Below are 72,089 nucleotides of genomic sequence, written 5' to 3'. Positions count from 1 at the left end.
TTCACTAGAAAATATTTCCTGAAATATATTTTTATCATCACAGAAAAAGTAACTACTGAAAGATTGGGAGCATGTTAGGGAAGAATAAGAAATTGGAAGAGCTCTTGGTGGTGGTTTCTGAACTGTGAAATAGAGCTGCCTGTGACAACCCATCCAGCTTTTGGTAGCATATGAATTGCCATATTAATATTCACTGCACTTGCAGCCTCAAGAAAGGGGAAGACACAGGCAAGATGGAGCTGATGCAGATCTGTTTTTATGCCAGCACGTTGCCGATGATGCCAGGATTTTTTTCTGAATTGGATTCATTAGAAATTTGACCAGAATGAGGACCAAAGTTATTATAATACCCCTTTCCCATTGCAAAGAAGTAGCAATGGTTCTCTTCTAACTATTAAAGGGCATTTGGAATGGGATTAATAAAACAGAAGCACCATTTGTAGGAAGGAATTCAGTCGCAAAGCATGCTCAAAGGAGTGTTTTGTTTTGAAGAGGAAAGGAGTTAAGTGCTGCCTACTGGTGCTCGCAGAATTCCTTACCTAAACTGCTCCAGAGCGGAGTGTCTGATTTGCAGTGTGGCCCATATGTAACCACTTAATTCCTATTGGAGCAAATGGTCTGACTCACGTATGTCTCTTGCTGGACCGGAATCTCGGTACCTCATGCCTGGCAAGATTAACCTTGGAATGGTAAACTTAAGAGAGTCTTTACTACCTCCCAAGGAACAAATTATGCTGTGCAAAGCATCCTTGGTCTTTTGCCTTACATTTAAGTCCTATAGGAACTCACAGAAATGTCCTGAAATGTCCTGAAATGGGGATTTCTGCAAGGAGCTGAGCAGTTAAGAACTCTCTCGGGTGGTGTTAGGTCTTTGGAGAGCTCACAATACTCAAAGGCTCCAAACCTGCTTTTTCAAAATATCCCAAGAAGAATTTCATAGCCTGACATTTTTCTGTATTTTTTTGCATTCTTTTATTGTGAACTTTTCAAGTTGAAGTTGAAATAAAGGAATTACATATTAATTACATCTTAAATTTCTTGCTCGTGCTTTCTGTTTGTACATTGTCCCGCAAACTGTGGGTCTGCCTCACAGCTGAGATCTACACTAATGCCTCTATACAAACTACAAGCCTCACTGTCAGATACTTAAACCACTTGGAAGCAGATGTGGTATCAAGTGCTCAAGAGCCTGCGATGCCAGCGGGCATCGGTGCAGCGCAGTGGAGGTGCAGGCCGCTGGCCTGCGCCAAGGAGCCGGTGGCCGTGGGGATGGCGAGGCCTGCGCATCGCAACGGGGCCCATTCGGGAACGCTGCTGCCTTTGGGGCTTTCCGAGCTAGGCAGTGCTGGAGGGGACTGGCATGGATCCGCAGCACAGCTGAAGCATCGCGTGGCAGGTGGCTTATCGTGAGTCGTGTGCTTGGCGTGACGGAGTAGCTGTAATGGCACTGCTTACACTTTTAAAATATATTCTAAACAGTCCGGTAATAAACATAAAAGGCCTTGTTCACCTCAGTGATAGAGGCTACATCGCTCCAATACATTCTTGTGACACAGGCCATATTTCTCCACTTAGATTTATTAGTGAGAAGAAAATTGCTCTTCTGAAAATGAAGTAATACAGACACACGCTATTACAGTAGCAAAGAGTGTTATTAATCCACATACTGCGTCCCCAGTTGCATGGATTCTGTTTATTATCTGTGAGAGGAACATGACCTCAGCTTTCTGTAAGCAGTGCTGCAAGGAGCTGTTTTTGATGAGATGTCTCTTGTGCTTTCTTTCCTTTCAAGGAGCACTTTGATGTGCTGATGCATTTTTAGAGGGGGTTCACTTAGTATACAGAAGAAGGGATGCATATTGATAGAGATTTCTGTATTTTCTCTTCTAAACTTCCTTTGTAGATTGAAAAGAAAACCAGACCAAACCAAACCAGAAAGTTGTACTGTTGCAGGGGGGAGTGGGCTTGGAGAGGAAGGATGAAGGAGGGAAATGTTGAAAACAGTGTGAAAAGCAGCTTTGAAGTCACAAACTGGGGTTTGGAGAAATCAGTGATTTCACGGCCCTGGAGCTGTGCTAGGTAGATACACTGAAGAGAAAGTACCCAGACAGTAGCTGGGCAAGATGTGGGCAGCTTCTTCAACCCCAAAGGCCAGCAGGACATCGTGGTATGCGATGGGCATGCCACGCACCCCAAAGAAACCATCCTGGCTGGATTGTGGTATTCAGGAATTTCAATCTTGTACTGCTTGTAATTCAGCATGAAAAAATTATTATTATTACTCTGTTCAGTCATGTCCATTGTCAGGACAAGACAAATATCCCTGCAGATCTGTGTCTCGGTGCCTCTCACTGTGCTGGCAGGGTTGGCCTTCAAGTGGCTAAGATCCAGGTCAGAAGAAACGAGGCTCTTCTTGTTTTCTCAGTATCCCTGGATTTTTGTTGGGAGTGGTTTGTTGTATGCTGAAGCATATTCTGGTTTCTTATTCTGAACTGACATTAAAGCTCACATCAATGTAATTGTCAGGTTACTCCGCCATTAAATATGAGTCAGACCAAATGTCAGAGAACCTGACAGAAGTAATGTGGTTATGCAACTGGTAGTCTTAGCAAAAAGACTCAGCAGCCACCTAAATTAGTTAATCCCTGGGTTAGGTCCGTTCTGTTCAAATTTAAAGTTCACTGGTATTGCTTTGCTGAGGAAAACTTGCTTGGCTATGTCCTTTAAGATAAGCTAAGCTGTCTCTGTTGATAAATACACTGTTTTCATTCTTGCCAGGGCTCCTACATTCCCTTCATAAACAATACATTCCCTTGATGTACAAAATGAAATAAAAACAAAATAGAAACAATCCCCTAGTGTTACAAATCTTGCGATTTTTCCAGTTTTCCTCCTTGTTAATGGACTGCCCCTACCAACAGAATTTTTCTTGTGTTCAGATTTCACATTTAAATTTATTTTCTGAACAAAATCTTGCAAACACAAGTCTGTTTCCACATATGCATGGCATAATTTGTGTCAGTTGTGTATGTTTATGTCTGTCTTTGCTTTTCAGATTTCTTATACACCAGTGGTTACTTTTCATTTAAAACCTTTTAAATGTTTCTTCAGTAAATAATACTAGTGATTTTCTTTTATGGTTCAGAGATCTGGAAAGCTGCTTATTAGAATGTGTGATAATAAAAAAACTATTTTTCAAATTACAAGTCCTCAAAGACAAGGCCCTTGTAATCTCTTTCTCCATTAACCTGTTTTTTATACCAGATAACCAAATTAATTTGTATTCGCTCTCCTTAAATTTCTTTAGAACATGTAATTAATAGTCTGTGGGGAGCAAAGTTTATTCACCCATGTGCTCCTGCTTCTGAATCGTCATCTCAGGGTAAGAATATGTAGCCTGGTGAATAGAATCCATAATACGTTACCCCAGATAGGAGATCCAGCAGTTAATTCAGCCATGCCTGTGGAAGCCCCTAAACCAGCAGTAGCTGTCATTGCTTATTATGATCAAAAAAGCCTGCTTGTAGTATATCACTGAAAGAAAGGAGCAATTTTAGAATTTTTTTTTAAATACAAACCAGCACATTTCTCCCTTTTTCCTTTTGCTGAAAGAATTGCAGTTAATAGGCTTCCAGACACAATATTCAGAAATAAATTTCAACTGATTTATAATAGTAATCTGTTAGCTCATTAGATCAAGGAATATCTATGCTTATTTTCATACATAAAAAACAGAGTTTGCAACTTCTTTTATTTTTTTTGCTGAGTAGCTTCTCTTTGCCTGGGCATTCTCATTACAACATTTCAGCATAACTAAAACTTGAATGGTGAGACGAGTGAGTGATGTATTTTCTCTGTGCTATGTTAGCCATCGCACCAGGACGCGGCACAGGAAGCTGCAGTGGGCACGGGTTGATCTCGTGTGGGATGTCCGTGTGTGGTCAAGCCAGGACAGCAGCGCTGCAGCGTTGCCGAGGCCGCGTGGTGGCGGCTCCAGAGCCCTTCCAGCCACCTCAGCAGCATGTGCACTCGTTCATAAGCTCTTTTGCTGGATATATTACCGAGCTGTGAAGGAAACGTTATCTTTCTGATTTCCCAAGCACGCTGCGGTTTTATATAAACGTCTGCCTTGGCACTTGCCTCCGCTCAGAAATTTCAGTTGTTGCAAACCACTTTGTCCCAAATCATCAGGATTCTGTCCATTGCTACACAAATCTTTCTTACCCACCGACTCAGTTTTTAATTATAGACCTGCTGGTAGCCTTCCATTTGTCTCAACGGTCTGAAACATCCCTTCTTGTCATAGTTTTCATCTCCGATAACTCTTCTCCCCGTGTGAGTGTCAGGCCTGGAGCATGCACACATGCACAGTGGGATCTCTCTGCTGGCTGCTGGACCCACAACTCCTAAAGCCCTTCTGATTTTTGGAATATTGGGGACCAATTTTTTCTAAATCTGGTAGCCTAAGTTCCCATGATTTTATTACATGTATAAAAGCCTATTTTGATGAAAAGACAAGTGTGTATTTGTAGGTAATTATATATTTTCATTCTGTGTGAAGATTTAGACCCTCTCTTGAAGCTGCTACTTTAGTGTTTTGTTTTTAAACACTTAGAATAACCCCTAGAATATTCGGCAAAATAATTTCCCTTTTTGTTTCAGCCATTTGTGTAGAATTTGGGGGAAATTGTAGTTACTCCATAGAATATTTTTGGTTTTCAAATGAGGTAAAGAAAGATTCTGTTCCTATTATGTAGAAAGAAGCTTTAAAAACTGTAAAGAAAAGGTAATTTCTGTCAAATGTAGGAGGGTACAATCAGAGGAACTCTAAAGAGACGCACAGTTTGGACTTCTGTGGACATAAACTCATTAATATTAGCTAAAGAACTGATACTAGATGCCCCTAGAGGTACTTACCGGCTTTAGAACCATCACATTCTCCAGTTCATTTTGATCGCGTGTGCACACACATACATAGAGGCATGGATTAGTAAAGTATTTTCTGTTTGGTTAAATTCTCTTCTTTCTGATTCAAAAGGCTAAAATATCCTTGAATAGGAATACGGAGAAGGGTGGTATGCAGGATTTTTTCCGCCAACACGGTGCTGTTCCTCTGCCTCCTTCAAAGATGTTCTGATTAACAACCTTGTCACTTCATATGGAGACTGTCATAATTTTTATTCCTTCCCTCACTGTATGTATTGTTTACAGACTGTAAATACCCTAAAATATTTTCCTATTTTGAGATACAGAATAAGATGTGAAGTAATTTTGGCTGCAAGGGTTACCTTTTCAGAATGCTTCCAAAAAAGTAATGAGGACACTGTATTTTATTTGCATTAATTGACTTCCTAATAAATCACATTGTCAATAGTTAAGAGTAGTGCCAAATTTTCTTTCTTTTGGACTTGTTGCTAATTTTGTTATTGGGTTTGTTGAAAAAAAATAATTTAAATTGTGCATTAAAATGCATGTTTTTCAAAAATAGCTATTTCCTTAACAAAAGAGGAGAAAGTCTCCCAAAAAGAAAACATGTAATTTTAAAGTTGAGTTAATTTTAAAGGTGACAACGTGGATTCACCAGGGGAAAATTGTATTTGATGAAGCTTATAGCCTTCTTCAATGAGGTGACTGGCTGGCTGGCCGATGGGAGAGCCGTGGATGTTGTCTACCTTGACTTCAGCAAGTCTTTTGACACCGTCTCCCACAACATCCTCATAGGAAAGCTCAGGAAGTGTGGACTGGATGAATGGACAGTGAAGTGTATTGAGGACTGGCTGGATGGCAGAGCCCAGAGGTTGGTGATAAGTGGGGTGAGTCTGGTTGGAGGCCTGTGGCCAGTGGGGTTCCGCAGGGGTCAGTACTGGGCCCGGTGCTCTTCAACTTGTTCATCAGTGACTTGGACGAGAGCACAGAGCACACCCAGCAAGTTTGCAGATGACACTGAACTGGGAGGAGTGGCCGACACTCCCGAGGGCTGCGCTGCCATTCAGAGAGACCTGGACAGGATGGAGAGCTGGGCAGACAGGAACCTCATGAGGTTCAGCAAGGACAAGTGCAGGGTCCTGCACCTGGGGAGGAATAACCCCAGGCACCAGGACAGATTAGGGGTTGACCTGCTGGAAAGCAGCTCCACGGAGAGGGACTGGGGAGCCCTGGTTGACACCATGTTGCCCATGAGGCAGCAGGGTGCCCTCGTGGGCAAGAAGGCTGATGGGCTCCTGGCTGCAGCAGGAGGAGCGTTGCCAGCAGGCGAGGGAGGGGATCCTGCTCCTCTGCTCAGCTCTTGGGAGGCACCTGGAGCACTGGGGGCAGTTCTGGGCTTCCCAGGACCAGAGGGATGTGGAGCCTCTAGAGAGGGTCCTGCACAGAGCGACAAAGATGAGTAAGGGAGTGGAGCATTGATCGTATGAGGAAAGATGAAGCAAGCTGGGCCTGTTTATCCTGGAGAAGAGAAGGCTGAGAGGGGATCTGACAACATGTACAAATACCTGAGGACGGATTGTAGGGAGGATGGGGCCAAACTCTTCTCCATGGTGGCCAGTGATAGGACAAGGGGTAATGGGTGCAAGTTGAAACATAGGAAGTTCCAACTCCATGTGAGGAAGAACTTCTTTCCTGTGAGGGTGCCGGAGCCCTGGCAGAGGCTGCCCAGAGAGGCTGTGGAGGCTCCATCTTTGGAGATCTTCAAACCCCTCTGGATGCGGCCAGGTGCCCTGTGCCCTGGGTGTCCCTGCTGGAGCAGGGGGTGGGACTGGGATCCCTAGAGGTCCCTGCCAACCTCAACCATTTTGTGAACTCCTTAGCAAGACTCTTCAACTTTGATTAAGCAAACAAGGATCCAGATGTTGTTGCCCTGTGATAGGATATTGGCTGTCATAATCATGCCAGAATATATCATGATAGCTTATTTCATAGCTCATATAAACACACAATAATGAACCTAAATCATAATGGAGAGCTGTGCTGGAGCACGATCATTAACCTGCAGTCAGAGAAGTCTCAGTCTTTGAACAGCTGCAGGCCAAGGGAAATAGAAAGAGATTCTGCCCTGCCTCCAGCAAATGATTTTGGAAAGGAATTTTGCCTTAATTCACCTCCTTTCTTGTAAAATTCTTTATTGTCTTTTACTTTTGTTTTATTTCTTCCATTAAGAATAAATAGTTGTCATTGATCAAGTGAGATTATTTTGTCTGCTTGAACTGCAATGGCTAGAGAGCAGAACCTTGTATTCATCAGGTGGATCACAGGCTTGATATAGTGCTGAGTAATGTTTTGTTGAGATTTGGGCAACTGTTTGCTGCTGCTCATTAAATCTAGTAACCTTGAGAGAAGATAATTTGCAGTCCTTGTGAAAATATCCCTTCATTGCATTTTTCCTGCAGTTTTCTGCAGGTTTTATGCAGTTTTCTATAAGCATGTTGCTGCCTCCTGCAATAATGGCCGTTCTCTAGGATGCCTGTTGCCCAGATAGTCACCAAATATTAATTATTTAAGAAAAAAATAGGGTGAGAGTGTGCTCGCACTGGTAGGGGTGCAGTTGTTGAGTTTTGTTTACTGCAATATAGAGAAAAAAAAGGCTGCACAGAGAAGATTTGCTGCAAAATATATAGGCCAAAATACCAGTAAACAATCCCCTAATGGATTTCTCTGAAGTAAAACTGTCTGAGCCCTTCCTTTATTTTTAGTCCTTAGTGGCATAATTGGTTTAGAAAAGTAATGCCACATTTACTATCATAATTAAAATAAAGTAACATTTTTAATATTAATAAACGGCTTCCATATTATGATAGCAAACTGATTAAATTCAATATAAACTTCCTTCAGACTTGCTCCCGTTTGGTCACAGTGCATGACTATCATTGACTTTTGTTTGATCTGGGTTTTTTCTAAATTAAAAAGAACAAGGAACATCAGATAGAAAGTAAACAGCACAGAAATGTATATTTTCATAATCCTTTAATGCCATTGCCTTCAATTAAAAGGTCCTTTATCAAGGATAACCTCCATGTCTTTGATACCATAATTGATAAATCTAGCCCATTAAGATGAATGCAACCTAAAACTGTGACAGCATGAGGTGGGCTCAAACAGAAACAAGGTGGTGCTTTTGACTGCTGCGGATATAATTTGAACGTGGACAAATGATGCAACTAAGCAGCAAAAGGCAAAATTAATATCCAGTTTGGTTGTCTCCTGCTCCAGAATACACGTTTAGTTACATGCAGTTGAGGTAAGAGTAAATAAAATAGTCTGTGTTGTCTTGCCTCACTGCAGTTAATTTACTGTGGATTTTAATGGCAATAGATGTCTTCTTAGTTCAGAAAGTTTTTTAGAAAACTCCGTAATTGAATTTTGATGTGGTGAAGAGAGGTCACCTCCTGCTGCCTTTAACGAACCGTGCAGGCGAGCTGCGGGCCCTCGACAGCACGGCGTGGTGCTCTGCGGCTGCGCTGCTGCCCAGTGCTGCTCCGAGGATTTCTGTGCACCACGTCCCTTGTGTCTGCAGAGGGACAGCGCTGTCCCGTCAGTGTGTGTCCTGCAGCGATACCTGAAGATCCACCAGAAAGTGAGTTTTGTCTGACGTGTCCAGCTACATCTAAAAGCATCAGACTTTGAATTGATATTTTAGGAAAAGAACCTCTGAGAATGCAAGTTGGTGGTAAAGGGAAGAAAAACCGCACAACAGATAGCTGAGGCTGTCGTACATCTCTTAACCCAGGTGGACACATTTCCAGTTCTAGCATACATGCCAAAGGAGTATTCCAAAGGAGAAAGAAGACATCAAGGAAGTGTTGATCCATCCATACCTGTCCAGACATCTGTTTCTTGCCAGTGTCACAGCCAGAAGCCGTTGTAATATTTAGGCAGCAGAGCAAAAATGGGTAGCTGCTGGCTTCACCGTGGCGCTTTGTATATCCAAATCCTTATTTTTCTCTTGCTTTACTTCCCTGGAAGTGCCTCATCTGGCTCATTAGTTACACCAGTTCTTATCCTCTGAAGCTTCCAGGGAAGTTTCTCAGCTTGCCTAGACTGCTCATTTTAATGCAGCAGCGAAGCTGGCCAGTGCCAGCCTCGCTTGGCGTCTGTCTGCACCCTGCCAGGTAAGCAAGCACAGTTTGCTGCTTACACATGAAAAACACAGGCTTGCTGCTACAGAAGTTTCAGTCACATCTTTTATCTGCATGTCATTCTTCTCTTTACAGCTACCATCCGATCACTGCTATTTTCTAAAAGTTTAGCTGTGCAGTTTTCAATTGTCCATGTCAGAAATATCACCCTGTTTTTAGCATCCACGGTATGCCCTTTTGATGCTCTGATTTAATGGAAGCAGTGGTATGAAACTGGGGGTTATAATCTTGCCCATTTGCCAGTGCCTTCCCCTGAAAGTGCCATCTTTTCCAAAGGTTGGCAAATGGCAAAGTACACACATAAATTTTTTTAGCAACTCCAAACTGCATTTGTTTCTCATTCTGCAGCTTCATGTTGATTAGATGATAGATTTTCTAGATTACCTCCTGACCACTGCAGCACTCTTGTTTCCTTCCGTGCTGCTGGGAGCTTTATTGATTTAATTGAAACAGTTTTTAGTGGAGTTTTTCAGCTGTAGAGTTGTCTCTTCCTCCTTGAAGTTTGCCCATTTTTACCATGCTCTGGGTTATGGCTGCTTTTCCCAGATTATATGTGTTAAAGGCCCCAGTATTCCTCAGGAATCCTCTTCTGATGAACTTTCTTTAACATCCATTTAACAGTAGCGCAATTTCAGCTCTGTCTGTTCTGCACAGGGAACTTCCTGGGTGTGCGTACACATTCATCTCAAGAATATCATGGTAATTTCCATTTGAAGGAAACAAAAAGATTTTTGTTTTTTTCTTCTTAAGCAATGCCATAGCAGTTCAGTGTCATATCTGCTTGGGAGCTCTGTATGAACAGAAGAGTTCCTGTCAGCAGGTTCTGCACATACTAACAAAGTATAAGTTAAAAGTAATGAAATACACTATTAATATAAAATTCCGTACCCTTGCTCTTTCGTCTCCTTTGGTAGGATCAGTAGTGGCCCAGTGAAAAACAAGGTTGTTTTGTGTTAGGCCACACAGTGGAATTGTCGACCTGTTGAGTCTGGAATTCCTCAAGGTGATATTGCAGGCTAGGGGAAGATATTGAAATGGGAACCTAGGATCTCCAGCATCAATGAAGAATTTGCAGAAAAATACAGATACTGTTTGCTAACTGTACTGCACAACATTTGAAATCATACTAAGTAATTCCGGGAGAACACATTTCTGTTCTTATGGCAATCTTTAGCATTTTGTAGTTAAGCAAAATTGCTCATTGCCATGGTAAATAATAGCATATGGCTGCATATATATACAGAAAACACCCATGCGCTACATATGCAGAATAATGCTGTGCCTTTCATTTCCATTCAATTAGCACTGCAGAGTTACTGTGCTACCAAGAGAGTTTACACAGTTTTATTTAATTAACAGAAACTATGCATCTGAAATTTTAAGAAATCCCTGAGTTTTTCTGCCTCAGATGTGTCTGTTGTTTCTTCTTCGTGTTCCAAACAAGTCAAAGGAAGACAAATTAAATTACCATTACTTGAGAACCCTTTTTTCTTGTAAGTATGTGTTCAGTACATCTGTCCATTTTCATTTCAGACTCTTAACACATCTCACCTCCGTCTTGCCCAGCCCAAAGGACAGCTCTGACACTCCCATCAAGCAAATCAAAATGGATATTTTTATCTAGTATTTTGATTTTTAAAAATTCCTGTTATTAAAAAATAGAAGAAAAGAATGTTCACTTTCATAGATACATATTACTGATAAGCTTTATTAAAGAATAACTGTCATTCAACAGGAAATGTACTGTTGGAAACATGTGAAAAGGAAATTCAGGGTAGAGAAATACATCAAAGTAGCAGTGAATTTGGACAGTATTGACTCCTAGTGCTGTGCGTGACGAGCCCTGGTGGATCCCTACAATGGGATTAAGGGCTCTGCCTTGCCCCAGCCAGGAGCTGCCACCCGGTGCTGCGGTCACACATGGGCAGAGGCTGCCGCTGAAAACAGCAGCGGGGCCAGGCACGAGTGGGGACACGGGGCTGAGCGCCTGCCAAGTAAGAGCCCCAACCCCTTTTCCCAACCGGAGGGCTGGGAATACAAGTGAGGAGGGAACGATCTAAACCTGTCTCAGCAAGATTTGCTGCCATTTATGTTACACAGTTTGCAGTGCTGAATTCTTTTGCTGTGACATGGAGCAGGAAAAAGATAGGGTTTTTCATGCTCTTGTATGAATTCAGATTCTTCTGAATCTGACTGCACCTCTCCTCTGCATGTATAGAATGCCTTCATGTCCTCATCAGTGAATTTGGAAAAAAAAAGTTGAAAAAAATTAAATACTGACTCTAATGTAGATTTTCTGGTGCTAGAGTGCTCTCTTTTAAGAAAATGCTAGTACAAGAAAATAAGGATCACTTTAATAAGTCAAAAAAGAAGACCATGTAGCTCAGGATTGTCGTTTACAGCTTCAGTCCTCTGAAACATAAGCAAAAGCACAAAAACACCTTAATCATGTATTGACACTTCCCCACACTACTTTCTCAGCCCCGCTATGTGTCTCAGAGTCCTACTGAGCCAGAAATGATGTGTTGTATAAGTATGGTCTTCTCTTCGGTGAATTTGTTCAATTAGTTCCCCAAGTTGTGTGAACATTTAGCATCTTCAGGATTCTGCGAAGTCGAGCGTTTCAAGGCTTAACTGCATCTGATAAGAAGAGATATTTCCTTTTTCTGTTTGCCTTCCTCTATGGCACTTCTTAAATGCTACATCATACTAGCCAGCCTGCAGTCCTCTGGGAGAGAGGCAGATTCAAGTGAGAGGTTGTCCACTGTAGTTGTAGCTTATTTATTTTCTATCAAGCTACTTTTAATTTTTGAATAAATACCATCTGGTCCTGGCAATTTGCTACTGTTCATTTGTTCCATAAGTTCTTCAAATGAGGATTTATTTTTGAGGCCCATCCATAACTGTTACCTTCATTTAACATTCCCAGCGTGAGTACCTTCCCAGATCCTCCACGGTGAACATGACCGTATCTTTTATGTGCATTCCCTCTTACCACTCTGTAGAGTCCCTGTCAGGTTACCTGCTCTTAATATATTTTTTATAATAAGTTTTATGTTTAGGTTTCATGCCTTCTCCAAATTCTTGGCTTGTCTTCCTGGGATTTTACATTTAACTTCATTCAAAGTGTCTTTATTGCTTCTGAAAATTTTATGTATCCTGCTGGTTAATTGTGCCAGATATTTCTGCCTCTCTCTAGTGTTTTTAATAAGCTATATGCATATTTTCTGAGCCTATAAACTTGCCATGTTTAAATCAAGTCTCCTGATAGACGCCTGCTACTTACAAACAAGATGAGTAAAAAGATTCTTACTGCCAAGAATATGCAGTATCCACATTGATGCTAACATATCACAAGCCTCTTGAGCCGCATTTGGTCGCTTCAGAAACTTAAAATTCAGTGTCTGCATTCATGATATAATTCTGTCCATCAAACTCACTTTGCAACTTAGACATAAAAATGCATATTTCAAATGTGTCATTTTCAAGTAAAGCATTAAGAACAACGTGCACCATCATTCCAAATGTATTTGATTATCACTACTTTAAAGTAGGTAAGAAGCTCATCAGAGTGCACAAGAGACTTGGGAAAGTGGTGGCATTTCCCTATTCACTTGCCAGTATAAATGAAGAAAATGCACAGAACACCATGTAACATCTGTTAAAATGGCTGTCAGCCTGCTTGCACCTAACCTTAAATATCTGTCAGAAAAGTTGTATAGAATAGACTGCATCTATTCCTCTTTTATGAATCTGCAAATCAATGCAAATGCCTGTCTTTATAAAGGTCATGCTACTGTGTCTTGTAGTTATCAAATTACTATTTTATTTGCATTTTCAATTTGCTATACTAATCATACTTTCATATCAAATCTACAAGTAGCAATTTCTTTCTCTTCTTCCTGTAATGAGCTATGTAATCGCCAGAATTTTGTGTCTTAAATATGTCCTTTACCTTGTCTTATTTTCCCACTCATTTATTTATAGGTTTGCTTGTCTCATCACCTGCATCTCTTGCTAGCGTTTTTCTTTTCTTCATCCTCTTGTGATTTGTCATGTTTGAGAGACACATCCGGAATAGGAAAGTTTTTAAAATAAATCTTTGAAAAAGTAGGTAGTTCTAATTTGCAAGATTATTTTACTTTTCTTCTTGGACCTTAATCTCTTTATTCAAACCTTAATCTCTTTATTCATAATGACAATGCTTCAAATTATTATTGTTTCAGGGGTCTGAACAGGAACATTTTCACAGTGCCAATCCATCTACATAAGCAGCTACATTGAAATATCTGCTAATTTAGATGAGTTTGGAAGATGTTAGGAAGAATCTTTATTGAACCACATTTTAGATAGAAGTTTATTAGAAAACAGTTTGTAGTGACATTTGATGTGATATTTGGAGTTTTGTGACAGCGTAATCTGCTTTCTGCTGGAATGCCAAAACTTTCAGCTTTCCTTGGAAGGCAGGAAGAACATAAAGAGCAAAATGTGTACAGCTGGGTTGTACGTCCCTCTTTCAGTTCAATTGCAATTGCAACACTGAATCTAAATCACCTCTAAGTGATGTTTTGCCTCTGTGTTAAGTGTAAGTGCTAGGTAATCTGTGCGTGTGTGTGTGTTACCTGCTAACATTAGCATGATGAAATCTGTCAGATAAATTTAACTTTTTTTTCAGTTCATTTGTGTGACTGTAATTCACCAAATAACCATTATTAAGTACACTGTATCTCTTCTCTCCCCCACTGTTCAAATATTACTATTTTCAGTACCTCTAAAGTGTTCTCAGCTGGCTTTAAGACTGTGATTGGAGTATGTTAAAATTCCGTAATACTAACATTTTTAACAAAATATTCTTCATTACAAGATACTCCCCCCAATTCATCTCAATAGTGAAAATCTATCTGTTTTATTTAGTTCCATAACTTTAAGGGATACTTCTAAGTAAGGAATACCTCTTCAATCTAGCAATATGGCTATAGATTACAAATGCTGTTAACATTTGTAAATGCTTTGATTCATTTAGGCCAGTGTTTCTTTATTGTAGTTTAACTAATCTTAATCACTTTCTGGAGCATGTTATCTACACGGATATTTAACGTGAATTTTGTGTAGGCCAGATAACGACAGAAAAAGTTAAAATTTCCCCTGACTACGTGCGCATTCCTTCCCCCAGATGTAAAGTGAGGCTGGAAAGCTGTGAAGTGAGTCCTCAGGGACATGGTGCCAGGAGCGCGAGGGGGCTGGTGGGAGCCTCGGCGAGGCCCTAGTGCTGGGCCACAGCTGCGGCCGCTGCTGTGGCTGTGGCCTGTGCTGCGGCTGCAGCCGTGGCTGCAGCCTGCACTGCGGCTGCGGCCTGCGCTGTGGCCTGTGCTGCTGCTGCTGTGGCTGTGGCCTGCACTGCAGCCTGCGCTGCTGCTGTGGCCTGCACTGTGGCCTGTGCTGCTGCTGCAGCCTGCGCTGTGGCCTGCGCTGTGGCCTGTGCTGCTGCTGCTGCTACTGTGAGCTCTGCTGCGGCTGCGGCCTGTGCTGTGCTGCTGCTGCTATGACCCACACTGTGGCCTGTGCTATGGCTGTGGCCTGCGCTGTGGCCTGCACTGCTGCTGCTGCTGTGGTTGCTGCTGCTGCTCACGGGCCGCCTCGCGCCTCCCGGGGTGCAGGCCCGCGACCTGGCAGGACATGGCTGCGCTTCCCTGGGGGCCTCTTTTTGGCTTCCTGTCATCAGGGGAGCCGCTGCAGCTCCGCTGACGGGCGCTGACCCGGCGAGCGGCCGGAGGCTGGTCACTTTGGGTCTCCAGGACACGCTGCCTGCAGTTAAGGCCAAGGAACATTTCCTGTAGGCTTTGCTGCCTCTTTGCGCTTCTTTCACAGCTGGGAAATGTAGGGATATTTTAGAGATGTCCAGACAAGTGAATTGAATTCAGAGCGATTAGGAGCAATGCAGTAATTCTAACATGTATCACCAGCATCTCTCCTTCCCTTTTCCCCAAAACTTCTCATTTATGGTGCTGTGTGTTTTCTTCCCATTTTCTTAAATTTCAGACCAAGTCTTTCCTACAAAAATCTCTTATTAACTGTACACCATACATAAATGTTTGATGTATGCCCTATGTTGTCCGCTGTGAATTTTATGATAGTGTGCATATGTGAGTTTGCAATCCATCAGACATTTGCACTTCCAAATAAAGTTATTCCCTGCTGCCTGAGACAGATGTCAGACATGTCTGTCTCAGATATGTCTTGCTCAAGACATCAGTGCCCACCACTGCTTGTCACCATTCTACCCATCAGTTCTGTAAGTGGAAATTTATGTATAATTTACACCTTTATCCAGTTCTGTGGATAGGATCCGGTTTATTTTAAACACCTTTGGTTGTTATTTGTTTGCCTGGTTTTTAGTAGGTATGTTTGGGAGAATGGGGTAGGGATCACACTTGGCTAGGCTGGGGGTGCCCCTCATGGAGGGGAAAGGGAGATGTTTCTAACAGCTGAGGTAGTAGCTGCATACGCTAGAGCATTATATGTGGCCACAGGTTTGGGACTATGAGCAGAATTAGATGATTTAATGCTTGATGCTTCAGAGGAGATCCCCGTAGTCACTTGTACAGTTCTCTGCCATTTTGTTATCCATAGAATGTCCATAGAATGAAGCAACCTGATAGAGGAAAATCCCTGTTTCCACGCTGAGCTGTAAAGGATGGTGAGTTTGGATGGTGAGTTTGTCAAGGGATTATTGCTGTGTAGTTTTAACAGCTTTTTGAAGACATACCTGGCAGCAAAAAAAATTGCACAACCATAGCAAAAAAAAGCCTTGGTTGATTTACTGTCAAGGACAGTATCCCCTTTATTTCTGCAGGTGTCAGCAAGTGTTGGAGTGTGGATTTCCGGAAGGCTGCTGTATTCCACACTGAGCTTGAAGAGGCTGCTACCTGATGGCAGTGGCTCCCTCTGCTCCTGGGTAAAAGGCAGTGACAGCTCTAGTGAATCGGAGAAGTTAGGGAAAGCATTAACTTGGAGAAGCTGTTTCTCAGTGGCCGTTAGTGGTGCACTGAAAATGATTTTTGATTTGCTTTTGTGCAGGGAGTGAAACATCCAGTTGCCCACCTTCACTGACTCTTTGCTAAGAGGCACTTTGTCTCAAAGACAGGAACAAGATTTTGGAGAATATCCCAGAAATAGTTGCCAAAACTGTAAATTGGACTGTGGTCTGAGTGCTGAACTACTGCCAATTCCAGACACTTCTTGATGAAGATCAGTTACACTACTTAACTTTGCTATTATACAATGTCATATGGCTTAAGTGGGAACAAGGATTTGATGGGTTTGTAGCATGCCTTGACGAGATAAGACCTTTCTTTAGCATAAAGGTTGGAAATCATCATCGGCTGAAAGAAATGGCAGGTTTTTGCCAGCCTCTGTTTTACCATAATAATATCCTAATGTGTAAAGTCTTCAAAGATGTGAACTTCAGGAACCTATCCAGGAAGATATTTCAATGATACTGTGGCTGACATTCACTAGGACCTTGAGAGCTGGTAATTAAACAGTCTCTAACCTTGCAGTACTGGGTCGTTTCTGTTAGAAACTGTTGGGAATAGAAAAACCTGTCTGAAGACATATTTACAAGATTGCACCTTTTGTGATTTCCCACCAATGACTTAACATTCTTTTATTAACAGTTCTGTTTTATTCAGACCATATGAATTCCCTTTTGAGAAAGAAAGAGTTACATTTCTAAAAAGTAGAAAGAAATTTGCTGCCCTAAATGTGAAACTCTGTCAGAGTCGGTGTGAAAGATGGAATCATGCAGCTTTCAGGAAGGAAAATTGTTTTTTGCTTCCCAATCAGGTGTTGTGAAGTGTCTTGTGACTGTCAGGATGCACATCTTGCATTGCTTTTGCTTCTCACTCATTTGTAAATAGCTCTTTCCAGTATTTCACTTCATCAGACGGAGCTCTCAGTAGCATGCCAATAGCAGGCAGAGCACTGGGTGTAGCTCTCAAAAAAGCACAGAACATTTTTCTAGCAAAGACATCAGTGAAATGTGAGCAGGGTGGAGGGCTTGACTTCTAGATGCCCCATTTTGTCAGGTATCCTCCTAAGCCGCAGAAGAAAGTTGATGGCTAGACAGCCTGTATCCGTGCTGCCAAAAGTTACGTGGTCCATTGGGCAGGGTTCAGATCTGTTTTTCAGAGGGCTGCTTTGTTGTTGACTCTACCTCTCGGTGCTGTAACTGAGCTTGAATTCAAATTGGTGCCATCATCTCTACCTACAAAATGGAAAATGTTTTCAGCTGCAGGAATGATGCAGGTTGATGGAATCATTTATCAAACCCTGTGTTGAAAAAAGTCTGGACATTCCCGGCATGTATTCCGTAAATACACCTTTCTTTTATTAGTGTAGGTATCAATGATTTATACCAAACAGCACTCATCTTCTTGATTTTTCCCAATATTGATAATTTTAATTCATCAGATATAAATCAGGAAAGAGTAGGAATATCTATTAACAGTGTCAGCGCAGGGATCATTTGGTAGCTTTGGAGTTCTTGCTTGATGGGAGTGTCTTGAGGGACTCGATTTATAGTGGCAGTTTTATTGACATCATATTTATTTATTTATTTTACTATCAAGTTTTTTTTTTTTTTTGGGGCCATACTTATATGACACTGATAACCAATAGGGAATTTACCATGTCTTTAATTTATTAGGATGGTTCAGGGATGTGAGAAGCAGTAATTAGATTGTAAACAGACTACAGCGAGGCTATGGTATCTAGCAGATTTTGTTGTATCCTCCGGCACACACTAGTTTTTTTCTGGAGTGGACAGGCTTTCCTTCAGCATGGAAGTTTGCCAAGATTGCTCCCACTTACAAAGAAGATGCACTGGCATTGGCATCTACCAGGCTTTTTTTGGCCAGCTTTTACTGCTATGCAGTAGTATTGAGCAGCTGGTAAATGCACGTCTGTCCTTTCCACTGGGATTGACTAGGTAATGCATTTCTACCGTTCCTGGCTGTGGCCAGTGAACCAAGCTGCATCCTGAGCTGCCTGCAGGAAGGGCTGTTGCCACTGTGTTTAGTTTGGTGCAGGGGCTGAAGGTAGAGAAGCAGGACTCGTCAAAAAGTCAACTCTGTGACTGACATTTCTTACAGCCTTTATGTCTCGGCACAACAGCTGTATCTTACTGAACCTTTATGTTTGGTGACATATTTGGACACACCTAATATGGCACGGTATCCATCTAAGAAAGGGCTATTGAACTGATCTGAGTTAAGATATTCCCATTTGTGCAGACATGATTTTTTGCTAAAGGGGATTTCAGTTTCAATTGTCTTATTAATCAATCGCTTATTTTAGCATATTGCTTGCTCAAGGCCTAGAATCTTGAGTGAATGAAGCCACGTCAGGATTGTTTTTGCTTGGCTCTCTGCAGCGGCACAGCCTTCTCCCCGCGTGGCGCAGAGCAGGGGTCTGCTGGGCAACAGCAATTTAAAATAGAGACTTCAGAGGCATCTAGTTTCTCAAATGCTTAAGCAGAAGTCGTTTTTATCAAGTTATATATTCCAAGAGTTGTTTTCACATGGTCACAGTGTCAAACACTGAAGGTCTGAAAGTATAAACTCAGGTTATGGTTCTATAAAGTCACTGCTTTTTCAGCCCCTGTGCTTAAAAAAAAAGTTATAATTTAAGTGTTCCAGTAGGAAAATGGATGATGTATTCAGCTATTACTTCCTTGGGCAACTCATTTATTGTCTAGGTGATACAAATGAGTTTGTTATTTGATTAGCACAAATGTAAGCAAGAAACCAAAAAAGGAAAGAATTTTGTAATTATTATCATGCCAAACTACATTATGTCAAATTATATTCAGCAAACAGGCTATTCTGCTCTCTGTGCCCTTGAAAATAAATATCAGATATATCTGAAACATCTGAACAAATCTGAAAGCTAATATGGAACTAATCCAGAGGCTACTGAAGCAAATGGAAAGATTCCTGCTGACACCAATGAGTTTTGGCTACTTGCCAAAGTAAGTACCATTCAGGTTACCAAAGAGCAAAGCTGCTGGAATCCAAGAGCAAATTTTTCTTTCCATTTGCTCAGCTGCTGTCTGGATTCTTGCTACAAAAAGAATTATTTTGCGAGTGTCCATCTGCTGCTGCTCAGATTGTTTATAAGTACAGAGAAGTGGCCACCTATAACTCACTCAGGAAGGCTGTAGCTGATACTTGCGGCTCAAGAGGATTCTGTGGAACTGATCATTGCTATAAGTAAAGCTGAAAAGATGTCAAAGTAACAAAGGACTACACTTACTGACAAATATTCATTTGAGGTCCAGGTCTATGGAGGATGCATCTGTTTTTGTCTGTCTTTAATTATTCATTAAATAATTGAATTCATTAAACAATTAAATAATAAAAGCTCATGTCATTAGACTATTCAGGGGCCTTTTATCAGTACCATAAAACATCTCTGCTGTTGTCCTAAAAATTACATGAGCTGAAATTTACTGAGAACTGTTCTTTCTCCGTGTGCTGTTTCCATGTCCATGAATGTGTCCCATGGCAGCAAATCTTGCTGCTGCTGTTTGCAATTTGTAGCCAGTTGCTGCCTCATTGTGTGGAGAAGTTTCCCACGTCATCACTAGCTGCACTTCCTACCTGGCCAGTCACCCTTGTTTGTGGACTAGGTTAGTGGTGGCCTGCTTGAAAACACTACCCGTGTGCTTTGTGCAAGGCAGTGCCAGAAGTAGCAGCTGGTTTCTTGTAACTCCTGACCTGAAGATCTTTCTTTATTGAATATTCAGAGCTGGGAGTCCTAAGCAAGAGTGGCTGTGCAAAAATAAACTCCTACTGTACAGGCTAGATGGCTGGGAAGGTAAGTTGTAATGAGCAGTGAAGCACCACGTGAAACTGTTCACACTGCAGTATAATACTGTGCTTGTTAACAACACTACACGCAGAACTACATCAAGAAGCAGCTATTTAATACTAACCAAATTCGCTTCAGTTTGGGAGTGAGTTTTTCGTATATTTTTGCCAAATCCCATCTCCTGGAGGGCACCTCAGAATGAAAACATATTTATTTCAGAACAGGCTGTATATAAAGCATTCTTGTACTATGTCTAGGGAGAGATGAAAGCAGAGGTTTTGGGACTGCAGTGGGAGAAGATACAGTTTAACTGTGCTAAACTAACTAACAAAATTATTTAATTGCATCCCTTTGGAATTGTTCTGTTGAAATTCTAGGGGGATTATATAAAGTTTCAAGACTTGTTTTTATTTTTGCTGGAGAGTTACTTGTCGCACTGTCAAGTGAAGGGCCTTTTCCTATATTCCTCAGCTCAGTGACCTGCAGATTTTCTTCTGAATGTGCTGCTGCTTTTGAAGCTGTGGACAGCCTGGGGATGACTCTTTCTTGGGCCCGTAGTCTTGTGTTATTTTGTTCCTTCCACTTCAGCTGGAAAAGAAAATGTTTTGGACATTGCTGCTAGGGTTCTGCCAGCAGAGCAATCTTGGCCCTCTTGGCATGCTGAAAACGCAAATCCAAATAAAATGCCAAGCACAGGAGCTTGTGTGGAGCATCGTTATCCGATAAATAGATCCTGACTCTTCAGGTATATGTGGTGCTATGAAATAAGGAATAGTCACTAAAGAAATATTTACTTAGGCACTCTAAATAAAGTATGCATTTTGGGGATTAAGATTGATTTGTGCTGACAAATCTCTAAGATAGTCAGCAGCAAGCAGGGTTTCTTCTGCGTGGGGTTTCAGAGATCAGTAATCAGAGCTGATGCTCATCAAGATGTTGCACTGGTAGCTCAGCGAGTCAGAAGTGTCTGTGCTACCTGCAAATGTTATTAAAAAGTGAGTAAATGCCAGGTGAGAACGCCGGGAATTGGCTGTTTTGGTAAACCAGCCTAGTTCAACCAAAATGTGCAGCAGTAGAGCCAAATGCAAACCACAGGGGCTTCCAGGCAGCTGTGAGCAGGGAATTCACAGCAGAGACTGTGCGGAGCTGTGGCCCTGCCAGGGACAGGAGCTCAGCGCCGCTCAACCTCTCGCAAGGAAGGGCTGCCTGTACGCAAGCACGGTGGGCACAGCCAAACAGGCATAGGGGATTTCTCTCAGTTTGTATTTCTTGCAAATCTGCATATCTCTCCCTAAAGATCTCTGTAGCAGTCACAGGAAATAATGAGGGATAAGCTTTGCAAACTTTGAATATTTTGCAGCTACGTGGAATTTTAGTGTGCAGGAGAAATTGTCACTCTAGGGAAGGAAGAAGCCAGTTTTTATTTGAATTTCCGTTCTTTGGAAACTCAGCTTTTCCAGAATGGAGCAAAACAAATTGAGTTTGGTTGCATTTTTCATTTTAAATTCAGGTGTTTGTCTCCAAGCAATATTTGATAAATGTTAGACGAAGCATTTTTAAGTTCTGGATCACATCTGAGCATTTACATAACGGCATGTTATGTAATGCTGAGTCTAACCTAGATAATGTGTCTGTTAAACATCTTCTTACTCCTCCCGCTCTGAGACATCTAATTACTGTTCCAGCCTACAGCAAATTCAGCTTCTGAACTTCTGGCCATTACGTAAGGATTTAGTTACTTAAGTTCAACTTGTTAGTCTAATCGTCTTTATTATCTTTCCATTTCCTAGCATCTTATGTGAAATACTTTTCATGGGAGCCATTTCTATTTCAGATGTTGCAACTGCCCATTTTCTTTTCAGAGTGTTTCTATTCCCAGTAGTCTTCAAGAATAGTAGACAGCATAACATGCTGTAACAGAAATACGTGTTCATGGTGCTGGTGCTGGCTAACACTGCGGCCCGGGCGCGTCATCGCCAGCCTGGGCCTCGCAAAGACACTCGCCCTGTGTAGGGGCAGGCTCTGCATGCTTAGAAATCAACCCAGGCTTTTAGCAACACCACTGGTTGCCCTCCAGCTTACACTCACCTACGTGTGCACTTGGTTTGCGTTGCAGCTTTTAATCCCTGGCTATATTTTTCTGGCCAGTTCCTTCTCTCATCCTTATTTTAGATTTTATGACGACATAATGGGAAATTCAAGCAGGGAAAGAGGATTCCGGCCTTCCTGACGTCGACGTATGCATTGCTTGTCCACTTGTGCTTAAATCTCTGCTGTGCTCTAGGGCGGCCGCTGGCAGGCTGCTCGGTTGTATAACCACCAAGTACCACACGCTGACGAAGCAGGATGCTACACAGATACTACCCGGGTTTTCCTACCTACTTCTACCATTTCGCTTTTGCGCTGATGGAGTGCATAGTTCAATACTGAAGATGCAAAGTTTAGCATTTTCTGCATATTACATTTTTGAAAAGTGTACCTTCTTGACCCATTTTAATATTTTATAGATCAAGCTCCATAGCTTGCTGATTAAACTGCAAAGCTTATTAGCAGCACTGAACAGGTAAATACGTATTTAATCATCAGGGTGTGCACTTCACTAAATTCCCTTCCACTGCAATACTGATGTTTTCTATAATTATAATGCTTTTTAAAATTGACTTTTAATAGCCAAAATCCTTTTAGGGCATCTGTCAAGTCTGGAAGATTGCTCAGAAACAAATCACCTAATTTAAAAAGATGCATTACTCCTATCCTGAGTTTGAATAAAGCCAGCTAATTCCTTGCTGAACAGCTGACCACTTGCTTCTGTACAATACATGTGTGCAAACAGGTCTTCAACAGAAATAGATGGACATCAGTAAAGATGGAAATAATTATCCTAGATCTGTGGTCAGACCTCATGGACTTCACTGGATTTCTAACTAGACTGTATTTTGACATTCAGATTACATTACCTGTTTTTAATACACATTAAACCTATAATTTTGTGATCTCCGGATTTTGACCTAATAGAAAAAAAAAAAAAAAGAAAAAGGTTCCTTTTCCTTCTAGACAGCTTATATTTAAATGTAAAAAATTAAACAAGATTGTTAAAAGAATTAAACGTGTACAAGGAAGTAAGTTGTTTGACAAGTAAGGTATCTTTGGTCATGCCTAGAGACCTTTAGCGTCTGTGAACTCTTCGTCCAGTTGATCATTTGGTGTCTGAGTTATGTCTGGATCAAGAATGAACCTGCTTTCATGCATCTCTTCTTGTTATTGTATTTTATCCTTACCCGAGGATGAGAGTGTTTCATTTCCTTCTTCCGAATTTTCACACCCTGCAAAAAAGACATGTTGCCAGGTGAGGAGAAATGAAGTACATTTGTTCATATATTTTAGTGAGGCTGAAACCTCTTGGCAGTCCTAGGAATTGACTTTAACTGCGTTGTGCCTAACCACTTGCAGTGCAGGAATATTGACAGCCTTATTAGTTAAAAATAACTCAAATATGATATGTATCTCAGGCTAGGTACTGTGAACACAGATGTCAGCATGTCCTCAATAGAAAGATTTTACTGTTACAGCACTCTGATCTTTGGGATGTTAAAAAGACAGCAAATAGCAATAAATTGGGAATACATGAATAAGTCGGTAAGGATGCTGCCGAGCACAGCTTCTTGCAAATGAGCTTCCTCTTTTGCTGTCTTTTCTGCAGTCCTATAATCATTTTGAGTGTGCAGTAGAAGGAATTTGACATTTGTATTATGGTCACTGTCAACATGTTCCTTCTTCTCCCCAGAACTGGAACTATAGCTTCAAAAAAAATAGTTATGGTAAAGTAAAGAAGTTAGATCAAGTAGCCCTTGCTGTGATTTCAGCCGAAGGTTCTGCTATTTTGAGCCTGACTCATCTCCTCTGACGTAGACACTGTTTCAAAAAACACACAGTCTGTGAAGAAGAGAGAACAAATATGCCAAGGCTGCACTGTGGATCTTTGGAGTTACTTTATGTGTTGTGTCATCACTAAGGCAAATCTAAAGGCAGCTACCAGAGAGAAACAATTTCTTGACATACCAACAACAAAGGTTGTTCTAGGGCTGGAATTTACCTTCTTATCTGCACAAATAATTTCTACAGCATGCTTGAAGCCAAACATAGGATTTAACGAGGCAGATGTTTTACTGACATCTGCTCATTTGAAGCTGACATAGGCAGAAGACACTAGACCTCAGATTATTTAAGTACAACATTTGTCATTCTTGTATTTGATTTATCACCAGCAGATCTGCAATTACCACACTGTAAAATACTTAAAACATTCTGGTCGATTCTATTGTCTAAAAATATGTAATCTTTTATGTCAAGTGTGAAGACTGAAGTTGACACTTGAGCAATTGAAAAACGTTTCTACTAATTGTGCCTTTAAAGCAAAAGAAATATTTGAATTAATTTCACTCAGATTTAAGGAAAACAATGTGATTTTGATTCATATAGCAACTTCCTGAGTTTGGTATTAATGCCTGATTTGGCTAATAGATAAACCTGCAGTCAGAAATATTGCATACCAAAGAATTGGTAGTTAGGAAGATAAATAGCCCGGCACAGTTCTTTTCACTTACAGATCATTCTTAGAATCTGGATGACCTTGTAAAAGCTGGAAGTCATTCCCATTTCCTGGCTGTCTTGTAACAAAAAAGAGCTGACACTTAACTGCCTGAGGCCCGAATCCTGCTACTAGTATTGTCAGTGATCCGTTTCAAGAAGACCATTGATTTCCACCATTCAATGAATTATCTTCTCGATTAGAGCTAATTATAAAATGTATGGTTTTTGGTTACTAAGTGAATGTATTGAGACATTACAGTTACACAACCACATTTTACTCAGTAGATTAGTTCAGATAGGGCAAAAGGTAGGGGCAGGCTTTAAGTTCCCTGACTTGCTATCAGGGAATGCTCTTCTGTTGCTCTCAAATGGGTTTGAGTCATATGTTGAACGGAGGATGAAATGGAAGCTAACGTTTCACCTTTGCAGTTGGCTGGATATAATTAGATCTAATGGGTTTTGATTCTGGAATCAGGAGATGGTGTCTGGAGAAGTCTTCTACTGGTTGAGGTGATCCAATGAGTCCTGTAACTGCAAGTTCTCCTGCAACCATGTTTCTGTGGATCCAGCACACAAGAAACCGGGCACTTGCCCAGTTCTTTAAAAAGTAAATCACCAATACTTTCAGAAATACCTCAAGAAATATTTGAAAGAAGCCAATTGTTTTTCACATCTACAAAAGGGGCACCTGTAATAGTATTGGGAACTACAGATTGATGAACTGAAGCTAAACCCCAATGGAAGGTAGAGCCTATAATACAAGTTAAGATCACTGAGTGGGTGCAAGCATCAAACTGGTCAATGGGGAGAGTGTTTGTGTCCTTCTGTAGAGGAAAATCATGCCTCACCAAACTGCCTCAGGACTGAAGGAAGGTCTCTTAGATCGAAAGAGGATTAAAGGACAGGAAACAAAAGGCCACTTTTCCAAGTGGAAAAGAGTCATCCTTGAGCTCTCCTGGGGATCATTGCTCTGATGAGTAATGTTCATCAGTAATCCAGAGAAGCGCATGAAGTGATGTCTGCAGATGATACCATTTCAGGTACCAGGATAATTCCAGAAGGAACCTGCAAAACTCAATGGGCATGAAAAATTGTCAGTCACCTTCAGTGTAGACAAATGTAAGGTGGGGTACCAGGGAGAGAGGCCTAAACCATGCCTATGTGATGCTGAGCTCAAAGCTGGCCATTACAGTTCAGTAAAGAGATCTTGGAGTCATAACTGAAAGGTGTGTGAAATCAATGCTTAATGCAGCAGCAGTAACAACAACAAAAATAGGTTTTGTAGATAAAGTTTGTATTTATATTTACTTGTGTTTTCTCTGAATTTAAAATTCATTGGATTTCTTCTTCATCCCTCTGAGGAGGAAAAATTCTGTCAGCATCACACAAATGAGCATCTTTCCCTCTAAACAGAATTTGGCATCAGAAGAGATCCTCCTAATAAGACCTTACCTCAAAAATTAATACGAATACCTTTGTTCTTAGCTAAGAATTCACAAGATGAAACGTGCTACTGATGCCAACAGAGTTGTCATTGCCTGCGATTAGGGAAGGACAGTTAATTTACCACAACTAATTGGAAAACACACTGAATATTAATAGCCAAAAGGAAAGTGCAAGCTGTGGATATGATAAGTAGTGGAGACATGCAAGACAGTGATGTTCATGGTAGTGTCTTCTGCTTCTGAAATAATTTGTACACCTTGTTCTATCAAATAGAAGGAAGATGTTGAAAGGGATGAGGGATGCTTAGAAGTAGCAGGTTTGAAGGGAAAAGATGAATGAAGAAAGAGAGATAGATTTCCAAGTATACATATGTTTGTACAACCTACCCAACTGTATTCCAACACATTCCAATTTAATAGGAAATAAAAGAGAAAGAAATCTCCCCATACATCCAGATAGCCTAGCTAGGGTCATTGCACCAAATGGTGAATTTGTCGAGTGTCCCTTCACAGAGATTCTTTATGGCAATTCTGGGAGCAATGACAGACTCCTCAATTAGGAGATCTTACTAGAACCTACCCAACTGAGAGGTGAGACCTAACCCAGTGCCAGCGTCCAGGCAGTGTTGCCTTTCTCTGTGGACCTGGGAACTCACCGTAATGATTTGGGAGCACTATCCTGGATGTGTAGCCACCTGGATAGACCCATGTGTTCCTGCCCAGAAAGTTGTGCTTTTTTGAGTGAATTCATTTGTGTTCTGAAGTAAAACATGAGTTATGACAGGGAAACGGCAACAGAATCAAGATAACCAGACTGAGAGAACTGTGTAAGAGTGAGCAGAGCATGCAGGACTCCAGGCTGTATCAGGACTCACCTAATCCTATGCAGCAGCAGACCAGTTGGCAAGATGGTGGGCTACAAGAAGTAGAAGGCAGATCTCAGAAGAGAAATGTAAAGCTGCAAACATGTGAGAACTTCAGCTCAGATGGGTACAGTTAACTAAAGGGTTTATGAAGTTGAAGAGCACTATGACCTGCAGTTTTCTTTAGCTCTTTTTTTCAGGAGGGAGAAAAGGAAGGTCTGCTGGAGTTCCCACCTATAACATCAGAATTGCTTAGTTGCCTAAAGACTGTCTTTGTTGCAAAGAAGGAATACTGGTACATACCCCCAGGTAATCTTTAATTCTACAATATTTCATTTGCAAATGTTTCTGCCAATGTAGACTGTACCATCTGATGCACCTAGTGCCTTCACGTCGTTGCGCTGTTTTCTTGTGTAGCGGATGCTGGTGTGTTTCAGCAGGAAAAGGTTATGCCTCCAGTGAGGCACTTGCAGAGGTAAAGCCTCTCCCTGATGAACTGTGTGTCTCACTTCTGCTTTGCACCCAACTTAGGCTGGTTCCCTGCCCTGCTTGCAGCTTGTGGTGCCTTGGGCTGTATCTGCTCTTTCCTGCACAGGCGTTCATAGCGTTCAGCTGCCTGCTTGGCAATAACATAGATTGAGAGCTGATTTTTCTCCTTTGATAGCTCTCCACACCAGTGGCAGTCCATGTTACATGGCACAGAGAAGAGAGCTGTTTTTTTTTTTTTTCCAGGCACTTGTCAATGTTAATTGGCAACTCTAGGGTCTTCCTTTTGTCTCTTAATCTGCCCACACTTCTGAGTGACAGCTCTGCCTTAGCTGTCCCAGCTAGTCTCACTTTCCACTGAGCTAATAACCATCCTGGCCGAAAAGAGAAGGAAAGAAAACACCTTAGATCCACAGCCACTGATACTACCTGTTTTCCTGGTGCTGTCTGCAGTGTAAGTAACGGCAACAGGTTAATAGGACAGTATTGCCCTGCAAGAGCTGGGATTCCCACCATACGTGTCCAGACTCAGTATCTGTGTTACAGTTTCTCCTCTGCTATCAATAGCCAGAGCATCCTTACTCAGTCAGGTACAGTAAGAGAGGAAGAGCTGTTAATAGAAAAATATTCAAAAAAAAGGATAGTGATACCCTAAAATACCAAAATATAAATGATAGATGAAAATAACACTTCTATCTTCTTTGATTCAGAACCTTGCACTTCTTTGCTATTGGGGGGATGTAGTTATGTAAGTCTCACCTCATAGTTATGGATTTCATAGTTATGTATCATACTAGTGATAGCCATTGCCTTCTCTGTGCTCTTTACGCTTTTCACTTGCATGGAGTTATCTTAAGCATTTTTGTAAACCAGTGGAAAGTCTCAAACATCTCCATCAAACATACAATATATTTTTAAAATGATTTCCATTCTTACATCTATCTTTCAGTGTTTACATAGTCAGTAAATTCTGGTTTTACCTGAAAAGCAAGCTAGCTATATTAAGTTATTTAATATCACTAAAAATGCTGAGAAACAGAAAATGGTTCAGGCTATATCATTTTTTTTTTCTATATTCTTAATACATATTTGAGACACAAGCTGTTATGCTTTTTTTTGTCTGTAGACTTGGATTTTATGTATTTTTATATAGCTGCATATCGGCATATACTAGGTTTAATGAAGGCCACCAGAAGAGGATTTGTGAAAGACCTTGGACATAATCCAAGGAAAGTTTTTCAGTGCTAGCCAGGCTAGAATATGCTGCCTTTTCTTCCTGCAGTCAGTAGATGCCTCTATCCCTTAATCCATTTTCTTTTTTATTAGCCTGCTAGAATTGGTTCAGCTCACACAAGATTATTTCTGCTCAGATTCTAATGCTTTAACTAAATTTACGTCTATGAAAACTTGTAATTTCCCTTGTTTTGATCAATGTGAGCATTCTGAACCAATCCTTGCTGAAGCACTCTTTGCTGAATAGCCTATGAACTGAGAATTATTTTGCTTTGAAAAACATCCAGTATATTATTAAAAACATTTCCTTTGTCATATCTCTTCCCTATTACTCACTGTTCTCTTCACAGACGCTAATTAAACTTTATGCTGCTAATCAGTGTTGATAGATACAAAGTACTGTAATGTCTTCTGGCTTTATGGATTATGCTAATGGCCATCTGCCTATTATTGATAATTTGTTCTTCAGTTACTGGAAGGGGAGGAAGAAGCTGTTTGGTTAACTATGAAAGGGAGCTATTTGGTTTATGATGCATTCAGCTGTATGACCAGTTGTCTTTAGCTATTAAAGTTACTGTAACTGCAAATAACACAATTCAAGATCTGAATTTTCCCCAGTAATTCTGCATGAAATTAATAAGTTCAGACATTCAGGACACATCATGAGCGGTAAGAGCTTGATGGCAGTGAGCTTACTAAAAGTACTTGATGTGGTAAGCCAAAGGTAAACACATGATTAGATTTCATAGTAAAATGGTCTAAAATGCTATTAACTATGAAGAGTAAAAGACCATGAAAAAATCTAATTCTGTAACACGAGAAATCTTTACCAAAATCTTTATGTATAGGGACACCCTCCAGTGCTGCAAATCACAGCATATTACATCGGTAGGAGGACAACGTCAATCAAAATTCAGATACTCCGGTCAGAGAGGTAGTGCGCACTCCCGTGTGCTGTGATGGGCTCTATCAGGTTTACTCCAGTATGAGACATACAGGGTAACAGTCCTTTATCAGTCCATTAAATTTTGCAAAGTCTTTTTAGGATCGTACTGCAAATTCCAGTTTTACTTAGCTATATTGACTATCTTACGTGCCGCTCAACCAGAACAGACAGCTCTGAGGCAGACAGTGAGAACAGACGAGTGCCAGATGTTGTCTGCTCTAGAGTTGGATGAAAAATGCCCACAATTATATCCAAAAGTGAAAATACAGCTCAGTTTGCTGTAACATTCTTGGCTTCCTGATGAGCTACTGCAATGTAAGAAAAAGCTGAAATTAGAAATGCTAATACATCTTGGTAGGAATTGGGAGCCAAAGGGAATAGAGTTTTTCATTAAAATTTTCCCTAACATTTTTGGTTATCGTGTTAGCAGTTGAAAATAAAGGTTCTAAGCAGTAATCACATTGAACAGGTAATGCATTTGCTTTATTTTTCCCAGGAGAAACAGTTATGTTGACTCAGAATGCAAATGTAAGGCTTTTTGCAGATGAATCTTAGTCTTCTTCCAGTACTTGAAAATCATATCAATCTGGGAATATTCAACCCCAAGAATAAGAAGTCTTGCTTCCAAATAGACCTCGGTAACCGCTTTTTCTCCATAGGATACGAATGGATCATGAGACTTGTGGAATAGTAATTCATGGCAAATGTTCAACTGGTGATCGTTGTGGGTCTTATAGCAATTGCTTTTCATTGCAGTGCTTTATAGCTAGTGCACATGTATAGTAAATGTCAGTAATGAGCCTCAATTTAACGAAACCAAGAATTTGTATCATGTTGCCTGTTAATCAGGTAGCATTGAAAGTTCCCTCAGTCAACCTAGAGAAATTCTGTTTGACTTGTGGAAATGCTTTGAAACACCCCTGGAATGCTGTGTTGCTGATCTGGAATAGCAAATTGAGGGGATCTTTCTGTATCAGAACAAATACTATTCTTATATATATGTATATTTATATACAACAGCAGAGTATGAATATCTAGAGTTGGGACAAACGAAATCAATCCCCTTCCATATAAGCACATTACCTCTCTGAAAGGGAATGTTTTTTCTCTTACGTAATGGCCGTGTGGCTTTGCTTTCTATCTTACAATGCTTACACCTTCCTTAAGGAGTAACGTCACTACAGCTATGCGACGCAGACTGTAAGGCCTCGAGAGCTTTGATGGGCCTTCATGGCCTAACGAACCTCACCTAGGGCCTCCCAAGGCCCTGCCCATAGCGCAGGAGCTCTATTTAAGCCCAGCACAGGCACTTCTCCTATTTAGGCCCAGCTCAGGCAGCCTCGCCTTGGCTCTGCTGCATGGAGGTGCTGCAGAGCTGGGCCCTTCGGTGCGCCTGGCCCAGGAGGCTCCCTGACCTGGAGGGAGCTGCCAGCCCTTGCTGTGACCTCGTGCAGCTTGTTCTGGGAAAGGCTGAAAAGGAAGAAAAATGTCCTGCTGTGACTTTCTGCTTTTTCCTGGTGAGTTCCGATTCCTATTTAATGTTGAATTTCTGCATTAGACAGAAGAAGCTGTCCCTCTGCCATATATTGTTTCCTCCTTTAGTCTTCCATCTTGCACATATATTAGAACCTAGGTGTGCTTGAAAGCAGAGCACTGTCGTCTTTGGTTATAGCTTGTGTTTGTCTAGAGTGGATAAAGACAGAAAGTGTCACTGCTCAGGGATTCCCCTGACTGATAATGGGTTTACACCTAACAACACTTGTGTTTGCTTCCCTCAGGGTCACTCTTGAACCCAGCATGTTGTTAGCTCGTCTAGGGGGGAAAACAAGCAGCCCTTCTCAGGGGAAATACAAAACAAGTGCTGTGTTATATGGAATTTCATACTTAAGACTTCCCTGAAAACGTTATCTGCTTCTGAAAAGAGAAAAAAGCAAGAGGTATTTTGTCTGAGTAAGGCTGATTACTTTAGGAAGAGCTGAGATGTGACACAACAATATATGTCTTTGAGGTACTTCTTTGAAGTCATTTTTGTTCTACTTATGGAATTTTTTAAGATGATATTTATTATAGATGACCTGCTCTAGGTGATGCTAAAAGTGCTGGTAGTGTTTCAGGAGAGTCACTCTGACTCCATAGTGCTGGCAACTTTTTCTTACTTCTAGCTGTATAAAAAATCCACCTCTCAAATTGCCTGAAGGCAGGTATGCCTAGTGCCACTGGAAGTTTACACCTCACTCACAAAGCTGCAATAATTTTGGACACAATTCTGTGTAGAATTCAGGGTAGCTGTGGTTTTAATGCTTCCGTAAAGCTAGAAGAAACATAATCGTCAGCTTACTAGTGATCCTGGCATGTAATTTTTTGCTCTATGAACTGAGCTACAAGGTTGTCCATTCTTTCACGTGCGGAGGGCAGAAAAAGGGGTCTTAATTGGGAAACTGCTGTGCTTTGTTAGGAAAACTTGCAAGTGTGTGGCTAGTGGGCACCTGCAATTTTCAGAAAGTGGTGCTGTAGAAAATTCTGTAATTGCTGTGTGTAAAATTAATTGCTATTTGTTAGCAATACTTTCTGTTATTTCAAAGTATTCCTTGTGCAAATAGCTTTTGGAATACCCCCAAAACTATGATTTTTTTTCCCTTGTGTAAATGAATTTTGCCTCTTTAAAAAGAGCCAAATATAGAGCAGGAAGGCAGGTGTCTTCCTTGCATCTGTTTGTCCTTCTGGAAGGTTCCTGTGTTACACTGCCAGATGGGGATGTAGTGTAAGTGCCTTTCTTAACTTTCCTCCCAGTTGATAGAAGACTTTGATAATGTTTCAGTTTCTCCATTTCTTAGCTGCCTTTGCTGTATTCTGTTTATCACAATAATCTCTTACTGGAAATGCCCTGCCTAGGCTTGTTATGAGGATTACACTGTCCTGGTTCTTATGAGCTTGTCTGGTAGCAAGGAGTCTACTGAAAAAAGAAATCACACAATAATTCAATGTCAAATGCTTAAGTTGCAGTGAACAAATTTTCCTGTCCCAAGTACTTTCTGTAAACTAAGAAAATAAAGCCCTTCGGAGTGAAATGCCCACTGTTTAGCTTCAGATTGCTGGAAGGATAGGAGAGTAAAATTAAATAAATGAAGCCATGAGCTGTAGGCAAGTTGAGAGTTCATCTCCCATGCCCATGGTACTTGAACTCCTTTGGGGACACAAAGATACTTGCAGAGGGACAGGAGAGGCTTGGATGTCTATTCTCGAGTGAAATAGAATGGCTCATCATCTAGGAGTTACTTGTGGGGATGACAGGGTTGTTAACTTGAGTTTCACAAGAATCTATTAAAGGAATTTACCAGCTAAGGAATGCTCTGTACTTGACTCCTTCAGTGTTTAAATGGAGAACCTGGCTTATAGCTTATCTGGCTGGGTGAAGACTGTAGGCATTTTACAGTGCTTTGATAATTGCGTTGGATAATACCAAAGAAATGAGTCCCATCCTCGTGGGAAGGCGTGTGACAGGGCAAGCTCGATTTGCCAAGATGGGTGCAGGTCACCCCTCTGGCTTATGGAGAAGTGCAGCAGATCAGCATGGGGGCCGTCAGAGCAGCCCCGGTCGTGGGCATTGCTCATTGTCAGTCTCTTGCTCTGTCAGGTGTTAGTCTACTGAAAATAAGCCAAATAATTGAAAAATGTGCTTGCGAAGATAGGGCACAGATTCTTGAGCTGCTGCAGCCCATCTGTATGCTCCCATGGGGGAAATCAAAAGATGCATTATGCCCAGATGGATATTTTTGAATGACTTGTGAATTAAGTTGGCTGCAGGAATCTTCTCTAAGTCTTCTAGCCTTGCCTTTCAACTTCTCTAAAAATTTTGTAGTACCTTGTGCAACTGAGCATCCCAGGGGATTGGTTAAGGCAGCTGAGAGAGTCAGTATAAGAAATTCAGTGGAGAACAGAGGTGAATGCATTGCAGAAAGCAAATTGATCTTGACATGTAGAATCTTCTTGTCCCCAAACAATCCATTTCTTTGGATGCTCATGAAAAGCAATAAATGCTGAGTAATAGACTTGAAAGTGCTGTCTGTGCTGGGAATGATTTTTATGAAGTGTATCCTTGAAAAGGCCTCACAACTTGTCAAGGAGCAAGTAATGCTTCGGTTGACCTGCCAGTATTAGAGGATAAAAACAGTCAAACAAAATGAAGCTTTTCTTGCTTTTAAGCATGTCAGGGTATTAACCTCATGCCTTGAGTCTTTAATGCAGAAATCAAGTTGTTGGCTCTTAAATGGGACAGTATTTGATACGACAGAAGTATGGCTTTGGTGTAGCTAATGATGGGTTAAACCGCCAGGGTGTTGATTAAATCCAAGGAAACAACGTGCCCCCTGACCTTGTGGGCATGCTGCTGCCATGCCCTGTCTCCATGCAGTAGCGCGCTGGAAGCAGTGTGCTGTGATTCACCGCTCTGCACTTCTGCCAGCTCGCGTGCCCTCTCTGCGGGTGCTGGGGGGAAACCTTCTCCAGGAATCTGCTTGGACCATGGCTTCATGTGGCAGTCTCTGCTCATGCGGCTGCTCAAATAACTGCGTGCAGCATAAACCAGACTGTCAGGCTCTCATGTACTAAAAATCCTTCCCTGGTGTGGCTAAATGTCACTGTGGTGCTTTTTGCTTTTTCTGCAGTGATCCATGTAGAGCCTGTGACTTGTCAGCTTGGACCCATGTGTGGGCTCTGAGCTATGCAGTCTTAGGGGTGTAGAATAGACCTGTGGCAGCTTCTACTTAAAGATGCTCCTCCAAGAGAAGCCAGGCTGCAAACAGTGCAGGCACTGTGGTACTGAGATATGGAGCAGGAGTATTTGGAGAGGAGACAACTTCTGTTGAAGACTGGAGCACCTATAATAATGCAGTTCATGGGAGGACTACCATACATTTATAGGCATTGATCTTAGGTTACCGTTAAGCACAGCACTCTACTCTTGCTGCATAGCAGGATTTGAGGAATATGTGTGTGTAAACACATGTGTTTGACTGAAAAACAAGAGCTGAATCTACAGTTTGCTGTGAAGGCCATGCTGAGGTGCCCTACCTCTCCAGCAGGGAAACCTGCTGATCCTAGTAGGGAACAAGAGCTTCCCACTGTAAGTGTAACCGTCCCCATATTCCCAGATTCACTGAAACCAAGGAGTAGGAGTAAACTGCATATAGTGTGAATCTGCACTACAAAAGCACAGTGCTTTGGCAGAAGAGACGGCTCATTTAGTGATCTAGAGAAAATGCTGTGTTAACTAGTGGCTACTGAGAAGGAAATAAATGATCTAAATAAGGGGTGACAACAGACATGCAAGTTTCTTACAGGTATAAAAAGTTCCCGATGGGTTGTTGGAAGCATTCCCTTCTCCCATCTTGTAGCCTCCTTCACTTTCATGAGATTTTTAAGTGGGGGGCCTTTTTTCCACTGTGTTTTGGTATTAGCTTAAGCACTCTTATATGGGCTTAGCTCTGATTTTAATGGGACTTAAGCATCACATAAATGTAAGTGCATGTGCTTTACTGAATAAGTGTGGCCTTAACGGAAGGCCTGAGGGTCTCCTCACCTGAGGAAGCTGCTAAACAGCAAGGTGGCAGCGGCTATGCCTGCAGTGTTGATAAAATGGGTAGAGGAGGGCACAGAGCAGAGATGGTAGCAAGCTGCGTGAGCCTTTGGGGGTGGAAGGACACGCCAAGGAGCTCGGAGGCTAGGCTGGCACCTGCAAGGTGTTCAGAGCCCTTTTTTGATACGGACATGAGCAGTGAGGTGGTGGGAAGCCAGAGGCAGGATTGCAGGTTTCTGAGGCTTAGGAGTTGGGAATAGACAAAAGCTTTTTGATCAGGAAGGTGACTGACTGGGCTGTGCAAATGAAACTCTGAACAAATCATGCAGTGTCTTGGGTATTATGACCGTATGACAGCAAGGCATGGAGCCATTTGACATCTGGTTACTGGAATGAGGCCCTTAAACAGTTTAATACAGTGATTTCAATTTAAAGTAGCTCTGGCTTGGGCCTACCCTAGCAAAATATCTCAGTTCATCAGGGGCAACTTGACTGTAGTATGTGAATGTTTAGTGACAGAGTATGGGCAAAATTCAGTTCAACTTGTTTGTTCTCCTGTGTTGCAGCGGAGGCTCTACCAGAAATGTTGTCCTTTAGTTGTACATCTGCTCAGAGTCTTTATGGTCAGGAAATTGCATCATTTAGCAGTTGACTTTCTTAAAGGAACTGCATTAAATAGCTTTGGACCCAAATAGAAAGTATGATGATGTCATCAGTGGCATCAGTTCTAAATCTCCACAGGAGAGATGACTGCAGTGAGTGTGTCTGACCTCTGGTGAACTTCCACTTTTAAGACCTTAAATATATCAGCAGCTGTTTTGTGCAAGATGGCCACATAAATCTTTGCACAGGGAAGTGAAGAATAACCCATTCAGATTAAAACTGCAGGGGATGTGTTAGGCAGACTGAATATAATTAGCTAAAATGGCATTTGGCTAGGACATTGGAATTAATTAAAAAATATTACAGGATTCTAAGTGACCAGCAGTAGCCAGGATGCTGGCAGGTGTCATGCCTAAGGATGGCAGGTCAGGTAGAGCACTGATCCCTGCTCCGTGCTGGGACATGGGCTCCTGCCTGCCTCGCGCTAGGCTGATTTAGGGCAGGATTGTGGGGCCTGTCGCGAGGGTCTTTGTGGGCCCATGTGAGAATGAGGTTTTCTGCATCCTCGCGTGGTGCTGGAGGAAGGGTGCAGCCTTGGGTGAAATGGGAAACTTCTCCCTTTTTCTTCTGCTTGCTGAAATAGGAGCTTTGGGTATGGCTAAAACATCAGGCTGTCCCACTGTGTTTTTTTCCTGCTTAAGCCAGGGAAGAGAGATCTTTACATCTTTGATCTGTTTCCTATAGACAGTGGGTCACGCTTCAGCCAAAAAATGCATGTTTTTTCTCCTTGCAGAGTCTATCAGTTAGGTGGTTATGGCCCTGCTGTTCAGTCAAAGCTGTGCAGCCAAGTTGATTGATTAAAAGCTAACAGCAATGCAAACTTGAATTTTCCCTCCGAGTCATCCATTCAATTTTCCCTGCTAGCCTGGGGACCTATTCCTGCTAGGTTGTTATTTATTGTGGTCTGGAGTTGCTTTCCCCTAACTGCTGATAATGATTTCCAAAAGAAAATTTCATCTTATCTGCTTCCAGTCATTTCCTTTTGTTTGTAGGGGACTTGTCAGAAATCTGTAGAGAGCTCTTTCTCCTCCCACACCATTGTGTAAGTCCAATATATCTTTATCTGTGGACAATTAGTATTTAATTTATTGGATTGCTCCTGTACTTTATTTACTCATAGTAGTGTAAAACTGGGAGAGTTCTATTTCCTTCTTGGAGGGCCTTGATAAATTTTGGCTTATAGAATGAGACATGCTTGACTCTGCCTTTTACCTCAAACTGTGAGTTTAAGTCACAGAAGTTCAAGATGGTATAAAAACTTCTTTGATAAAGGGGAAACTGTAGCTGAGAAGATGAACTTAGCACTAAGAATATGGGCCTAAGTCCAGCCAGGCATCATCAGTGAATGAAATAGTATTTGTTTTTCCCCTGCTCACACTCTTCTCCTGGAAAACATGAATTCTTCAGAAAATGCGAAACAGTTACTGTGGCAGAACTAGTCATCAGATACAATGAGATGTGACAAGGTCATGCAAGTCACTGGCGTCTCATGAAAGCTCTGCCTTGGCTGGGTGACTTGTGTACATGTGTCAGATGGCTGCAACTGCCCTGATGAGAGTGGGGGAGTGAGTGCAGGGCCCTCAGAAAGGGGCCAGGAGTGTTGCAGGCTGGGCAGCCAGGCTGCACTTGGGTTGGTAGGTCCAGCTGAGGGTCTGGAAGCAAGTGGGAGAAAATTACCACCACCAAGATAGGTGTGGAGAAGCAGGAACTGGCAATTGATGACAGTCCCAAGAGTATTTCAAACCAGTTAGTATAGTTTTTGGAAACTAAGTCTTTGAAATGCAAGATATGGGGCAGCTGCTGATGCTGCGAGTATGGGAGGATGAAGACATTGTGGCTTAGGACACATAAAGGTACTAAAAACTTTTGATGGAGAAGCTTATCCTGGGGGATAAGAGCACAAACACAAGCTGAGTGGGGTAGTTCCTGCTGAGGGTGTCTCCTGTCATCCCAAGGACGTGGGACCTCCAGAGCAGCCTGTGTACTCATGAGTCTGTGTTGGGAGCACAGAGTACTGGGGCAACCTGTGAAACCTGCAGAAGGCCACTTAAAAGGGGGAAGTCTAAGGCAGCGTCGGGCAGGGGAATGAGAACCACAGTGGAGCTCATTTTAGACCAGCAGAACAGCTGGTGAAGCTCAGGAGTTGGCAGGACTGCTTCCAGGTGTCCCTGGGGACTGCAGGCTGTCTGGCAGTGTCCCCAGGGCCTGGAGCCTCCAAGGAGTGGGAGGCTTCCTGGGAGAGAAGGCACTGGTCCCCTGAGGATGTGTGTGCTGTCCTGAGGAAACGAAGGGATGGAAGCTCTTGAGATGGTGGCTTCAGAGCTCAGGACTTGGGGAAAAAATGTGGTGTTCCTTACAGTGTAGCAGCTAAGGACATGTTTTAAAAATTCAGGAGTGGCACAAATGAGAACAAATATGCAAATTGAGTGCCATGAACTCTTTGAAACTTGTTTGAAAGGGGTTGGAGATCTGGAAGATAATTAAATCCCTATCAGTTTCGTAAGAATAGACAGAGCATGGTATGTCTTCAGGATTTTTCCCCCAACTATTTTTGATGCTGTCAACTTGTTTCTGTAGCTGAGGTTGGCAGTTCATGTTTTTATGAAAATATTATAGATTTATGCAAAACTGACATAAAAATTGATATGACTCAGTTTAGAAAAGCAAGCAAGAGACTTAAATTTATTGGAAATGGGGATTCATTAATTCCAGTGTTCAGGCATTGTTTGTTCCCTGAAGCAATCTACTTGTAAAACGTGCTTTGTATTTTAAAATTTAAAAATGGGGGGAAAGAAGGAAGCCTGTGCTGAACTGCAATCAGTCAACTTCCTGGAGAGCACTTGCCTCTGCATGTACCAAATCTAACAATCTGGGGCAGAAGTGCTGAGGAAGGGACCTTCATGGTACCTGCAGGGAGTTAACAGCACCCACAATGCAGCCAAAATGAGACAGCTCTTGAGACCTTTCCAAGCAGCTCAGCTGTTCATGAACCTGTAAGGAAGCTCCAAGGAGTGGCTTTCTCCAGCCCCAGGTTTCCTGCAGTTGTCATCTGTAACTTGCAGATGTTACAAAAGTCTTCTGCAGAAGGAAATTAGAAGTAGTAGCCTTTATTATAAGGATACTCAGTAAGAACTCATATCATGAACATGAGAGCACCCTTGTAGGCTTGTGCAGCAAGCAGAGGTCCAGATCTGATGAGTCCCAGACATGCTAACTTTTGAATTCAACTTGTTTGATCATTAGCAGATGTGTTGGTTTGTCAGAAAGACTTGAAATAAATGTGCCCTTTATAATAATAATTTATAAATGTGCAATACTGAACTTGTATTACCAAAGCAAAGTGTGTGCAGCTGACTCTTTATTCCGGTATGAATGACTTGATTTATCCTTTTAAGGGTATTTAAGTGAGACTACTGAAGAATTTGAAAGCAAAGGATGTGTTTGAATGTAAAGATCGTAGTCCTAAGTGTTAAGCACAAGTTGCTGGAAAACACAAGAAATACCAATATGTGCATGGTATATACTGTTAGTATCAGGGTTTGCTGTCTTTGGGGTAATTGTCTTCTGAAGGTAAATTGGAAAAATGCATACAGCGTTTTTCAGTACTGTCTCCCTTGCTCCCTATTGCTGAGCTGCTTCTGCACAATTTACAGCTGAAAAGTCCCAATTCATAGTAGTTTTTGAACACTTAAATGCTGTAGGACATGCATTCAGTCGAGTTTAACAAACAGCACAATTAGCACAGGAAGGCTTATTGGAGGTCAAGGAGTGTACCTGCCCCTGGGAAGCTGAGAGCCCTCAGCCAACGTACAGGAGGGTTGCTTTTGGCCAGAAGGAACTGTAGGCAGTCTCCTAGGGGGATTCCACTTTTGGAATACTTAATCTTTTAGGGCACCTAATCTACAAGAACTTCCAGGATATAGTCTCTCTGAAAGAGCACCGCCAGTAATAAATGTGTTTCTGATGTTCGCATCTGTAGACCCAGTGGAGCTCCTTCATTGGCACCATTAATTTTGTGTTTTCTGGCGTTGTCCTGTGGCATGTGATGGTGGTTACGAGTTCTTTGCCCATCCCTAGCCTGTTGGTGGGTAACTGCATTTAGAGGCAGGAGCTGCTGCCTCCCAGAACGCCAGGACCCTGCAAGTGAGGGGGAGGCTGCGCAGCTGATCCTGCTGGGAGCTCCTTGCCTAGCCTATGTGCTAGAAATAGGATCCAGGGAGCACACCCTGGAGCAGCTCTGCCTCCAGTTCCCTAGAGACTGGATATGGATATTGGGTATGCTCAGAAGGTTGAAAACTCCGTCCTCTATATGTCAGGCTAGTTGATCCACTGATGAGCATGTGTTCAGCATAGTGAATGCTGCGTTTTATCTTCAATATTTCTGCAAATACTGAATAGTATTCTTGTCTCCTCAGTCCCAAAGCTTCTGAAGCACTTCAGGGTTCATCTTTTGGAGTTGGAAACATTCTTTCCCTGATGGGTTTTTCTGCAGCAGGGCTGGCTTTTCTCACGTATCCTCTACTCGGAATCTCAAAGCTCTTCCAAAAGTGCCTGGGGGTTACTTGCCATGTGCAATTTAAATGGGTGCCTCTTCAGCTGCTGCCAGCTGTCTCTTCCAAAGGCAGGCAGGAGGGCAGCATATTAGAGTCTGTGCCTACCAGCCTAGCCAGGTTTGTCTCTTATCCTTAAAGGGACAATGCAGGGTCTGTGGTAACAGCAGACTTTGAAACCCACAAGTTTAATTGCCTTATATATGTTTTGAAATGAACAGATTAAAGTGGTTGTTTCTTTTCCTCCTTTTCACTAAATTCACCTGCCTCAATTAGCCAATATAAGGTGCCATAAATTAAATTCTTAAGTCAACAACAGGCTGCGCGTTACTGCTTTGATCTGCTCTGATTTATCCCATCAAGTAGCGGATTTGTCAGATTAGAAACCTATCAAGGGATTTAACCATTTCAAAAGAAAGATTGGCAGAAGAGGAATCAGTCATAGCATACTTTGTTTCTGCCCCTTGATGGTTTAAACTTCATAAAAAGTGAAGTTCTAAATAGTGCAGTCATGGTCTTTATTTTAAAAAATAATAGGTAACTGTGGGTGAATGTGCACTGTGTAAGAAGTCCCAAGAATGTGATGCTTCTGAGAGCTGGGGAGGGGCCCCTGGCGTGGCTGCTCCCTCCTGCAGCACGAAGTGGCATCGGCTGTGCCCCCTGCGCGGGCTGCTGTTCGCTGGCGCCTCAGCGCGTGGAGCCCGCTGCCTGGGCGGGGGGTGGCGCCGGGGCCAGCCTGCCTGCAGGGCCCTTGGTGGTGGCCTTCGGGTCCCGTGTCCTGCGGGATCTTCCCCCGTGTGTGTGCGCTTGGGGTGGAGCGGTCCCCTTGCTGTACTCTGCTCTTCAGAGCACACAGGCTCTGTCCCTTTACCCAGAATTAGTTTCTCTTGTGTGAAAGAAAACTCCATGATAACTCCCATTAGGGTAGTATAAGGACAAGGGGAAAGTGGATTTTCCATCTGTGTGAACTTGTCTCTGGGCTGTCCCGTGGTGGTGGACCCTGCTGTAGTGGCTTCTTCTGGAAGCTCTTCTCAGAGCGCTGCATGGACAAATAACTGCATCCTTGTCAGTACTGTAATAACGATTATTACAAGTGGAGAAGGGGATGTGTTTAAAAGAGAGGGGTGATCCCTTTCCTTTTGTGGCTTTTCTGGAATCAAATAGAAGAGAGTATAGAATGGAAACCTGCTTGGAAAAGACAAGAAAATCTCAATGATATTTGATTCTCAGTTGTTATGTGGTTTTGGCCATTTTTTTCCTATTTTAAACTGCTAAGTTCTTGCATGTGATTGGGTTCCAATTATTTTTTCCTTGCTTTCTGCTCCCAGAATTGTGAAACATGTTAGGAGGAGCTCCTAGGTCACTCCCTCACATAAATTAGGGTTAACTTCAAAATTGTCAGCTTGCTCGGGGCTTTGTGCTTGAATATCTACAAATAGAGACTTCACCACCTCTCTGGGCAGCATCTTCTCTGCTGGATTTATTATGGAGAATTTTTCCCTCTACAGAGTGGGAGACTTTAGAGGTGCACAGTAAAAGGCAGTGGCATTAAGTTTGGCTATTGTTGCAGAAATACCTGGTTTGATGCATGCAAGTTTGAGCTAATGCCTGACAATAAATGTTGCTGGGCTGTGGGGGAGAAATGCAAGGCAATAGTCTCTCCTTGCAGTGGTTTCTCAAGGAAACAATGAATGTCTGTCATGTGTCACTTGCTCTCCATTTGGGTGTGCTCTTACCTTTTATAGATTTATTTTTCGTTTTCCTTTGGCTTCTGATGCCTTCCTTGACCTAGCATGAGTGAGCTGCAGTCTCAGCTCTGTTTTGCATTCCGTTGCCTGGAGTCTTTAACAGCAAAAACAAGTGTCAAGCTTAAGGCTGTGTTCTTCATGTTTTAAAGTATTAGTTACCTGATTTGAGCTAGGAGGAGGGAGAGGCTGCAACTGAAGTATAATGAAGATATATGTCAGAATACCCTGTGGTGCTGCACAAACAATTGGAGTATCTGTGTTATTCAGGGCGGTAATATCTGCATCCATGCTTGAACTTCTAACCAAATGGGAATGCTTTTATGAGCAGGAATCTCTAGGTTGAACTGACTGTGCAGTGGCTTTGAAGGGGCAAACAAATTCAGTGCATCTGCAGAACAGTTGCCTGGCAATGCACATGTAAGTGTTCTAGAAAGAAATTGGAGAAATCGAAGCCATCTGCATGGTGGGTTGTTTTATACGTTTATGTAATTGTCTTTTTATGCTGGAAAATGTGATTATAGATACAAGGGGTTTATGCTTGCTGAAGTTACTGCTTGAATCACCTGCAAATATTAAAACATTGGTGTCATAGCAGCTATTCTTGTATGCATAATCTCTTAAAGTTAACTTCTGTCTCTGTTTTGCGGGTGGCTTGCATTACTTGAACATGTGTTCATCTGAAGGCTGGCTTAAAAGATAATATGCAATTCAACTTTGAGAGATAATAGGTAAGTCTGTCTGGTTTGACATCAAAAAAGTGACATTTGGCCCAAATCTTTGGAAATGCCTGGAGAGGGAGAGCTCTCAGACTTGTCTGTAACAATGTGAATGGCAGAAACCTACTGCTAAAGAAAACACCTTAATCCTACTGGAAACAATGTTAGTGTGTGAATATATAGGCAGTAATTCTTGAAGATCAAACCAAGTTCAGTGTGTTTGAATTAGCTTTTAAGAAGCCAGAAGAGGACGTTGGTGTTGTGCTAGACTTCTGAGACTTGACTACTTCAGTGATATTTATTGCAGGCTGAGGGTTCTAATTTTTTGATAGCTAAATATCAGTTTTAGGACTGGTATTCTGGAATAAACCAGTTAGCCATGATGATGCACACACAGAAATGCTTCCCCGTTCCCTAAACCCAACATAACTAAATGTTGCTCATGAGTCGAATCCAGCTTTGTTTCTAAAGTTTCACTTATTGGGTTACTCTCAGTTTTGATGTTGTCTTGCCTTGTTTATGCTGGTTTGCCTGGAAAAAAAAATTACAGGAAACAGCAATTCACAACTGATGGTACTGTCTAGTTAGAATAGTAAGAAAACTGGGAAGTTGGTAGAAGATTTAGGAATCATCTTGGGTATCCCCTTTGCATTTAGTCCACAGCGTTCTTTTGAATAAGAGTTGTATTAACAGCATCTGATGCTTTGTGATAGCTAGGTTTAGCTGAGAGCAGAAAACATGGCAGATGATGCCCGTGAGGGTTGGAGCCTACAAAATGAAGTAATCCCACATCCAAGGAGAACTTAAACTATTTCATAGCAGGTTTTATCCTCTTGCTGCTTGCAGACACTTTTGGATCTGTTAGGGTTAAAACAAGTTTTCATATCATTCCTATATCTTTATATATAATACAATAAAAATGTATTTCTTAAAAGCATTTAGACAGTCAGTTATGTGCTCATCTTTGAAGACTTAAATGAAAATAGCTCTGCTGGATTAGCTGGTCTACTCCTTTCCCTGAACTGTTTCCCTATGTACTTTCTACTGCTGTTTTTGAATAGTTCTAATCATAAAATATTTCTCTGATTTTTTTCTTTCATATTAATGTTTTTATTACACTTTGATTTGCCTTTAATGTGCTAGTTAGTGACAACTTGTTGAAGCTTAAAGCAGTCAAATCAGGAGAGAATGACTTCACTTGGATTATGTGCAATTCACCTACTAAGCAAAGATGTATTCCCAAGTTAGCCTTAAGCCTTTATTTTAGTGATTTGCTACTTCACATTAAGCTGATGGCTAACTGCAAAAGTCAAGTAAAGTTCAATCCTATCTAAATCTTCTGTGTCCTCTTGTGACAGCATGTCTAGTTGGCTTCCTTTGGAAAAATTTATCTAGACAGGTTGAACTGAGAATTTGGGGTTCCATCGCACATGCCGGAAGTCTTTCAGGAGCCTGATAATGTTCCTTCTGTCAGTTCAGCACTCCACCTCTGTAGAAAAGCAGAAGTAAATAAGGAGGTTTGAGAATTGTTTTCAGTCTTGACTTATTTATTAGCAGAAGTTGCTACAGAATTTATGCAATAGGATTATTTTGCTGAATTTGTCCATTTCTGCTTTGAGTGGTTTGAAGTCTGTATATATTTATATATACACACATCTGCAGGTAGTCACTACACAGAGCAGGAGTTGCATATAGGCTTTATCCTAGTACAAAAAACCCTGCATTTGGCCTATAAATAATGCTAGGAGAAACATGACTGCTAATAGTACAATGTTGCATATAATTTAAGTGAAGTAAGTTCATGTTGCAGTTTTATACTTGCTTAGCATAAATGTGAGATGTGATAGGATAGCAGTTGTAATATGACTATTGAAAAGTGTTTATATTTTACTAAGAGCATGCTGTTTTTAGTTTAGCTTTTTCTTTTGAAAAGTTCATATTAAATGTCAATCACCCATATATCCATAATTAATGCATTTATTTCCATATATAGTAGCTGGTTTAATTCTTGTCAAAGAATTTGTGCTCTTGCAACTCTTTTGCAAGAGTGTGATACTGTGGTCTATCTCTGAATATAATTCTGGATTTTTTCTTCATTTTATGGTGGTCCATGCATTTCAGTTCTGTCCCCTGTAGGGTTCAGGAACGCTTACTAGCTTGTCACATGCATCAGGTAGCAGTTGGCATTGATGTGTTTTCCCAAATGTGTCCAGCAGGGATATAGCTGAAGTGATAGTGCTATGCTCTACTTGCTTTGCTTTTACTAAAATAACCCAGGTATGCTAAGCTTAGATACCTTCAAATAACTTTTCTTCAGTAGTCAAATGACAGAGGAGAAAGACATTAGCATTTCAGTAAATCACTTAGTGATTCTTTTTATATAAATGCAATTTCCATATATCATCTCATTCTTTTTTGCTAAAATTAAAATTGTGATGGGATTGGAAGTCATATTTCAGACTCATGATGTGTTTATACATTTTGTATTACATGCTTGTAGTTTTTCTTCTGCTTGATATAATGAATGGTTTACCAGGTCTGCTTTGTGGATGCTGACTTTAAACTCTTAAAGGTGTCCATTTTTTTTTTGAATTTTGTGACAAAGTCCTTGGAGATCTCTAAACTATTCCATAACAGATAACTTCTGGAAGTGAGTCCATATTTCCACTTTTGAAACCATAGCATCTGTGTTGCTTGGGACTTAATTTCTTGTAAGTGTGGCGAATTTAAGAGGTTTGGGATGATAGCCTTTCAAGGAAAGGATGATAGGTTCAGACATCGAACATTTAGGCCCTCCCGAGCTCATGTTTGCATCCGTAGGTTTCAGGAGAGCTTGTTTTCAAATAAGACTAGTATAATGCTGGTTTTTAAGTATTGAAGAAATCGGTGGTCAGTGTTTCTGTCTTTATTCAGAAAGAAAGTATTGTGTAAAATTAGGGAGGTGGGGGGGAGGCACTTATTCCTATATCTTCCATGTTCCTTCTCCCAATTTCCTGAGTTCTTTTTCTTAAAACCACTTGGCATAATCCACTCAATTGGGAAGGGCTTATCAACTTTGAGTGTTCTTAGGGGCTTCTGGTTTGGTGTCCCCCCCAGAGCCACTGAGTGCTCCTGAAATGCTGGATGAGGAAGGAAGCATCTGGGGAGCTAAGCACCCTTTGGAGAACTGGCCCTGGGCTTGTCTCCTCTTTGAGCAACAGGTTTTTGTCAGGATTGCACTGGTATCAACTGGTAATACTGACTTGACTCTTAATGCTGTACAACTAAAAATGGCTATTTTATCATCTTAGTCTTTCCTATCTTTTGTCTTATGTGCTTTTTCCATGGCTCAAACTCTCCTATTAGAGATCAGGAGAGCTAAAAAGCTGAGCTAGCTAAATGAACCTACTGTGGAGATTAGGATTTGATTATGATTCATAGGACTTGCCAAAATCAAAAACAAATGAGCATCTGCAGCAATGCTACTTCTCAGAGCAACATCTCACCTTTCAGAGATGGTGTAGAGATAAAGGAGAACTTGAGTTCAGCAATATCTGAATCTTTGCTAAACATGTACTTCTGCTAAACCTTTACCAGATGCAACTGAGACCGCTAAAAGGATATGTTCCTTTATACAGCAAGGAAGCCCGTCCTGGGGAACAAAATCATTCAATACGAAATTGCAGGCAGCTTGGTTTGTGTTCTTGTTCAGCCATTTAGGAACCTATCCTGAATCACCTACAGATTGAGAGTTGTCCTTGAGTGATGTTATACAGATGTGCACGCTTCCAAAAAGCCCAGTTCAAGTCTGTTTTCCTAAGGTGCTACCATCTCTTGCTCTTCAGAGATGGAATATTCCTTGGCTGAGCCAATCTTGGATTGGGCATAATGGAGGAGAAAAACCTATGTCTACCTTCCGCTTTAGCCTTTGGTCTCTGAAAAAAATACATGTTCTTGTTGCAGGAGATGGTTTTACCTGCCTGATCTGGCAAGAGGGAGGAGTGCTAAGGACTAAAGCTCTGGGGAAATGGAGCCGCTCCCTGTGGCGATCTCCTGTGTGTCTGCATCGGTGGTTCTCTTCCAGCGGGCTCCTCTTGGCAGAGGTTTAGGTGGAGGCCCCTGTGTGCCTGGCTGCCCGGTGCTGGTGTCTGCTGCTCCTGCCTCGGCCTCTCCCCTCGCCCGGCCCCACTCCATGTCCGCACCGTGAGGCCAGCGGGTGGCAGCGATGCCTTAGGCTCGCTAGGCTAAGGCTAGGCTAAGGCCGGACCAGGTCTCAGTCTGGCAATCTGCTGAAAATGTGTAAATGTGTGGAGGATTTCCTCCCCATCCTCATAGGGGAATCCAAGAGACAAAGAACCAGTGGAGAAAACAGCAGCCTGAGGCCAAGTGCTGTGCAGGGGAAGATGGAGTGCCCGAAAACTCGTGCACGGCCTGTCAGCCGTGAGCTGGTAGGCCTGGAAACACCGCTGGTGACGAGCGGCTGTCTTCTCCGCAAGCCTTTGGTCATGTCAGCTGCAAATTGGGTTTCAGTAGTTAAATAAGGATGTGGGGCAACCGAATGTGCTTTTATTCTGTTTATGGGCCTGTATCTGCAAGGATCGCTTGCATGCGCCATGTCATAGTGCTGGGCAGGCTCTGCTGAGCTATTAAGCAGACGCTGTGTGGGAGTTGATATAACCCGCCCACCAGATACTTTTCTCTTTAAAGAGGCCTTATATGCAGGCAAGCCTGAGTGTGAGCCAAGAAAGAATTAAAAGCGGCTGAAGTAGAAGTATTTCAAAGTAACATTATTCTAGTAAAATGCTATGTCTGGTATTGGGTGACTTAGACTGCTGACATAAACGCTGTTGCTTATGGTTGCTCTGATGCCGGGTGCAGCAGACAGTGCTGCCTTTAAACTCAGCAAACCTCAAAGCCTCTTGGCTGTATTTATTGGGATGTTATTTCCATTCCAACTGGTGTGAAACAGGAGAGCTATGTAGGGTGAAACCTTAACTGCAGTATGGTTACGTGAAAGTTGTGGCTTAGGCTTTTTCTAAGCAAACAAGTCTGGTGTTAAGGTAAGATTTATTATTGTGCGAGTCATTCTAGTCTGTCTGGTTAGAGATGGGCAAAAAGCAAAAACATCCTGAAAAAATGAGAGAATTTTCAGATACTTTCAGTGCATTACCTGTTGCTAGACCTTTGAGGTAGCCTTATAAATACATGGAAATAAATATACTAAAGAGATGACTTAAAGAATGCAACTTCCAGCTGGGAGATGAGGCTGTGTAGCTGGTTATAGACCATCTAGATGTAGACTAGGTGAGTTACCTTTTATTATATTTGTAGAATAGAGGGAAATCTGTGTCTTACATGGCAATAATGTCATTTGGCAGGGTCCCAAATGCAATACATGTCCAAATCCAGTGAAATGCCTGGAATAACTTGAGATACTTTTGGGTTTGCATCAGGGAGAACAATTTAAAGAAACTTCCCCATAGTCATTGCACTCATTAGGGAATGTTTTAGAAGACTCTCCAGTGAAATGGAAATGAGATTCATCAGTACAGGAGATACAACAGAACCACCCCTGTAAGATCATCTGCTTTCTGGGGATAGCTTGGCATGCCAGGGTGATGTCCCTCTCCTAATCTTCCTCATAAATTCACAAACTGCAAATCTGTTGCATGTAATAAATTTGTGAGCTGAGACTATGTTCTTAACTATAAAACAGCTGAAAGATACAAGTGGCAGTGAACGTTATCAGGCTAGGATTTGATGGGTAACGTTGGCAGACACACACACGGCATTTTTCCTTTACTGAGGGAAAAACCCTGTTTTAAGTAAATGCTTTGTATTAGTAAATCTCTAAAGTGATTATCTTAGCCATCTTAAGTCAGAAAAATCTGAGATGTTGCATGAGCCTGTCAGTAATTACTGTAGCTTCATGGTAGACAGGTAAAATATTAACATGGCACCTCTTGACTCAGTCTGTTTTAGTCCTTAGCAGAGAGCAGCAGTAGCCTTTCTCTGCTTACCAAATTTGTCAGCTGATGGAGATGGAGAGCTCCTTAGCGGAAAAGCGTTTTGGGAAGCAGCTGTGAGGTTTTTTCCTCTCAGTTACACTTGGAGTTAGTGCACATCATGGATTTGCAGAATTGGTGAGCTTTGTTACTTAAGCATCCGTGCAAAGGAAGAGTAGAAAGGGATTTTTTTAGTGTAGGACCACATTTCCAATCCTATTGCAGATACCTAAAGGAAGAAGTAATGAGGTTGAAGTTTTCTGTGTGTTTGTAGTGAAGATTTGGCAAGTGAAGTCAATACAGATGCTGAAGCAAAAGTACTATTATCTTTATCCAGTGATCAAGGGTTGTTTATCTAAATCATAGACTAGAATATAAGGAAATGCATATTAAAACATGCTTTCATGTTCATATTAAATGTTCATATTAAAACAGGCTTTGGGACAGGGATTAGAACTAAACACAGGCAAACAGACCATTGCTGGTCTTTACAGGATTCAAATTCAGGTCTTCTATGTTGTTAAGCAAGCTTTTTGTTATTACCAGCTCCCCAGAGAAAGACCTGGGTGTCATGGTGGACAACAAGTTGACCATGAGGCAGCAGTGTGCCCTCATGGCCAAGAAGGCCAATGGGATCCTGGGGTGCATTAAGAAGAGCGTCTCCAGCAGGTCGAGGTTGGTGATCCTGCCCCTCTACTCAGCCCTGGTGAGGCTGCATCTGGAGTACTGTGTCCAGTTCTGGGCTCCACAGGACAAGAGGGATGTGGAGCTGCTGGAGAGAGTCCAGCGCGGGGCTACAAGGATGATCAGGGGCCTGGAACATCTGCCCTACGAGGAGAGGCTGAGGGAGCTGGGCCTGTTCAGCCTGGAGAAGAGAAGGCTGAGAGGGGACCTGATCAGTGCATATAAGTACCTCAAGGGAGGCAGTGAGGAGGATGGGGCTGGTCTCTTTTCAGTGGTGGCCACCGGCAGAACTAGAGGAAACGACTGGAAACTGAAGCACCAAAAGTTCCACAGGAACTTAAGGAAAAATTTTTTAACAGTGAGGGTGACAGAGCCCTGGAACAGGCTGCCCAGAGAGGTTGTGGAGTCTCCTTCTCCAGAGATCTTCCAAACCCGCTTGGACGCAGTCCTGTGCCACGTGCTCTAGGAGACCCTGCGTGTGCAGGGGGGCTGGACTAGATGACCTCTGGAGGTCCCTTCCAACCTTAAGCGTTCTATGATTCTATGATTTTTTTCAGGTGTTTGGAAAAGCTCCTGTCGCTCTTCTGAGTTTTCTGGAACACTTACTCAAATTGTGAAGAGGGTAATGCTGAGAGTGGAGAGGTGAATTTTCAGTAAGATTATGTTAAAGACGTGATGAGGAAAAATAAAAAAACACTTGGGCAGAGAAGGGAAAACCGTAGACTGGCCTTATCCTAGTAAGTGCTGCTCTGCAGTAAGTACCCATGAGTTGAAAGGGAAGCGATTCAGCAAAACAGAGTTTTGCCACAGTTTGGCTCTGTTTGTAACATCTGATACTCTATCCCTCCCAGCAGTGTAGCAGGTGCTGTGTTTTACTCTTTTCCATACAGTTATGGTGAAGTTGATACTGGTTTTAAAGTTAATTCAGTGGGGATTCAATTGCCTTGACTCATTAATGAGTTCATTTAAAGTTGCTGTGGATATAAAATCTAATTGAATGGATTATCCGTTTTGTTTTATATTTGTTAAATCTGCTGTTTGAAAGCTTTTCACCCAACTGTTTTGAGCATTGTCTTGGGTGACAAGTAGTATCTGTAACATCCTGGGAGAAGTGAAATGAACTGTGTGTTCTCATTAAGGGAGACTAACAACTGTTGGTCAATGCAAGTTAGCAGGAAGTGGTGAATATTGCGTGTTCAGAACTTAACTGTGTGCTCTAATAGAGCATCATAAAGGTGCAATGTGTTCTATCATGGCATATAATACAATGTTTTTCTCATTCCCATAAAAACAATGGTAGTGCACTATTTTGTGATTAAAGTGCATATGAGTGTTTCAGGCAATGGGTGTTTTTGTAGTATCTAGTGATGCCAAGTGTCTTCTGGTGGAAAAGCAGTTTTTTTAATAGATATTTTCCATAGAAGATAAAAGTAAGTTTAAGGGGCTTTAAATACACTAGGTTTTCATTTGAAAATCCTATTTTGTTGTAGGATGTTGGAGTAAGTCTCTTTTTGTTTCTCCTTCCACCCCGAAAGGATTAACCCTCAGCTTGAAGTTCAGCCTGACTTTTGTCCCTTGGCAGGGATGCAGGATTTTTCCCTGTTTTCTAGTAGCAATTATCTAGCTTCAAGAGGTATTCTGAAGTTAAAGGGCCTTTAAACACATCATATGCTCAGTGTATGAGCTTTGATCTTTCTGCAGAATTATCTTCTGGAGTGTCTTAAAAGTTTTAACAGACTTTAAATATCCATGGGCAGAAAGCACTTAGTTCATAGACTCCATGGGCTGTTGGTAGACTAGGCAATCTGTACCGCTGTCTCTAATTCACTCTGATTTACTCTGGGCTCTATAGCTTCCTAGCTGAAGGGATGAGTTGTCTGCCATGGGTGTTTGCATGGGACTCTGCAGCGCTGTTGTGTTTTCTGCAATGTGTTTTCCAACACGATCACTTTTTGCTTTTCCTGGTGCTGGAAGCAGTGTGGTAGCCTGCATCGCTAATGGCCAGCAATCTGCACTCCTTGCTGTGGTTTCACAGGCCCTCGGGCCATCCTGCTTGTTGATTCATTTGGCTTGTTCACTTTCATTGCTGGTGGCTTGTTCATTTTCCACCTCTCCTTTGTCTGAGTGTTAAGCAATGTTTAGGTGCCATTTTTTTTGGCCTTTTGGGTTTCTTAAAGCAAGCCTACCTGTTGCTACGACTCAAATCTACCATGACACTCTTCAGTCACATTCATTAGTTCAGTCACTTTGATTATAGGGAATAGGTTGGAAATGTGGGTTCTTTGTGGTCAAAAGTTAGAGGGTTAATCAGGAAGCCTAAGAAAGCTTTGAGACTGAGCCAACATGAGTATGTATATATAAATTTTTAAAGTATACACATGCAAATGAGAAAGTGATTATCATTCTTATGGTGCATTTCATTTGTTTTTTTTAGACATCATATGAGTCTGGCTAATTTATGTTATGTAAGGCAACATTAAACTGACAAATATGGAATCTGAATAAGAGGAAGTAATGTATAGTGTAGGAAGATGTGTTATCTTGAATCTCTTCTCTCCTATTACTCCAACAGCAGACAAACTAGAACGCTTCATTTTTATAAGTGAATATACACTGTAAATTCCTTATGAAAGGAATATTGTGCTTCCGGTAGAATATTATGCACAACGGTGAGCTTGTACTATCTAAATAGCAGTAGATCCAGCAGAAGCAGCTAGAAATCCCTCTTGGGTAAGAATCTGTCAAGAGGATCTAATGAAAACAAGGCGAAATGAGGTGGGGACCTGCCGAGCTGCTGCAAACTGTGAGGGGTGAGGAGCGCTGCGAGCCGTGGCCTGCCTCGACGAGGGCCGTCGGCCGCGTGGTTGGAGCCGCTGCGTGCCCACAGCGTTCCCAGCCGCCTGCGGGGCTGGTCGGAGCGAGGCTGCACCCGCGGAGCTCCGAGGAGCTGCAGCACGAAGAGGGCAGAGAGCGACCCCGTCCCTGTGTGGGGAGACACACGCATCTACCTGACGAGCCGTGTGGGCCTGCAGCATCAGACGGGTCTTTGGAACTCGTTGCACTCGTGTTGAACCTGGCAAAACAGGTTCTGCTGTGGGAAAGCAGAAAATCACAAGGAGCCTAAAGCCTTGGGCCTGTGAAAGCCAGAGCTGAGCCCTGATCCTCACTTTCCTTGAGGTTCCTTCAATTAAACATAGAGGAATGACCAATAAGACAGGCCAAGGGTTGATATTCTGCTTACTTGATGAGGAACCCTGTGAAATACAGGGCAGCTCTGAAAGCTTCCCCTAAGCTGCCTAGTGTGGAAGGAATATTCCAATAGCTGCAGGCATAGGCTGTGCTAGCAGAATGCAGAGGTTTCCATGCTCTGTTTTCCTAACAGGCCAAAGGAGACAACACAAATCCTGTGAGGAGCCTTGGTCAATTGATCCTGCAGGAGTCCTCTGTGGAACTGGCATCCTGCTGAGGAACTGGGGACTCCCATTCTCCAGCTGGCCTAGCACCTGTAAGAGCAATTCTAACTTTTCTTAGAAGCTTCTCAAAGTCAAAAGATCCTCATCCTTCTTCATGAACATAAAGATTGCTATGGATTTTTGTAGACAGATTCAAGCTGAGAAAGGCCAGCTAAAAATATTTGCCTGTGTTTTGGATTAATACTTTCAAGTCTTCATACCTTGGTTTTTTAAAATATAGCTCTGATAATCAAACTGCTGCCTACACTAAAGGAAATCAATAATGAATAGTCATTTAAGAGCACTGCATTTTCTCATTTGTCTCTGAGCATACATGGTAATTACAAATAATGCTTCATGACCTATGGTTGAATAAACCAAAAATAGTTGAAGGAGCTACTAATGCATGTATAAAGTTCTATTTAGAACTCCCTTTCTCAGAGGAAAAATACCTTATCAAATGGTAACATCAGTGCATCCCTTTGCTTGGGAGTGCAGAATTAAGGGAATATCCTACGATATGTGGCTAAAGATTGTGATTTCTGGGAGTGTATTGAGGGTAATGTTAATTCTCCACAGGCATATAATGCTGTCTTTCTTTAAATCTCTGGGATAATGAAGAGAAGGGCTGTAGCTTAATTCTGGAGTTGGTACAGGCTGTAGTTGAGACTAAACTCAAATGTTTTTGCATCAGTGGAAATGTATGAGTTGATGTCATGTAGACTGTCTTCTGTCTTCACAGAAGAATAAAGTCTCCTGCTTAAGACATTTACTTGTTCTTAAACTAGCGACATGAGCAAAATGATTAGCTGGAAGAGCAGTCAATGTTTTCTGAAGCTGTTTTAGTGCAGTACCTATATACAGACCTGAAAAAGCACATGCAGCTTACAGGCTGTCTTAACAGGTGATGCCCAGTTATGAACATAACTCACTGCTATTCTTTTAAACTTGGTGGTTTCTCTTCTGGAGTAGAAACTGCAGAATTAAGCAGCCTATTGAATTACAATGAAAGAACTTACTTGAAAAGCATTTCTATCTTGGAAGCTGGGCCTGGCTTGAAGCAAGTGGCTTAGTGCATACTTGAAAACCAGTGAGCAGTGGATAGTCTCCAAGGGCTGCTTCCCAGTAGTGTTTTCCTGCGTAAATACTCACTGCTGACCCCAAACACTGCATTTGCTTGAAATAACAGCCTGCATGCAGGACACTTTTATCCTAGATGATGGGTATAGTTGGGAATGTGTTAATTGTGTATTTATTTCTGGTACCATATCAATTGTCTTGTGTGTTTGGAAAGGGTAGAGCTCTACCATTAAGGTGCAAGAAGGGCTGCGTAGGAGAAAGAGATGGGGAGTCTCTGGAGATGCTGAAGAATAGGATGGCTGCTAAAAATGTCAGTAGAAAAACAATTACTGGGAGGAGTAGCCAATACCCCTGAGGGCTGCGCTGCCATGCAGAGGGACCTGGACAGACTGGACAATGGGGCGGTGAAAAACCTCATGAAATTCAACAAGGCCAAGTGCAAGGTTCTGCACCTGGGGAGGAATAACCCCAGACACCAGTACAGGCTGGGGACTGACCTTCTGGAGAGCAGCTCTGCAGAGAGGGACCTGGGTGTCATGGTGGATGACAAGTTGACCATGAGGCAGCAGTGTGCCCTTGTGGCCAAGAAGGCCAATGGGATCCTGGGGTGCATTAAGAAGAGCGTCTCCAGCAGGTCGAGGGAGGTGATCCTGCCCCTCTACTCAGCCCTGGTGAGGTCGCATCTGGAGAACTGTGTCCAGTTCTGGGCTCCACAGGACAAGAGGGATGAGGAGCTGCTGGAGAGAGTCCAGCGCAGGGCCACAAGGATGATCAGGGGCCTGGAACATCTGCCCTATGAGGAGAGGCTGAGGGAGCTGGGCCTGTTCAGCCTGGAGAAGAGAAGGCTGAGAGGGGATCTAATCAGTGTATATAAATACCTCAAGGGAGGGAGTGCAGAGGACGGTGATGGTCTCTTTTCAGTGGTGGCCACTGATAGGACTAGAGGAAATGGCCGGAAACTGAAGCACCAAAAATTCCACAGGAACTTAAGGAAAAAAATTTTAACAGTGAGGGTGACAGAGCACTGGAACAGGCTGCCCAGAGAGGTTGTGGAGTCTCCTTCTCTGGAGATCTTCAAACCCGCTTGGACGCAGTCCTGTGCCAAGTGCTCTAGGTGACCCTGCGTGTGCAGGGGGGTTGGACTAGATGATCTCTAGAGGTCCCTTCCAACCTTAAGCATTCTGTGATTCTATGAATTGTGCTCATGACAGTAAGCTGTTCTTGCCTGTAGCAATGTGCAAATTATTTGTGCTTCTAAACTTAAAGATTCTGAATAACTGAAGACCAAAAAAACCCTCAAGGTAGATCGGGTGTCATGGCCCTTGGTAATTCTTTTTAAATGGCTTCTCAGTGTAGCTTCTCCAGGAAGGTGGAGTAAATTTATTTGAACTTTGCGAAGTCTCATCAGTGGATGTCAAAGTACCTATTAATAGCAACATGTGATGCCCTGCCAGGTAATGTGCAGGGTGACTCTGTCTCTGTTTTGAGCTGACAGTAAGAGAACAGATGGAGAGATGAAATGGAGATCAGAAGAGCTGTGTAATGACTTCATGATAAAAAGAAGTGCTTAGCGCGGTAAAAGCCAGTTAAAAATACATCAAGGTGACATCACTGTGTAGGCAGACATGCTAGCTGATGCTAGGACCTTGTACAGATGAACAGGAAAAGGACCAGTGTATTTATGGAGAAAAGGAAAATGAACTCCAAAATGGGCTGCTTTTCCCCAGGTATGAAAGAATTGGGGAGCTCAGGCTAGCATAATGCATAACAGGAATTAACCAAATTAGGCAAGTGTTTTAGAACACTCAGGTAAGGGTTGAACTCTACTTAGATTAAGGGGATAAGCAGAATAAGATTGCAGTATAAGAGACTTGATTTTAGCCAAAATCATTGCATAACTGGTAGGATTAACATTTTTTCGGGCCATTGCTCCCTTCCTCCATGACATTCCCTTCTCCAAGTAGTGTGATAACATTTCCAAGAAGAAGAAAGCTTGCTGCATCTGGTTTAGAATATGACTTACTGTTGTCATTTCACTCAACTGTGGGTTTTTTTCTGATTATGCCCCACTATCTGTAGGCAAGTTCAGTGTGTTTAGATACCAACAAGCAGTCTCTGAACAGCTAGTAGATGAGTTGAACAGTGAATAGAGGAGGAGCAAATGGACTGAGGAGGTTACATGACATATTCTAAACAGTTTACCTGTAAGGACCATGGAGAAGCATGTAATTATGAAGGTAAAAATAGCAGCAGTCTAAATCCTTCTGTTGGAAAGAATTTATTTTGAACAGATTTTAAAGAGCATTTAAGAACATTAACTTAAAAGCCACATTTACTTTTAACATTGCTTCCCTGAGCCAGCCCATCATTAGACTAAGCATTATGTAATATTAAAACAGTTGGTGCCTACACATCTTATGCTATCTAATGCACTTGATAGAAACACAAATATCAACATACCAGAGCAAATAGGTGCAGAATGAAACAGGTAAGACCTGTTTCTCATGTTGTAAAGCTGGCATGCAGAGCTGTGTAAGTGTTTATGAACGTGCCCAGCAGTTGAAATGCTGGCGCTTGCCCTTGACGTGTGCTGCCCCATGCTGGAATGGGGCCTGTCCCTCTGCATCCCCCACCAGGAGGCCAGGCTGGCCTGTCTTCCGATCCTGTGCAGCTCAAATGAATTCCTAGTGTTTCACCAGGACTCTTCTGTTGCAATGCACTTCCATATGCTTTATGCTGTTACAGAACCAGGATGAGTATCAGGTGTTTTTACTCTGCATGGGTTTGAGCCTTGGGAGCTGGGTTCAGGCTCCAGTAGCCTTTAGCCTTAAACCGCCCCTTCTTACCGGTATGCTCTTAAGCTGTCTGGGGAGGACCAAAAAATGCCGGAGAAAATGTAACAGTGTAGACAGGAAGCTATTCCCAGCTTTTTCCAGGGCACAAGTTTTTGAGATATTGTGCCTGCATCTCTCATGCCTCCTTTCAGTGCATTCTTGCTGCTAGCTTTTGTATATTTGATTCCCTGTCTTTGAAACACTGATCATTTTAATCTAATACATAGAAAACACAAAATTGCAGGAAAAAGGGAAGGGCTTTTGAAGTTTTCTTACCTTTTTATGTGTTCCCACTGCACATAAGATGAAAGCAACCAAAAATATTTCCACAGCCAGTGACTTTGTGTAGTGTTTGCTTGATTCTCAGGAGGAAAAAAATAATTTGAAGCTTCTGTCGAGCTCTCACTAGCCTGTTAGGGAATATAACAGGATTTTTCTTCAGGAGAATCAGAAAATGGATGGTGTCTAAAAGTGTTGCTTAGAAGCAATTTTTAAGAATATAGGCTGAGGAACTGAAGTATGTAAGTTGAGCTATACTGAGTCTTATTTTCATGCCACCTTCCCAGCTGTTCTTCTGGATGTTGTAGGCTTGTCCTAACTGATCCACCCCTTCACATAGGGAAGCCTGGTGGAATAAGACGTGGAGCAGACTGTCCCGTTCTGTTTTCAGCGTGTATTTGTGCACGCTGGGCTCTGGGTGAGCTCTGGGACCTGGCTTCCAGAGCAAGCACTGGCATCGCAGGCTCCTTGTGAGTGTTGGCTATTTTGTCCTGGTAACTGCTGATTGCGATATTAGGATTCCCTAGGACTTCCCATTAAGGCTGCTAGTTACATTGATTTATGAAGCCATTTGTGTGAACAGGCATTTTACCTAATACTAACATGAGGCTGTACTGGCACCTTATTACCCTTACTGTCATTCTGAGAAAGTAGATTAGGTAAGAACAGAAGATGCTGGAAGATTTACATAAATGTGAAACACCTGTCAAAAATACTGTTAACTATCAGTTACAAATATTGGTAGCATTTGAATACAGTAAACCACAAATATAAATCAAGGCATGGCAGTTAATGAGAGCTTCCCTTGAGGAACTTGGGATTTTGATAATAACTTGACAACATTCCATGGTTCACACGGACAAGTGGTTTGGTGTGAGAGTCCTGGAATTTCACTGTAGAGAATTAATGTGCTAGAACTGGAGGTTGCCCTCTTGTGACAAGCCTATACATTTTTTCAACTGGAAATATAGATGCAAATATTTCATGAATTCTTCCCTATTGTGTCAATGTGAATTTCATTACAACTTAATAGACAGAAGTTTGATTTCCATTTAATTAAAGAGCTGTGATACTTGAGTCACTTGTTTTCTCTCATAACATGCAACAGATTGTGTAATAATTGTCACTATTTGTCTAAGTTTTATTATTCAAGTTAAAGCAATGGCTGCATGCACAGGAAACTTGCTTTCATGTAACACTTAATAGTTCTTTGTGACTCTTTCCTTTATTACATTTGCAGTCATTATTTTATTGTACCTTAAAATAAAAGCAAAGCTTATGAATTGTAACTTTTATACTTGAAAGAAAATTGAAATGAAAGCACATGTAAAGAGGATTGAATTAGTGTGCAAAAATAGATCAGCATAAAACCTTCAGTTTAAGAAAGTTGTTTTCAGTTGAAGTTAAATCAAATTGCCCTTTAAGTGCTTGAATTCCAAGAAGAGAGGGAAGCCCAGTTGCTACCTTGATCCTGTCACAACTTCTTTACTTGGGCACTGTGGCTGGCCAGCAGCTTGGATCTGCATCTGCGTTGTTGGATGCTGCAGTCTCCAGAGAAACCAGGCATTCTGAACAGGCCCGGGCCTGGTCGGGACACGTGCAGCCTTGCAGCCTCTCGGCCGGAGCGGTGGCCACGGGTGACGGGAGCGCTGGGCGCAGCGGTTCCCGTGTGTTGGCCAGGCTGCCCAGGCACAGCCTTGCAGCTCCTCGTGAGCATCTCGGCAGCTTGCTGGGCACTTCCAGGCTGAGAACAGATGCTGATGGAGTGTCTGATGCTGCACGGCACATAGCCAACCAGGATACAGGACGATATAGTGGCTTGGGGAGCTATTTGTAGTGGTTGGTTTCTTCATGAAAAGTGCCCTGGAATATACCATATCCCACTTGGAGTTGTCCCAAACAAGATTGTTGGGTTGAAAAAGGACGTGCTTTGAAAAAGTAGATGTATGATGGTCACAAATGCCGAGTATCAATAGGGGCAGATCTGTTAAAAAGCAATTATTGATTCTTGTGCCTTTTCCTACAGCTTTGATCGATGCCTTCTATGCCCTTTTCGCACATAATTTTTCTTTGTGGAACAATGTTCCCACTTCCTTGTGCACATAAAGCATGACCCCTTGGACTTCAGCAAGGCTTCCCCTTCCTCTCCTTCAGCCCTGGCTTCCCCTGCAGTGCTGCCAAGTAGTTAACTGACTAGGATGAAGCTGTGGGTGGGAGTACTTGCTGAAAGTGAGAAAATACTAGACATGAATTGTATGTTTTATTCTGACAGCTTGCTCTTCATGGTACCCATATTCCTGCATGCATCTTCCTTGTGGGTACTAGGAATCGCAATTTTGGTTTAAAAGTCTTGTCTGGGGCTCTGCTGGGCTCTGAGAGCTGGGGTATCTGGAGCAAAAAAGCAGGGAGTTAAAGGTTAGGGATATTCTGCAAGTGCTTTTGATGTGATTTCTGTTGTCTTCTGGTGACTACAAGCTTAAGTCGGAGACTCCTTGTTCTGCATGTGAAGTATGCATATTTGTCTCTGAGCAATATGAAAAAAGGGGGCAAATACTATATCAGTAAAGCTGAAATGTAAAGTTCAGTCTGAAATCTCATACCCTTCCCTGTATCTTCAGCTGAAACTATTCAATTTGATACTTATTTCAGATTTTTCAAGTTCCAAATACTGTCAAAACAGAAATTATATATAGTGTAAAAATACTACATCAGAGGTTTAAAGTAACAAATAATTAATACTGTTTAAGAAAACATTAATGTTCCTACAGTATTTTTAGTGTGCTAGTACATAGTACAAATGCCAAGATGAGATGAATCATTTTGGTAAAACTAAACTGAAAAATACTTTAACCTTTTTGGAACAATGAGTTTTGACATTTATAAAATGAAACAAGAGCCAAGATTTCATCTGGACTTTCCCCACTGAAGCTGTCATAAAACTCAAGTTCTCATGACACTTTCTGAAGGAGAATGTGTTGTATTCTGGTTAGAAAAGAATTGTTTGTTATTTTTTTTTAAACTGACTCTACTGTTAAAGTGATTTAGGTTCTGACAGACTGCACCCAATTGCCCTGTAATTGTTTTCTGGCTCTTTATTTGCTGTGAAACCTTTCTCACCTTCAGTAAATGGTGTGGACAGCTTTACTGCAACGTTTTCCTTAGGTGAGACTTCCCTTCTGGGGACAAGTGCCCAGGACTGAGCTTCCTCTGCACCCTCCTCCCCTTGGAGGGCTGTAGCTCCCTATGCGGGGGTGTGTTAGGAGCCTGTCCTGGTGACCAGGGTGCCTGGGCACTGGCCCTGCTCTTGGGCACCGCCTGTTCTCCGGTGCCTGTGACTTTCCTTGCAGGGCACTGGAATCTCTTCTCTAGCGAAGCTGAACTTCATGCACAGTGCTGTTGCCGTGATTGCCACCGAGGTGGCTTGCAGCCACATACAGGCTACTCTAGCTCCAGTCACTCAACCTCCTCCCTACGGTGTCTGAGGAAAAGCTCTTGTAGGTGTTTTTCCCTGTCCAGTGACTTGCTGGTGCCTGACTGCCGGGGAGGCTGGACAGAGCTCCCCCGCGCCTGCTCCTGCCCTCTCTTTGCTGCCCGGAAGGCCGTGGAGCCCAGAGAGGCCAGGCGGGCCGAGGGACGTGGGGCTTCCTGAGCCTGGGCCGGAATCACCCGGGGGAGCTCCCGTGGCTGAAGGAAGGTCTCTGGTTGCCAGGTGAGTGCTAATTGCAGCGTGCCCTCTGGCTCTGAAGAGGTCCAGTGGCTTTTCACATACTTAGAGGAAATGCTGCGTTTTTCTTTTGTCTGTTTTTATAGGAGTAGTTTAAGGGAATACTCTTAAGTTTTCCCACAAGGTTTTGGTATGTAACAAAGCCTCAGTAACAGTAAAACCGCAGATCATATTTTGTATAAAGTACCTAGGAATACCTAGGAAAACCTTCTGGATCAGGCTGAAAGCCCACTTTGATTAATGCAGCTGCTTCCCTTGATTTCTCTAAGTCTCAAAAGGAGCTTTCGCTGAAGAAATGGCTTGAGTGTACTTGCTCTTGTAGGAAATTTAGTATTTCACAATTTTTTTCTCTGTTCTTTTATTAACCTAAGGAAGTGAATTTGGTCTATGACCATCCTACTAAGTCTGTAGCCTTGAAAAGGCCAAGATATTAAACCGTAAAGGTAGATAACTTCAGGATTTTGTTTTTTGAATTTTCTTAATTCCCTTAATTTTTTTTTTTTTTTGTATCAAGCTAGATAGGTAAATCTGAGAAGGATGCTTATACTGTCTAAATGGATCAGAGAGCAATAGGATTTTAGCATCCCTAAGAAAGCATCAGGATTTTGGGCATGCCTGTTTCTGTGGTCTTGTTGATGGATGCTGGTCAAAGTATAACTGTCCAAGAATCTCAGTCTAATCATCAAGCCCAAGGACTTGCTGGAAAGTGAGCAGCTGACACAGTATGAAGAAAGTGGTTGGAAAAATGATGGTGTGGATTTATATATGAAAACATGGCCTGATGTATAGAAAATGACTATAAATCTGTTTATCACATCTTGCTATTTTTTGAATAAGGAATTAAAAAATGGAGAAGTTTCTCTCTTGGCTTAGAGTAAACAAGAGTAGCAAAACTTAAGATTAAGACCACAATTTCATCAGAATATATTTTTTTGTACCCAGAACATTTGTATAGTTGTGACTTTGAATAGTTACTCCTATGGTTAATGCTGATGAGGTACATGCCAAGCAATACAACAAGACAAATTTAATGTCTGTTCTTAGCTATAATATAAGTGCAGGCTTCTGAACTAAGATGTGAATGAAGGGAGGATATATACCATTTCTCAGTTTAAATAGGATTATCACTATTTTAACCAAAATGAAAATCAAGAAAATAAACATGTTTTGCAAATGACGATTTGTGTTAAGGTCAGATTGAAAGTTTGAACTTGCCAATATTCATGGAGGCTGTTTCTTTCTTATATAGGCAAAGTTGTCTTGTCTTCCAGGCTTGCCCACATAACTGCACTGTGACCCTTCTCCATGCTAGCACTCCTGTGGTCTCAGTCAGGGCATATGAGCAAGGAGGTCGTTCAGTGCTCTTTGCAGTGAGGTTACACCTACTGCCTTTTGGCTTCCATGTTTTTCTTAACAATCTAGAATAAACAAATATCTTAAACTTGCTTTCAGAACGCTTAAATGGAAAATAACCAGTCAAATTGGCAAAGAAAATCGTCAGAGAAAATAAATGCTCAGAGTATGTGAGTTGTGCAGGATACAGCACACTAATGATTATAACTTTAAAATAACTAACTTAACTGTGTTTGGAGTTGAGCCTGCATCGTCAAAGGCTACCTAGGGATGAACTGCCATGTTTTAAATATGTAGCACTATCCAAGATATACCAGCATGCATTCTGCTTAGACCTTCTCTACTGATCTGTTGGGCTGTTTGATTTCCTTTAATACCCTGGAGCTGCTGCTATGTGCCCTTTTAGGCTCAAATTATGTATGCTGCAAAACTCTGGGCCAGGTGCACAAGTGCAAGAATTTTTCTTTTGTAGGAATTACATTTCTCTCAATTACTCCTGTATAGCTCACCTAGAGGTGTCTGCCATGTGCACCTAGGTATTTAGGTTTTTAGAAGGAAGAAGAGTTACAATGACAATGATACTTCACACTTGCCTGAATTTGAAAACATTTCCCAACAATACGTGAAAATGGTCATGACTTCTACTAATAAGGAAAATAAGGCTCTGGAGAGGTAATGGGTTTGGCCCAAAATCCGACAGAATGTGCTCCTGTAGAAAAATATGCATAAGATTGAAGATGTAAATTTTCAGTTCCACTTTAGTTAGCTGCATCTGTTTCTGCTGTCTGGAATGTTAATACTGGTCTCGAGTCCCTCCAAATGTTCCTTCCTTCATTTTTGGTACATATTTTTAACCTACATAATACAGTTCACACTGTGTAGACTCACTAGCTTTAAAATACTCCAGAGGTTTCTTTCTGCTGAGTAAGGACTTCTGGTATTTGATATTGTCCTTTAGCAGTAAGGTAAAAGTTACATTAAAAAGTCAAACTTTTTAAAAGGATGAAGGAAAAAAGTGGCAAGGTGCCTTAGATCCGCCTCTGCTCCCCAGCCATTCCAGCCATACTCTCCCATGGACTCTGTGTGGGTTAATGGGAGACAAGGCTATAATGAGTAAGGCTTAGGCCTAAGCTTGATTATTTTAACAACAGAAGCATGGGAATTAGTTTCACACTAGTACTTGTTTTCTTGAGGTTACTAGTAAGTAATAAATGTTTCCATGTGATACATGGCTCTGAGTATAGAAGCCAGCCAGTGGAGGAGAGTCCCTAGGTCTGGAACAGCAGGCAGATGTCATGTGGTAAATGGAAAAGGAATCTGTTGCAGCTCATTCTCAGTGTCCTCTGGAAGGGGTGTGGGCTTTCTATCTGCTAAAAAACCTTGCAGTCTGCTGTAACAGGTGCCCTTGGACATGTCTGGAATGCTGAAGTGCCGCTGGGGACGCAGGCCGGGCCAGCCTGCCAGCGCACAGGCCCTTCGGGTGCCCTGGCCTGCTCCAGGGCCCTCTGCTCCCGGCCTTCTGGCTGCCCAGTCTGTCAGAACAAGCAGCTCGGGCAGCTTCTCACTTCTGTTCCTCAACATCCAGTGAGTCCTGCCTCCTCCTGCTTGGCTCTGTCCAGCTGCCAAAGACTAGCCCAAATTCCTCAGCAAGTCCGGGATCAGTTAGGAGAAATCCCAGATTGGTTTGGCTGGGATAACCGTGCTTTCCATGGAGCCCCTCTTCTCTCGGGCCTTCTGAGAGGCCTTGGTACGTGCACGAGGCCAGGTTAACCACACCGCTTAGCTGCTTTGACCTTAATAGTTGTGTCTGGCTGGTCTGGCTGGTTTGGTCTGTTATGTAGCTGTGCCTGTTGATATCCCCTGGTCTGTAGCTATTGCTGAAATGTTTGGCAGTGCTTAAGGGGGCACTGAAGGAACCCTGTATTGAATGACGATGCTTTAGGGTTTGTGGGGCTGGTTATTCCCGGAAGGGCAGCCCTGAAAAAGCTTTACTGGCGTATGGAGGGCATCAAGCATTGGTCTGTCCTTGTCCCATCCAAGCTGCTGCTCATGTCTTTCCCTACAGGGCTGCAAAATTAATTACTTCACAAAGATTTTGCTTTAACCTAGCTCTTTGCTCAGCTGCCCTGTTGACATCAGTGGGGCTGGGGACTGTTGGGAGCAGATAGTCCCAGACATGTATTTTGGGGCACTGATTACAACTAAAAATTTAGCCACCTCAGCTGAAACAGTTTTCCAGCCCTGTTCAAATTTCTGGAGACTGGGCTGAGACAGTTGCAGTATCTGGTTTTCTGACACCATCTTGTGATGTAACCATTCGATCTTGTTCATCTTCCCCCACTGCCACTTTGCAATCATTTGAGAATAAATCTAGTACAAGATCATTTGGGTATAAGGATTATAATATTGCAAAACAGCAATCACTACACACATTACCCTTTAGCTGCTGACAGCCAAGTTCAAAAAAAATCTCCTTGTGTGCTGGTTTCACAGCAGTTGATAAAGGTTAATAAAATGGAAGTTTAAAAGGCAACATTTCTAAATCTTTTGTGCTCAGAAAGGACAGTTCTCATGGTTTGGGGTTGACTTAGCCCACATACTGCATTCACATCCAAACTGTGACTCTCTCCAGCCTTGCACCACATGGAATAGTGAACTCCAGGCCATGCTGTTACCACTGCCAGAGAGAAGGGAGCCTTTTCCCAAGGGAGCTGCTACCTGTAAATCCCGCACAGGACAGGACATGTGCAGTCGGGAGAACAGAGCACCTGCTTCATCAAATTACAAATGTTATGGTATAACTGGGTCCTATAGTGTATTTCTAGTTAGACTTATTGCCTGACTAGAGCATTAAGACTTCAAGATTTTACACTTTTATGTTCCTGTGTCACCAGACATACTAATTTGCAGTGCAAGTCGATGGCATGTTCTATCTAAGATTGTTTGATTTAAGCTGGCTGTAGTCTTTAAAGTTACTTCTAGTTTTTGTATCAGGGTGAGTGACAAGTCCTATTTATCCCTACTAATATGGGTAGTAATACCAGAAGAGATGTTGTATGAGTTGCGTGTACTGTTTAAATTCAGGAGCACTGAAACATCTGCTTTTTGCTTTATTGTGCCTTAAAGGGCTGTTGTTTTAGTGTGAGACAAGGCTATAAATAATGCGGTTTAGGCATAAAATGATAGTACATGTTTCTTAATACCAAATTCACAGTTGATAAGATACATAAGGCACTTTTTTTCCATCAGTTTCCCCCTGAAATGTCTGGATTGATATATATGTAAGTGGAATGATCTGATTTACCCTCTAAGGTGTCCATAGCTGTTCTATGTGCTATAGAAAATGTATTGTCTGGCCAGTTGTACCTGTGGCTAAAGCCACCGGGGCACTTCTTGAGTAATGAGGTTGGAGGGTGCCTATAGACTAGATCAAGTAACTCAGCTGCAGCACTTGGTTGAATGTGTGCTTTCAGTTCTCTAGGAGATTCTTAGTCATCGTGACAGACTTTGTGCATGAGCAAGCAGTAGGGATTTACATCTAAACAACTACTTCACCTGTGTTCTTGAAGAAGGCTGCAAACGCCTGGTGATCAAGCGGTGTGCGTGCCCAATGCTCCACTGAGCGCAGAGGCTCCAAGCCGGACGGCGAGGGAATCGAGCCAAGACAGCCCGATGCATGACCGACTCCTGTCCTGCAGCTTTATCAGGGAAGGAGGTACTAAATTAACACTGAGAATTATTTTAAGACACAACCATGATATCTATTTTAATAAGCAATAAAGCTGTCACGTCCTGTTACCAATAAGTCATGAGGTTTCAGGTATAATAGCAGTAATATGTAATAATGAAATGGAGTCAAAGCTCTGGCAATGAACAAGTGCTTTTGTCTGTAACAATTTTAAAGAAAACCTATGTTTTAAGGCCAATTCCTATATTATTTAGGTCTGTTTGCAGTAACGCAGCGGGAGGAGCTGACATTTCAAGTAATTGCTGCTCTAACAAAGCGCGTAAGCATTTATCAAAATATGCCAATTAAGCTTGGAAGGCTATTGAGCTCGTTTAATGAGGGCTGCAGATACCATCTCAGTGGTGTGCTGCAATATACTGCGCATCCGTGGCCCAGTCACTGGTTTGATCTTTATGGCTCTTTTTCTTTAATGTGCTGATTTTACTGAAGTTGTGGGTTTTGATGCATAAATTAGGTATCTAATCATGCAGATCAGTTTGTGCTTGGTGACATACACAAATACAATCTGCTATTAGCACCACTGCACAGTTTGAAGAATATCCTTGTTGGTGTAATGGCATATACTGCTCTTTCTGATGCTATCTTTTTGAGTATGCTGCTTAATGCCACTTGATCTTTTCATTTTATGGTATCTCGCATATCACTTACCTTTGCAATCAAAGGAAAAATTGTAAAGCAAATGTTCTACTGATCTGAATTGTCAGAAACATTTTTCAATCTGCCAATTTTTTCCATTTAAATAAAAGGGATTAAATTTATTAGCCTGTATGTTTTTTTCACACCATTAATGGTGGGTTTATTCAAGTTAGCATTTGCTCAGATAGTGGAATAATTCTTTAAGAACACAAAGTGGAAGAGTGAAATATTTGCATCTGCTCTGAACCTGCTGTCAGTGCAGGATCTGTAAATCATGCTGGCTCTTTTTGCTTGTGGCTTTTCTGAGCAAGGCTGCGACGTTGCTGGTGCCAATGCAGGAGATTCCCACTCTGGATGTGGGCCCAAAGCTGGGCCTACTTGATCCCTTGAGGACTTGACCTGGCTACCTGCGTGGAGAAGGGAAGAGCGAATGAGCCCCTCACCAACCACCCACTGCTCTCCTGTGTGTCCTTACCTAGGGAGACTATTGTGCCTCAACGTGGGTTAAGCCTGGGATTTCTCAGCCTGACTTTCAGGCTGACATAAGATTTCAGTAGTTTCTACGGCCTTTCTGTGCCTTGTTCACAGGTTTGTGGTGGCCTTGGGTGATGCTGTCATATACCTTCTGTGAGTAGGTCTTGTCATGGGTGAGCCTAAGGAGCCAAGGCAGAGAAGCAGAGGCTGCAGCAGGTAGAAATGAAGGGCTGGATCCTGCCAGTGCTGGGCACTGCTGAATGATGCTGAGCCCCCCCTGCAAGTTGGTTTCTACTGCCACCCTACAAAGGGGCTTATCCCACTTTGCTCTTTATTTCCAGAGGAAGTAAGCAGCTTCTTACTTGTACACTTCTGCTTCCCCTTCCCTGCCTCCTCTCATATTGCAATGATTTATGCTTTTGTAGCTCTGTTTTGAACTGATCTGCTCCTCGAGCTGTTCCACACACTCGGATGTTCTCAGTGGCTTTTTTTGGTCTTGCTTTGCAAGTTCCTGCAGTGGACGAATACCAGGCAGGGTCTGCTCAGCAGTCTCCAGTTGCTGTTGCCAAGTCATCCGACCACTGTTTGAATGTCAGTGGCTTGATAAATGACATTTCTGCCACTTCCATGAAAACTTCCATTTTTTTCCCAGTGTTTTCTTCTTTCTACCTCTCTGGAACACACGGGTGTTGCTCTGTCAGGATGTGCATTGCATATTTCCACTTAACTGAGCATGGCAACTTCATCAAATAAAGTGTATGTTTTTGATTGCATATCTTGAAGTTGTAATGGGCCTTTGTGTTTTGAGGTGTTGGACTACGTTCATCCCTGTCAGAAGTAAGCCCAATTCTCTTTAAATGAAACTAAATAGCAGTTGGATTTACTGATTTGTATGTGTTCTTGGTGGAAGAAACTTGACTTTCCAAGCAGTATCCAAGCAGGAATCGCAGTGTTGGTGCTGGCGTATGGACGAGGCTGCTGCAGATGCAGCACAGAGCCCCAGCCACGCTGAGCCCGTGCTTGTCTCTGGCTGGTGTGCAGCAGTGAGGGCCCTGCTGAACCTCTGATGGGCTGCAGGGTAGCTGTCCAGCTCCCACGTCGGGGACACCAGGGACCTCTGAGGCAATGGTTGAAATTCCTTTCATTAAAAGGACAAACAAATTCTCACACAGGTGAGAACAAGTTGTGGGCTTAGCTGCAGGACCTCAGCAGGACTCGATATTCAATGGCTTTATAACAAAGCCCTTGCATTTATGAGACATTGCGTTTCATAATGGTACTGAAAAGCAAGCTGGAGATGGGTGGCATTCAATGATGGCTTATAATACTATCAGGAATTGATTAATTAAAGTAAAAGGCTTTAAATTACTTAATTGCTTAGGCTAATAGAGTGCAATCTTAGTTCAAGGAAGGTAAATGTTGAGTCACAGATGTCAAAATAATGCAGGAATAGAGGAATTTATTCTCCTTCCTAAAGAGTTAATCACCATCTCATTAGGACAAGTTCACAGGGAGCTGGGATCGCATAGTGTAGAGATAAGGATTGCTGCACTTGAAGCCAGACTGTGTCAAAATGGAGCCCCCTTTAATGGAGCGCTCAGGGCCGTGGAGCTGCCGCGGACAGCGCCGTGGTGCCCGGCGGGCTGCACGTCCAGGACACCCCCGCTGCCCTGCGGGACCCACGCTGGGGTCTAGCAGCCGTTCTGGGCAGAACGAAGCTCTACAAAGCAGCCGAAGCAGAAATGCTACGGTCAGAGTCGCTGGCAGCCTGTGCTCTGAAGGTGTGTATATTTTTTTTTCTCTTTTGTCAGGATAGATGTATGTCATGGCAAGGTTATTTCTGGAGCTACTTTTTGGATCCATTTTTATCTATTCTAATTTGCGAAAGCTTAGACAAACTTCTGAATGTAGAAAACCTTTTAAAATGTGGTGTCTAAATAGTATTTTTTCAGTCCTGTTGGGGCTACTTACATATGTACATATTTTTAAAAATGACATGATATGTCCTTGCTAGGCCCCGACAGGTCTTAAAAAGCCATGGGAGCTTCTTGTACGAACTACCTGTTTAGACCTTTTGAGAAAAGCTAGCTATGCACTGGGAAAATGAACTTGTTGCCTTGGGGAACTTGAAGATCTGCAGGATAAATCTGCGTTTAGGAACCTTTCTAAAGCTCTCTAAATGGATGTCATATGTCTGATCTGATCCTAGCTACTTTGCAGTGAGGTAGGTTGGTAACAGAGAAGATCATTCATAATTAAATGATTTGAGTCATTTTAGAGAAGCATTAGTCTTTGTGATTTTATAGTTGAAAAAATTCAGTTTCCCTCTTGCCAATTATGACGTTTAGGTGTAAGAAGCTATTGGATTTTAAAGTTGAAGATGAAAGCTGTCCCTATTCAGTGATTATTTATTTAGCTTATCTACTCAGTTCTCTGAATGAACTTGAGTCATTCCCTTGAAACTTGTTTCAAGAGAGCAAAAAAGAACACCCGAAGAATGACCTCCTCTTAGGCTGGTGTGGTATGGAAGTGAATATTTTCACACACAGTCTCTCTCTATTTGACTGAATAATTGAAAATCCCTTTCTAATTTTCTCTGCCTTCAGGAAAAAAACCCAGGAGATGTCATTTAGAGTTTGAATTTGGGTGCCCTCTGTCTCAATGTGCCCATAGAACCATAGCAAGAAATGGACAAGAAAAAATCTTTCTACCCAGCAGCAGTTGAAAGTAAAGGAGCAACAAAAGGCCTTAGTGTAACGGGTTGTTTATATAATCTCAATTACTTCCCTAAGTTGCTGATTTTTCTTCTACTGGGACACAGAATTCTTAAGTGTTTTATTGAGTTGCACAAATTATGTAGCAAGAACCTGTGTCTTCATACTCTTCTATGTCACTGTGGTAAAATGGTCATTTTACGTCCCCTATCACCAGGTATGCAAGGCAGGTAAAAATGATATATGTATGTATTGAAATTCCATTTCATTCCCATATTTTCTATCATGATGGAAAGAACATTTGGATATTATTCCTGTAGGCTGTTATGTTCATTCATCTTGGAACAGTGTTTTTCCCTGCTCATTTGGCAGTCACTCTAAACTCCTAGTTCAGGCTAGGTAATGAAAAGTTATGAGGAGAAAAAATATGTGTAAAAATGTAGAACTGAAGATTAAACCTTTTTTGCAATTCATATTATGCTGATGAGGCCCACAAGATCGTTCAGAGCAGGGTAATGCAGTGATATTACCAGGAAACCTACATAATTTACTACAGGGAGCTTTCACTTAATACATCATATTTCAATGAGAAACTTAATAAAAAGAAGCTTAGTGAGTGAATACCACCACGAAGCATGGAAGGTAACGCAGCATTTGATCAGACTAATACACAAACACTACTGTGAAACCTAATTTCCAGCAAGTTACTGGAGGATCAAAATGTGCATAGTGCTGATTGCCACTGCTGAAACAATAGCTTAATAACTAAGGATATTAAAGAGTCATAATAAATACTTCCTATTATTTATTTCCCAGTTATCTATCGTGGCAACATAGCTTTCATAACCAGACCATTCAATCAAATATTAAGTTATTTTCCTTGTAAAGTAAACTTAACAGACACTGCCAAGATAGGCAGCACTCAGCTGCAGTACAGCCAAGTGTTTCCATGGTACTGGCATGAGCCTCATCACATGGTAGTTTCTTCCTCAATTTTATGGATGCTTCCATTTCAAGGTCCCTGTTTCACTGGATTGAATATACATTGTGCTCTGTGTTTTCACTTCTGCCCCATCAGAAGTCAAAGGAACATTCATTTATTCATTCAAGATGCATTATTAGTTTTGTAGGAGAGCTTAATATATATCTGCTTTTATTGAAATAAACTGACAAATGCAAAATGAAGCCAAGATTCAAAATCTGCCAGGTCGGTACCTTCAGGTGAGCTGGGCTAACAAACTTCTAGGGCTGATGGATTTAGGGCTAATATGTACGGTCTTCTGGAGCTGAGGATGCAAAGTCTATTTAACAGACCTTGGCTTAACAGCAGATTACAGTGAAAAGTATAAGAACCTGACCTTAATTCAGGGATTCAGTGATCCAAATGCTCCTGTGGAAGACTGGAAAATTCTGGGAGTATTGGCTGTGTATTTGAGGTGTTTCTCTATCCACCCCTGTGTTGGAAGTCACCTGCTCTGTGTTTTGGGGTATGCAACTCCAAAAAGCTCCCTTCCAAAGCATTTATTTCTGTGAATTTTCATCAGTTAACTAGACCTGGCATGGAGCCAAAACACAGGTTTTTTGAAGCTGTGATGGAACCAGGTGAATCTCTTTTTTGGGGGTTATTGCCCTCTAGCTGCCATAAGCTTATTCCACCCAAAAAAGTGTTTAAGAAATTTCCCGCTTTCAAAAAATTGCTAGAAGAGGTGAGCTGGACTTCTGTGTACCTGCATGTGCAGGAGCAAAGATGTATCCAGTAGGCAGAAGGCCCAGGAGAGAGGCTGGAAGGGACATGTGATGTCTGCTTACACGGCAGTGCTCAGTAGTGCTTTAAAATTGGGCATTTAAGAAGGCAGCAGCATTTGCTTGGCTGCCAGCTAGCAAGGATGCAGCTGGATTGGATATTGTGTTTGGTATATTCTTCCCCTACCTTTTTAAAGATCTGGATTAAAATCTCTTCTGTTCTTATCTTTAAAGTATTAACAGCTGAGATGCATTATGCTCTGGTATTTAGAATACTGGATGATGGTATTTCTGGATTTCTGATTTGAAAATTTTGAACTGATGTGCACTGCTCACCCAGCTATCTCCCCATCTGCCATGGGTCTGGACCTGGAGGCACCTTGCCCATCCTCTTTGGCTCTTCTCCTGCCATGCTCAGTGTTGTGGTGTCTTCAGGCTCAACAGCTTTCTGTTTTATTCAGCATCCTTATTATTCCAGTCGTGGGGATTTTTCTTCAACTGTGTGCTAAGTATAATATTTGTTTATTTTTGGATTGGGAAGGAAAATTGATTTAGAGAAATTCTTT

Source organism: Tinamus guttatus, unplaced genomic scaffold, assembly GCF_059628265.1.
Source record: "Tinamus guttatus ecotype Peru unplaced genomic scaffold, ASM5962826v1 Tinamus_guttatus_pri_ptg000287l, whole genome shotgun sequence".
Taxonomy (NCBI): domain Eukaryota; kingdom Metazoa; phylum Chordata; class Aves; order Tinamiformes; family Tinamidae; genus Tinamus; species Tinamus guttatus.
Note: the sequence above shows the minus strand (reverse complement) of the source record.